Below are 72089 nucleotides of genomic sequence, written 5' to 3'. Positions count from 1 at the left end.
TGGTGAGCTTGTAAGCTCACATTTTCAAACATCTACTGTCCTTTAAGGGAGCTTTATTATTTAATATTCTATCTAGCTTTAATGAGAATTTACACATGTCCTGAAACAACTTTAAACCTTTCAATATTGTTATGCATAAATTTAACTAAATTCACAAATTGAAGATGTCTGATAGAAAACGGTGTTTTTACTGATTAAAAGCAACAATAAATAAAAGAGAGACACATGCATCTCGTATCTCGTAGATCAGTAAAAAATACAAAGAGAAACAAGTATCTCGTATCTCTTAGAACAACCTTTACTGCATTTAAAAATATATTACCATCTCTCTACTAATTTACTAGATCTCCTATTATATAATATATATCTGATAACTACTTTATAACTATTTAGGATAAGGATAGATAACTTATAGTAACCATAAAAAACTGCCAAATAATGGTAAGAAACCGCTAACTCCTAATAACGGTAAGAAACTGCTCACTGCTCCATGGGTGAAACCTCAGTAATTTGAGAAGATGCAAATCAATATCTTCTCTTATCTTTCTTCGCTTCTTCCTCCTTGAATAAGTATGGAAGATATGTGCCTTATCAGTACACCCCTCCTGTAAAGACGACTTGTCCTCAAGGCGACAATTTGGAAACTTTGTTGCTAACAAAGATTTTTGGCCACATGGCTGAAGACATAAAACAGAAGCATCACCAATATTAGAAGTGAGGTATATGTGCTTATAATCTGCCTTTATAAGGTTTAATATTGCATCTCTAGGCAACATCTGTTCTTCAAGATCTTATTGTAAAGATGTTGGTATGAGTATTTTCTAAGAACACCTTGCAGTTTGTAAGTGTTCTCATTCAATTGAAGATTAGGAACATCTCATTCCAATTGGCTTGAATTGTGTTCAAGGATGTTAGCCATTGTATACCCAACACCATGTCTGCGCCACTAAAGGAAAAAGGGAAGAAATCGTGTTTTATGACCACGATAGAAACCTCTACTGACAGGTCATGACAAACTTGGTTGCATTTGATAATTTCTCCATTGCCTATCTGGACACCAAAAGTAGGGATATATTTGACTGTCAACCCAAGTTTTGTGACAATTTCTTCTGCTACAAAATTATGTGTCGGACCGCTATCTACCACCACCAACACTTTATGCCCGCAAAGAGTGCCCTGAAGTTTCAAAGTTGAAAAGATTCTTTGCCTAAAATTGCATGAACCCCAAATCAGTAGGGGGTATGTCTTCATTCTGATTACTGTCAACACTTTGCACATGGTTTTCCTCTTGCATTAACTCCAAATGTGCAAAAGTCCCAGGTCTGCAGCGATGACCAGGAGTAAACTTGTCTCCACAACTGTAGCATAGGCCTTTTTCTCGCCGAATTTGTTGTTCAGAATTCAGTGGGCGAGTGTTTGGAAGAGATGACGATTGAAAAGGGATGTTACTGGTAGGCAGGATGATTGAAAATTAAAGGATTCTCGAGTCGTTGGAGAGGAAGTCCCAAATGATGAAGGTCTGGACTAATTTAGTCCTTGTTTTCCTTCATATTCTAAGGCCAAACTCATTGCCTTATACACTAATCGAGGCTTGTGAATCCTAATGTCCACACGAAGGTCTTCTTTGATTTTGCTAACAAGCAAACAATGTTCAGGCTAAGTTTGCACACGCGCTGCCCGTTTTGCAAATTCCTATCTAAACTCAAACAATAATCCAGTCTGTTGGATACTACACAAATGTTCATCTAGATTTTGAAACTCAGCGGGTCCGTAATTTTCCTGCATAACTTTCACCAACTCATTCCAGTAATAAATGGTTCTTTCACTATTGATCCAAGCAAAAAGATCCAATGCATCTCCTTCCAAAAACATTGAAGCCGCATCAACCTTGCAATCATCAGGTGTTTTGATAATTTTGATTTTACTTCTCTGCTTTCAAAATCCAACCTCGAGGATCTCCTCTCTCATACTTAGGAAATTCCATCTTTGTGTGTGGACGTCGATAAGTTTCTTGATGCCTCCAAGTGCTATCAACCTCACCCTCTTCCTGTAAAACTTTAGATTTTCCATGTCGATTTTGCAGGTTTTGTGCTTTTAATGCAGCCAAATCAGCAGCCAAAGTGTCAATGGCTCCCAATTTTGCTGCTATAGTAGTTAATTGCTGGCCAATCTGATCAAGAGTTGACATGATAGGTTCATTGCGGGAAGCTTTGGTTCGTGTGTTAACCATTGCATATCTTATTGCTCTGATACCAATGATAGAAACCGGTGTTTTTACTGATTAAAAGCAATAGAAAATACAAAGAGAGACACAAGTATCTCGTACCTCGTTGAACACTAAAAATACAAAGAAAAACAAGTATCTCGTATCTCTTAGAACAACCTTTACTGCATTTAAAAATATATTACCATCTCTCTACTAATTTACTAGATCTCCTATTATATAATATATATTTAATAACTACTTTATAACTATTTAGGATAAGGATAGATAACTTCTAGTAACCATAAGAAACTGCCACATAATGGTAAGAAACTGCTAACTCCTAATATAAGTAAGAAATTGCTCATTGCTCCATGGGTGAAACCTCCAGTAATTTGAAAAGATGCAAATTAGTATCTTTCTTCGCTTCTTCTTCCTTGAATAAGTATGGAAGATACGTGCCTTATCAGAGTCACAAGAGATTCCTTAAATAGTCCAAAATCTTCCTAAATATCTATTTGTTTGGGCTCTCCTTTGGCACAAAACCTTTTAACAATTCTGATTATCACCCTAGTAATTTGATCAAAGAAGTTGCTAACATATTTTTGAATTTCGCGTGAACCAAAATACAGGGAATGGTACCGATGGAGAAATACTGGATTAGTTAGTATCTAAGTAGCGATTAATGAAGATGGAATTTACAACGGGAGACCAGGTTTCTAGTAGAGATGAAAATGTTGTGTTATTTCTTTTCAATTTTCTAAATCTGGGGGGGGGGTGGGGGGCAGAGTTCCTTGATATCAGTGCTTGTGGGAAGGTACCCAGTGATTAATCGAGGCATACAACAGCAAGAACGAACACTACCATTATAAAAAAAAAATAGAATCTAACAGAAGTTCTCTTGACTTGTAAATCCTTTTCACAGTTTTGATAGTGAAGGAATTAGGCATGGACAGAATGCCAAATTTATTTGTTTCTAACAAAATTATCCTAAATAATTGGAGTGCACAAACATTAAACACTCCTACCTTGCAGCCCACTTATTAAACTCTCCTAACTTGCAACTTTCAGACAAAATGGTCAAGATTTTTCTTCTTTCTCTCCTTCAAGTATGCGCTCTAGGACTGTTCAAAACCGAACCAAAACCGATAAGCCGAACCAATAAAAAAGTTATTGGTTTAGTGGTTTTGATTCTTTTTGTTATCGGGTTATCGATTCTTAACGGTTTAAAGTTTTTTCTTAACGGGTTAACCGATAACCCAATAGTAAATTAAATAATAATATTTATACCATTTTGTATATAAAGTCTTCGATTTAGAGTTTAATTTCCTACTTTTATTTTTGGTTGTCTCAAATACTTGATTATTCTATAATGTAAAAGTGTTTGCTTTTGAGCAAGATGTAACTTGTGAACTCAAGTGCATGGTTTATTTGGTTAGTCACCTTGTTTCTAAGTGATTTTCAATGTTTTTTCTTTTGTGTCAAATCTTAACGGTTAAACCGATAACCGAACCGATATTGATCAAAAAACCGATAAACCAATAACCGATAAACCAATATCTTAATGGTTCTATAACAATTTAGCATCTCTACAAACCGATAACCAATAAGCCAACCCGATAAACTTCAAAACCGAACCGAATCAGCCGATACACAGCCCTAATGTGCTCTAAACTCCCAAGTTAGAATATCGACAACCTCATACTTACCCAATGATGGGATAACCCAATTACAAATAACAAAGGTTTGTCTGTTCAGATAACAGGCGAAGTTCAAGATCAAGACTGCTACAACAGATAGCCAATCGTCCAATATTGGCTTCCTGATATAATTCTATACTTCTAATATGCTACAAAAATCAATATTTGAAGCTTCAACAGTTACTTCATTATAGTTCCCTTCAAGCAACTGAAAACAACATATCAATCATGGTCACAACTTATAACCAACATGCAGCAAAGGGAATTGCCCCAAAACCATCAATTTGATGAGGTATTATTTGACAAGAGTATCCTAATGGCCTAAAAGTATATTTCCATGTTTCCGATTTATTGGTTAGAACCACTTCAAAATGGAAAACCATCTTTAAGACAAAAGATTTAGATAACATAATTGTGATTCATTGAAGCCTTCTCGTACACCATTTTAGTTAAGAATTTATACCTAGTAGGAAAGTCTCAATGATCACAATACAATGAAGGACATTTATACAAACTAGGATGTCCACGAAAACTGTGACTTCCATTCCAAGGGTGGCCCTCTTATGTCCAATAGTCTGAGACTTCAACTGTCTTTTTTTTAGAAGAGTTTTATCAAATGAAATAAATCATCATGCAATAGAAAGCGAAATAAATCTACATGAACTACAAAAGAAAGGAAATCCCTTTTACAAAAACATAAGAAATGGAACTCCACAGAATCAAAAAATTTACTCTTGCGGTGAGCTGATGAAATCTTCCATGTAGTCTGAGACTTCAAATTTTCGAATTCAGTGAACACTAAAATACACAAATCAAGTAGCTTTTAAGAAGAAGTAATTGAAGGAGGAAGCATGAAAATTACAAGACGACGCAGATACAGCTGACGGATATGGAAAGTGCAATATGAAAGTAAATGGAGTTACAGATGTAACTAAGCACCTAAGATGAGGTGCGAACTGCAAACAACCGTTGAATCAAAGAGAATGGTATTGGAAGTTAGCAACAACTGAAGATGGAGAAACCTTTAAAGAGTATAAGAGAGTGAAAGAGAATATAAGAATTAAGTGTAAGACGACTTCCACAAAAGCTAGGGACTAGGGAAATAGAAGGAGAAAAAGTATAAACTAACATATGACTTAGAGAGGAGGGTTAAAGACTTGATTCAAGAGAAGTGTACTTATAACATTACCAAACAAATTTTGATAGGAGATTATGAAATCAATGGAAGGAGATGTTGAATACACAGTATGAGAACGAATTAATATGTTCTCAAACATTCAAAACGGCCAAAAACCTTAACTACACTCATAGAATCAAGACAATTGAAGCAAAGGACGCCATGAAATATATGAAAGGTAGGACCACTTATGGTTGAAATGATATCCGTTTAAGGTTTGTAAATGCCCTTGAGAGGTTAGGTATATGGCTAACCACCAACAATTCGAGAAGATATTAAATAGTATTAGAAAGTAGATAAAACAAGTAGAGAAAGAGCACCTCAGTTCTGAGATGAAAGAACAACGAATATATTCAAAGTTACATATTGATGGTATTGAACTAACGAATTACACATAAAACTTCATGAATTCAATACTACAAGTGTTGTAGATATTCCTTGTCTTAGAGAAAAGCATATGATGAGTGATAAGAAAAAAAAGCACTTATGAAGCAAAGAACTCATATCTAATATATAAAAGACCATTATGAACGCGTAAGACCAAGTGGTCAGACAAGTGTGACAATAGGAACTAGAGATATAGTGAAATTTATCCATTACACCACAAATTTTTTTAAAGTCCACACTTAATTATCTTATATATGATAACCTAACCCAAGAGTATACATAATGTGATTCCCTGGTATATACTATTTTAGATAAACTGTATAAATTGATCAAATAACAGCATATCTAAAGGTATTATCTAAACCTCTATCAACTTGACAAAGGGCTGCGACATAGTGTCGACAAATCCCACTATTCCTCATCTAATACAATAGGACCATTTATGATCAAATTCATATGATCCTATTAAGGAGGCCTCCACATCTAAACTGAACCAGATCCTTTACATTCAGTGTAAAATCAATATTATCTCAAAAGTTGGGCTGCAGCTTAACCACAAAAAAAGAAAAACTAAAACCTAACAAAGAATGGAAAAAGCTTCAATCTTTATTTCTCCGCTAAACACCATCAATTACAGAACAACAATTGTTATCAGTACAAAAAAACAAAAGGGGTTACCTGAATAGGCTTAGGAAGTATGTGGGTTGACTTATCTTGAGTAGAAACAGCGACATCATTCTGGGTTGAAGCGGTGGCCATTGTAGAAGAGTATTTTGTGGGAAAATTGCGAAGAATGTAGGGTTTAAAGCTCTTCAATGGCTGCTGAAGCATTTGACTGGAATATTGAGGCGTCCAGGTACATCGAATTGCTTTACAGATTCGCATCCGTATTTATTGGTAAGTGGTAGATAGATACTAATTCATCCGATTCAAAAAAAATGGTCTTTATGTGTATTGATTGATTGACCCTGCCATGAGAGAATTAAGAGATTAGCTTTGTTTGTTAGGGGAGGAAATGACGTTTAGACCCTTTTCAAGTTTGGAAAGTGGAAACGTGTAAAATGTGTTATCATTTTAAAATAAAAGGGGTAGTTGAAGGGCAAAATAGACTTTCTCAAGTGTTCGAGTTTTATAGTATAAGGGATTGTTTGGTAGAGTATATTAAAGGAACAATAATGTTTGTATTAATATGGTGTATTTGTAACATTTTGTTTGGTATACTTTTTTATTCTATATGCATAAATTAATGTTTGTACTATTAATATAGACCTTTTTGAGTTTGAAAAGTGAAAAACGCGTAAATTGCACTCTCACCTTTTTGGAATTGATTGATACGCCTACTCACTTCCTTCTTTTAGCTTCTAAAATGCAAGGGTTAGCTGAAGGGTAAAGTAGACTTTCTTAATTGTTTGAGTTCTATAATATAAGAGATTGTTTGGTAAAGTTTATTGAGAAAAAAAAAATATTTTGTATTGACTTTGTTTATTAGTAATATCTTATTTATTACACTTTCTAATATATATATAATTAATGCTTGTATTGATAATATAGACCCTTTTAAGTTTGAAAAGCGGAAACGTGTAAAATGCACTTCTACATCTTTGGAACAAATTGGCGTGCATACTCACTTCCTTCATTCTTTTAACTTCTAAAACACAAGGGGTAGTTGAAGGGCAAATTAGATTTTCTCAACTGTTTGATTTCTATGATATTATATCATAGAACTCAAATAGTTGAGAAAGTCTAATTTGCCCTTCAACTATCATTCGTATAATTTAACAACTCACCCTTTGAAAGGTATAACTCACTCATACAATACTGAAATCGCACAAACTCGTTGGCATTGGAAAGATTATTTTAAGGTTTTTCCAATAATATATGGAACTACTCTAGCACAGGATGTGTTAGGAGTTATGGTCGTTTGAAAATGATCAAAATTCACTTTCCTAACTTACACAAATTTTTCAGATTTTCTTTTTCTTTCCAAAAAAATAAGTATTTTCAGATTTTGAACTCTTTTCTAGTTGTTTCTAGTTGAGAGATGTTACACTAATATTCTACGTCTCACACCTTGATTTCAATTAAATAAATTATTTATTAGAATGATTTTGCCAAGATGCGTCACCACATCCTTAAATTTCTTTTAAGTATTGTTTCAAAAAAGATGTGTAACCACATTCTTAATTGAAACAATATTTTTTGAACAGGCTTAAAACACATCTAATGTTATAGAAAATATTAAATAAAATAAAATAAATCTAAATTTTTAGGATACAATATAAAATTTTGGATTATTTAGTATCCTTTTATTTTTATTCCCTCTTAAAGTTGATGTTAAAATTAAGCCTACACATTGTAATTTGTTATTAATCTAACAAAACAATGACGAATTGTTAAAATAAATCTCATTCTTTTTGAGCCCAAAAATTCCTACTTTATCATTATTAACATTGAATCAAGAAAAACAACAACGTCATGACCCGTTCATTTTAAGAAATCACAACTAATGAATAAAAATAAACACCAAACAAAGTTACTTTCATTCATTAAATTAAAGATCATATAACAATTAACACATTCTTCATTTTAATTAAATTATGAATAAAACAAAAATTTAAGAAAACATGAATAAATTTAAAAAATAAAATAAAATTTAATCTTAATAGAGATAATAAATATAACAAAATTTTGATCGAAACACAATTAAAACACCCAGTAATATATATGTTGTATCTGTGTGTTGTTGATTTTTTTTCCCTTGGTTGCTGATTTTCTTTTGATTTGTTGTGTGTGCTTGGTAAGGATGAGGGTGTTTAATGTGTATATTATTTCGTAGCTGATTTTTCTTTCTTTCTTTTTTCCCTAAGACATTAGTTTATTAATTAAATTTAAATTAAAAGAAATATATATATATATATATATATATATATATATTTTATAATTTTTTTTTATGTTTTTGAAACAATTAAAAATAAAACTTATCTTAAAAAGTGATTTTATTTTGATTGTTTTTAAATATTTTAAATAAATAAAATAACATAAATATCAAAATATTTAATTTAAATTTATAAAAATATTTAAGCTTTAAAATGTAACGACCTGTTTAGTCGTTTTGAGCAGCAGATTTTATTTCTGGAAAAACTGGTTGAGATGACGGATCCCACGATGGACCGTCATGGGCACGATGGACTGTCGATGGGATCTTGTTCCAAAACACTTAGAATTCTGAAATTTGGGTACTAAAATCGACTCTCTGAACTTCGTAACGGAATGGCAGGACGGACCGTCGTGGGCACGACGGACCGTCACACATCTTCCACAGAAATTTAGTCTCTGAACTCTGTGACGACTCAGCAGGACGGACCGTCGCAGGCACGACGGCCCGTCACAGACTGCGTAATCCCAAGCTGAGTCGGATTTCTTTAAATGTTTTAAGTGGCGTTTTGGACTATTCCTGCTTATAATTATAAAGTTGGTGGTTGAATATTAATAATCCAATTTCTTGAGGGTTAAAGGAGATAGCCTTAAATTAATTAGTGGGTTATTTTGTCATGTTTTATACTTAATTATATGTTAATTAGGGTAAAAGAAAGAGAGTTTGAATAAGAAAAATAGAAAGAACAAGGAGAGGGAAAGAGAATCGATCGATCGAGAGAGAGGAACGAAGAGGACAACAGAGCTTTGGGGAATTAGCTTGTTTGATCGCAATTCTTCGGTGGAGGTAGGTTATGGTTTTTATGGTATTCGTAGTAAACTCTTAATAGCGAATGATATGTCTTGGGTAGTGTTGTAAACCCTTCTATATGCTTAATTGTATTCTTGCATGAATGTGATTATATAAATGTGATAAATAAGCATGATGAGGCTATTGAATCTCTAATCCTAAATTTACCTTGTTATTGATGATGCCTTGGTATAAGAGAAGGCTTGATGAACTAAAGTAATGGGATTGATGATGCCTTGGTATAAGAGAAGGCTTGATAAATTAATAGAATGAGATTAGTGGAGCGGGTGTCACGAACCGACATGTAGAATTAGGGGATCGGGTGTCACGAACCGACACGTAGAATTAGGGGATCGGGTGTCACGAACCAACACGTAGAATTAGGGGATCGGGTGTCACGAACCGACACGTAGAATTAGGGGATCTGGTATCACGAACCGACACGTAGTATTAGGGAATCGGGTGTCACAAACCGACACGTAGTATTAGGGGATCGGGTGTCACGAACTGACACGTAGTAGGTGTCACGAACCGACACAAGAGGAATAAAAGAGAATGAGTCTTGAAATATGTTAATTACTCAACTTAATGAACCTAATTCCCAAATGAGTATGGTATGGAGGCTTGCGTCCTCATTGATGTGCTTGGTGTTGTGACCAAGGGTTATGGTAGATGCCGCATGTTGAGTATTGTAGTTGATTTTATGATATTATCCGATATATACTGTTTTCTATTTTGAGTTGGCCAATGATATCTACTCAGTACTCGTGTTTTGTACTGACCCCTACTTGTATGTTTTCTTTTTGTTCATTGTGGAGTGCAGCAAACGTACGGTCGTCTTCAACCCAACCGCAACTCTAGCCAGTCTTCATCACACCAGATTTCAGGGTGAGCTAAAGCTTCTAGCTTGGACTGGATCTTCTTCTTCATGTCTTGATGCCTTGAAGTTCTGGCATAGACTAGCTATTATTTATGTTTAGTTTCTTAGATACTCTTAGCTTTAGTAATTTGAGGATAGATGTTCTTGTGATGATGACTTCCAGATTTTGGGCATAATGATAAGTTTGAGTTTTTGAAGTTGATTATTGATTTTGTTAATGAGTTTTAAGTCTTCCGCATTGTTTTCTATTTATTATGTTTGAAATGTTGGGGTTTAGATTGGTTGGTTCGCTCACATAGGAGGATAAATGTGGGTGCCACTCACGGCCTGTTTTGGGTCGTGACAAACTTGGTATCAGAGCATTAGGTTCGTTGGTCTCATCACACAAGAACGAGTCTAGTAGAGTCTTAAGGAACGGTAGGGGGACGCCTTTACTTTTCTTTGAGAGGCTATAAGACTTTAGGAAAATTCCATTCTTTCTTTCTTTCGTGCTATTACTTGGGTCCAATTGGTATCTAGGTGATACAAATTGATATCTGACCATCTTCACTCTATTTTGCAGATGGTTAGAACTAGAGCAACGACTGCGCCAACACCAACACTGGCAAGACAAGAAGCGTCTGAGCCAGCCACTGGGGCTGTAGCTCGAAGAGGAGTAGTGGCAAGGGGCTGTGGAAGAGGTCGTGGGAGGACGTCCTCTAGAGGAAGAGGACAAACACCTAGCCCATTTGATACTAGGGCGGTGACTCCTCCACCGACTGAGGAAGTGGTAAGAGAGGGTGAGGAAGGGCAGAATGAACAAGTACAGAATGAGGGATTGCCACCCCAACCTACCCCAGAGATGATCAATTAGGTTCTTGCTTATCTTAGCGGGTTATCTGATCAGGGCCAGACACCTCCAGTGTTTTCTGCACCAGCACCTCAGGTTCCGGAGGCACAACATGCAGCTACTGTGGCTCCCCGCATGGATGCCTCATTGGAAATAGGCATGTTTCCTCGTCTGACTACATGGCCTATAATGACAAATGATCAGCATGAACTTTTCAGTAAGTTCTTGAAATTGAAACCTCCAGTCTTCAAGGGTGCTGAATCTGAGGATTCCTATGATTTTCTGGTTGACTGTCATGAGCTACTACACAAGATGGGTATAGTAGAACGGTTTGGTGTTGAGTTTGTGACTTATAAATTTCAAGGGAACGCCAAAATGTGGTGGCGGTCACATGTTGAGTGCCAACCAACAGAGGCACCACCTATGACTTGGGCATCATTCTCTAGCTTGTTTATGGGAAGTATATCCCCCGGACTTTGAGGGATAGGAAAAGAGATGAGTTCTTGAGCCTAGAGCAAGGCAGGATGTCGGTTTCTGCCTATGAGACTAAGTTTCGTGCATTATCCAAGTATGCCATCCAACTTTGTTTCAGTACACAAGAGCGGATTCGCCGTTTTGTGAAGGGGTTGAGGTTAGAATTGCGGATTTCAGCTTTACAGGTAGCGGCTACGGCAAAATCCTTTCAAGAAGTAGTAGACTTCGTGATAGAAGTGGAAGGAGTGAAGCCAGATGACTTCACCATGGCATCGACATCAAAAAAGTTTCGAAAGGGAGGTGAGTTTAATGGTTCTTACTCTAGAGGACAGGGTTCAGGAGGTTATTCAGTCCGACCAATTCAGTCTTCACTACAGACTGTAGTTGGGGGTCCACCTCAGACCGGTCAACACTTCTCTGAGAGACCTATGCTTGACTCCAGAGAGTGTTATGGATGTGGGGAGACTGGACATATTAGGAGGAATTGTCCAAAACAGAGTTATAGACCCCCAATAGCTAGAGGTAGAGGCGGTCATGGTAGAGGCCGTCATTCTGGAGGGCGTGGTGGTCGAGGTAATGGTGGTCACCAAAACGGCCGGGGTGACGGACAAATGGGAACTACTGCAGCGCAACCTGGTAGAGGCAACGAGAAGACAGGTGATAGGGCCCATTGTTACGCTTTCCTTGGGCGGTCGGAAGCGGAGACATCAGATGCTGTTATCACAGGTAATCTTTTGGTTTGTGATTGTATGACTTCTGTATTATTTGACCCTGGCTCTACATTTTCATATGTATCTTCCGCATTTGCTAATGGTCTTAATTTACATTGTGAACTGCTTGACATGCCTATTCGTGTTTCTACTCCAGTGGGTAAGTCTGTGATAGTTGAAAAGGTGTATAGGTCTTGTCTTGTGACTTTTGTGGGGAGCAATACTCATGTAGACTTGGTTATCTTAGAAATGGTTGACTTCGATGTAATTCTGGGTATGACTTGGCTCTCTCCAAATTTTACAATCTTGGATTGTAATGCTAAAACTGTGACGTTAGCCAAGCCTGGGACAGATCCGTTAGTGTGGGAGGGTGACTACACTTCCAATTCGGTTCGTATCATCTCTTTTCTTCGTGCTAAGAGAATGGTTAGTAAAGGGTGTTTAGCTTTCTTGGCACACCTCAGGGATGACACTACCCAAGTATCTTCAATTGAGTCGGTTTCGGTAGTCCGTGAGTTTCTGGATGTGTTCCCTGCAGATCTTCCTGGTATGCCACCAGATAGGGATATTGACTTCTGCATTGATCTTGAACCGGGTACTCGCCCCATTTCTATACCCCCTTATAGAATGGCTCATGCAGAGTTAAGAGAGTTAAAGGCCCAACTGCAAGAGTTGCTGAGCAAAGGCTTCATTAGACCAAGTGCATCCCCATGGGGTGCTCCGGTTTTGTTTGTGAAGAAGAAAGATGGAAGTTTTAGGATGTGCATAGATTACAGACAACTAAATAAGGTAACGGTTAAGAACAAGTATCCTCTTCCTCGCATTGTGATTTGTTCGATCAATTACAAGGTGCTTGTACCTTCTCAAAAATTGATTTGAGATCTGGTTATCATCAATTGAAAATATGGGCAGCAGATGTGCCCAAGACTGCTTTTCGGACCAGGTATGGGCATTATGAGTTCTTAGTAATGTCTTTTGGGCTTACGAATGCCCCTGCTGCTTTCATGAGCTTGATGAATGGGATTTTTAAGTCATATCTGGATCTCTTTGTGATCGTATTTATTGATGATATATTGGTATACTCAAAGAGCAAGAAGGAACATGAGGAGCACTTGAGAATTGTATTGGAAATGTTGAGGGAGAAAAAACTTTATGCCAAATTCTCCAAGTGTGAGTTTTGGCTAGATACAGTGTCCTTCTTAGGGCATGTGGTTTCCAAGGATGGGGTGACGGTGGATCCTTCTAAGATCGAGACAGTGAAGAATTGGGTAAGACCTACTAATGTGTCAGAAATAAGGAGCTTTGTTGGTTTAGCTAGCTATTACCGTCGATTTGTCAAGGGGTTCTCTTCCATTGCTTCCCAATTGACGAACTTGACTAAGCAGAATGTTCCATTTGTATGGTCGGATGAATGTGAAGAAAGCTTTCAGAAGCTCAAGACTTTGTTGACTACCGCACCAATCCTTACCTTGCCAGTGGAAGGTAAGAATTTCATTGTCTATTGTGATGCATCCTATTTGGGTTTGGGTGCAGTACTAATGCAAGAGAAGAATGTAATTGCAAATGCGTCGAGGCAATTAAAGGTGCACGGACGTAATTATCCGACCCATGATTTGGAGTTGGCTGCGGTAGTGTTTGCATTAAAGAAATGGAGGCACTATCTATATGGAGTCAAGTGTGAAGTCTATACAGATCATCGTAGTCTACAGTATGTCTTTACTCAGAAAGATTTGAACTTGAGACAGAGGAGATGGATGGAACTACTGAAGGATTATGATGTTACCATCTTGTATCACCCAGGAAAGGCTAATGTTGTGGCAGACCCCTTAAGTAGAAAAGCAGGGAGCATGGGTAGCTTAGCCCACTTACAAGTTTCTAGACGCTCATTGGTTAGAGAGGTTCAGACTCTGGCTAACGACTTTATGAGGTTAGAAGTAAATGAGAAGGGAGGATTTTTGGCCAGTATGGAGGCGAGATCTTCTTTTCTTGACAAGATCAAGGGGAAACAGTTTGATGATGAGAAACTAAGCCGAATTCGGGATATGGTGTTGCGAGGAGAGGCTAAAGAAGCAATAATGGATGAGGAAGGTGTTTTGAGGATTAAGGGAAGGGTATGTGTGCCCCGTGTTGATGATTTGATCCACACTATTCTTACAGAGGCTCATAGTTCCGGATATTCTATACATCCTGGTGCAACCAAGATGTACCGTGACCTAAAGCAACACTTTTGGTGGAGTAGAATGAAGCACGACATTGTTGATTTTGTTGCCAAATGTCTAAATTGTCAGCAAGTAAAGTATGAACACTAGAGGCCTGAAGGGACACTTCAAAGAATGCCCATTCCTGAATGGAAGTGGGAGAGAATTGCAATGGACTTCGTGGTTGGTCTTCCAAAGACAATGGGTAAGTATGACTCCATTTGGGTAATCGTTGACTGATTAACTAAGTCCGCTCACTTCATTCCGATCAAGGTGACCTACAATGCAGAGAAGTTAGCCAGACTCTACATCTCAGAAATTGTTCGATTGCATGGAGTTCCACTTTCCATCATATCGGATAGAGGTACGCAGTTTACTTCTAAGTTTTGGAGAACATTGCATGCTGAATTAGGTACTAGGTTGGACCTTAGTACTGCATTTCACCCTCGGACCGATGGTCAGTCTGAGCGAACAATTCAAGTGTTGGAGGATATGCTTCGTGCATGTGTGATAGAATTTGGGGGTCATTGGGATAACTTCTTACCCTTACCAGAGTTCTCATACAACAATAGCTATCACTCAAGTATTGATATGGCTCCCTTCGAGGCATTGTATGGGAGAAGATGTAGGTCTCTCATTGGTTGGTTTGATGCATTTGAGGTTAGACCTTGGGGTACTGATCTTTTGAGGGATTCATTAGAGAAGGTGAAATCTATTCAAGAAAAGCTTTTAGCGGCTCAAAGCAGGCAAAAGGAATATGCAGATCGAAAGGTTAGAGACTTGGAGTTCATGGAGGGTGAGCAAGTCTTGCTGAAGGTTTCGCCCATGAAAGGGGTGATGCGGTTTGGAAAAAGAGGTAAGCTAAGCCCAAGGTATATTGGACCATTTGAAGTACTTAAGCGAGTAGGGGAGGTGGCTTATGAATTAGCCTTGCCCCCAGGACTGTCAGGAGTGCATCCGGTATTTCATGTGTCTATGTTGAAAAGATACCATGGGGATGGAAACTACATCATTCGTTGGGATTCGGTTCTTCTCGATGAGAATTTGACTTATAAGGAGGAGCCAGTTGCCATTCTAGATAGAGAAATCTCCAAGTTGAGATCAAGGGAGATTGCATCCATCAAAGTTCAATGGAAGAATCAACCAGTTGAAGAGTCCACGTGGGAGAAGGAGGCTGATATGCGAGAAAGATACCCACACCTATTTACAAATTTAGGTACTCCTTTTCGTCCTTGTTTTTCTTCTTGTGATCGTTCGGGGACGAACGATGGGCAAATTGGTATCTATTGTAATGACCTGTTTAGTTGTTTCGAGCAGCAGATTTTATTTCTGGAAAAACTGGCTGAGACGACGGATCTCACGACGGACCGTCATGGGCACAACGGACCGTCGAGGGGGTCTCATTCCAAAACACTTAGAATTTTGAAATTTGGGTACTAAAATCGACTCTCTGAACTTCGTAATGGAATGGCAGGACGGACCGTCGTGGGCACGACGGACCGTCACACATCTTCCACAGAAATTTAGTCTCTGAACTCTGTGACGACTCAGCAGGACGGACCGTCGCAGGCACGACGGCCCGTCACAGACTGCGTAATCCCAGGCTGAGTCGGATTTCTTTAAATGTTTTAAGGGGCGTTTTGGACTATTCCTGCTTATAATTATAAAGTTGGTGGTTGAATATTAATAATCCAATTTCTTGAGGGTTAAAAGAGATAGCCTTAAATTAATTAGTGGGTTATTTTGTCATTTTTTATACTTAATTATATGTTAATTAGGGTAAAAGAAAGAGGGTTTGAATAAGAAAAATAGAAAGAACAAGGAGAGGGAAAGAGAATCGATTGAGAGAAAGAGAGGAACGAAGAGGACAACAGAGCTTTGGGGAATTAGCTTGTTTGATCGCAATTCTTCGGTGGAGGTAGGTTATGGTTTTTATGGTATTCGTAGTAAACTCTTAATAGCGAATGATATGTCTTGGGTAGTGTTGTAAACCCTTCTATATGCTTAATTATATGCTTGCATGAATGTGATTATATAAATGTGATAAATAAGCATGATGAGGCTATTGAATCTCTAATCCTAAATTTACCTTGTTATTGATGATGCCTTGGTATAAGAAGGCTTGATGAACTAAAGTAATGGGATTGATGATGTCTTGGTATAAGAGAAGGCTTGATAAATTAATAGAATGAGATTAGTGGAGCGGGTGTCACGAACCGACACGTAGAATTAGGGGATCGGGTGTCACGAACCGACACGTAGAATTAGGGGATCGGGTGTCATGAACCGACATGTAGAATTAGGGGATCGGGTGTCACGAACCGATACGTAGAATTAGGAGATCGGGTGTCACGAACCGACACGTAGTATTAGGGGATCGGGTGTCACGAACCGACACGTAGTATTAGGGGATCGGGTGTCACGAACCGACACGTAGTATTAGGGGATCGGGTGTCACGAACCGACACAAGAGGAATAAAAAAGAATGAGTCTTGAAATATGTTAATTACTCAACTTAATGAACCTAATTTCCAAATGAATATGGTATGGAGGCTTGCGTCCTCATTGATGTGCTTGGTGTTGTGACCAAGGGTTATGGTAGATGCCGCATGTTGAGTATTGTAGTTGATTTTATGATATTATCCGATATATACTGTTTTCTATTTTGAGTTGACCGATGATATCTACTCAGTACTCGTGTTTTGTACTGACCCCTACTTGTATGTTTTCTTTTTGTTCATTGTGGAGTGCAGCAAACGTACGGTCGTCTTCAACCCAACCGCAACTCTAGCCAGTCTTCATCACACCAGATTTCAGGGTGAGCTAAAGCTTCTAGCTTGGACTGGATCTTCTTCTTCATGTCTTGATGCCTTGAAGTTCTGGCATAGACTAGCTATTATTTATGTTTAGTTTCTTAGATACTCTTAGCTTTAGTAATTTGAGGATAGATGTTCTTGTGATGATGACTTCCAGATTTTGGGCATAATGATAAGTTTGAGTTTTTGAAGTTGATTATTGATTTTATTAATGAGTTTTAAGTCTTCCGCATTGTTTTCTATTTATTATGTTTGAAATGTTGGGGTTTAGATTGGTTGGTTCGCTCACATAGGAGGATAAATGTGGGTGCCACTCACGACCCGTTTTGGATCGTGACATAAAATGACATAAAATTTTAAATTCGATAAAAGATTACGTGTCTACACTAATCATAATCATAAGTAATCCTTGGATCAATCTTTGAACTATACATAACATGGCTGTGGAACATTAGTTTACACTAAAGCATGGATATATTTTAGCTCCATTGACTCAAAAGTACAAATGTTATTGGATTTAAGACATTATAAAGATTAGGACTTGATTTCATCATTTGAAGCAAATGAAAAATCTTGGCACCCCTTAATCTTATATAATTATTATTAGAGAAAATGCACAAGTACCTCTCTAGTTTATGATCAAAATTTCATAGACAAACCTTAACTAAAACTAAGGTTCGATTAACTCTTGAAGTTTTTTTTTTTCTTTTTTTGGTAATTTTATACACCTTTTATCTTATGTAGCATATTTCGTGACTCCACGCAATTGAGGCGTGAGGGAGATATTTTGATGCCACATAAGTAAAAAAGGTGAACAAAATTTTTTTAAAAAAAGTTCAGGAGGCATTGGGATCTTAAAATAGTTAAAATATGTCATAACTCTAGGGGATATTTGTGCATTTTCCTTATTATTAGAGTTAATACCTCAGATGGTCACTCAACTATGCAGTCTTCTCTCAGAAAGTCACTCAATTTTCAATTTTCACTAAAAAGTCACTCAACTATGCACTTCTTTCTTAGAAAGTCACTCAACTTTGAATTTTAACTCAAAAATCACTCAACTATCCACTATTTCCTCAAAAAGTCATTCAATCTATTAAATTATTTTTTAATTAAAATTTGTTGATATTAATTATTTATATAACAAACCAAAAATTTTAAAAACAAATTAAACCATTTAATGATCCATCCACCAAACCCGACCCATTAAAAAAAATGATATGACCCATTTCATTTTGTCTTTAATCCTAAATTAATCTCTCTTTAAACCTTGAATTAGGATTAAAGACAAAATAAAATGGGTCATATCATATTTTTTAATGGGTTGGGTTAGGTGGGTGGATCACTAAATGGTTTAAATGGTATTTTTATTTTTTTAAAATTTTGATTTGTTATATAAATAATTAATATCAATAAATTTTAATTAAAAAAACAATTTAATAGATTGAGTGGCATTTTTAGAAAAGAGTGGATAGTTGAGTGACTTTTGAGTTAAAATTCAAAGTTAAGTGACTTTCTAAGAAAGAAATGCATAGTTGAGTGACTTTTGAATGAAAATTGAAAGTTGAGTGACTTTCTGAGATAAGAGTGCATAGTTGAGTAACCAACTCTATTATTATTACAAGTTAAATATTCTCAAATCCAAAATAGCTTGTAGTACTAATGTATATAGAATTTATACACACATCTCAATTTTTTACTTACAAATTATATATCAATTTGTAAATTTATTGTATACATGAAACGATTGATAGAGTAACATATTAAATTTGGTGAGCAACAACTTCTATATCAATTTTAAAAGTTGGTATAACATCTAACAGTCTTAAAATATTTCAGAATTATAGATATAATACAACATGATATGTTCAGTCAGTATATAATTGAAAGGATATTCCTTAAATTGAATATCATAATCTATAATTAGCAGTTTGTACACTAATTTCATAAACTAAAACAGTTAATAAAATGTGAAATTTGGTGAGCACCAACTTTTATTAATTTCTATAGTCAGTATAATACCCATTTCATACATATAAAAAAAAAACAAACTTGGGAATATCATCATGTTCAGCCCAGTTTCAGAAATAGTTAAATATTCAAAAAGGTGAACATATCATATTGTATATAGCAGTTCTATATAATTATTATAATTTTAAAATATTTTAGAACGTTAAATGTTATATCAATTTTTATTTTATTTTTGGTAATTACTGTGAACTACTGCCGTTACTTCAAACATGAAAATTTTGCTAAGTTTATAATATAAAATTATGTTTGATAAATAATTATAATAATAATAATAAGTAAAAAAGAAAATTTTAGAAACAGTAAATAGAATAGACACAATAATGCTCTATAGTTATACTTTTGATAATTGAGCTCTATAGCTATAGTTCTATTTCTATGGAGGTTAAAGTTGTATATTTCTGCTCGTTCGTATATTTCGCTTGTGAATATACAAATACGATAAGTATTTACAAATTTTTGTATTTATACATTTAAGAATATTTCAAAACTCCATTTGTATATTTCACTTGCCAATACACATATAGAAAAATTTATTATGATTTTTTATAAATCGCATACAAATAGCAAGAGTAGTAAGCATATACAAAATTTTGAATTTATACCACCATGAATCAAATTATATAAATTCTCAATTTACATAAATCAAACGAATTATACAAATTAGGCTAATAGCAAAAATTGAGCAAAATTATATCTTCGATTTAAAATTTCCCTAAACAATAACTATAACATTTAATATGATTCAATTACTTGCTATTCTGCACAATTTTCCCGTATAAGTATTCAATGTGCTTTCTTTTTTTTCTTTTTTAATAAAATTACTACTTGATTTGAGTTGTTCAAATCGCTGACTATATTAGAAGAAATATATTAGGTTGAAATAAAATAACTTTGATGGAAAGCACATTCGAAGAATCTTGGCATGTTGATTTGTTTGTATACAAAAAAAATAAGGGCATGCTTAGAGATGCAAGGAGAAGGATAGGGCATCTACCAACCCACTTGGACAAATAATTAAATTATTAGCACCTTTTTGCTGACAACTAACATGACTACATTAACTCATTATCTAACTATTAAAATTCAAAGTCTTCAAATGAGTCATATAAAAAAAAAGAGTAGAACATTTTGTAAATTGTAAATTGTAATTTTTTTTTTAATTTTATAGTCTTTTTCAAAGTTAGGCATAATTTTTGGAAGCTAAAATGGTTTGAATGGAGCAAAAGGTGCAATTGATAGAGGTATTCTCGGGAAAAAAAATAATTTTTAGCGGTGATAAATATGTATATTGATAAAGAGAGTTGAAGTTTTACAAATATTAGTTAATAGTCATTAAATTTAGAAAAAATTATATAAAATAGCAAACTATCAATTTAAATTAAATGTTATAACCATATTTATTTTAATTGTAATTCACATTAGACATCTTCCTTTTTGTCATATGATTTGATATACATTTAGCCATTTTCGGTATATAATTAGCCATTTTGTACATTTCGATATAAAATGTATAAATTACGTTTGTATTTGTATGAAGCGAGAGAAAAGTATACATACAAATACATATATTTTTGTCAAATATATTTATAATTATACAAATATAAGTCTTATTATACAAATTAAAATGTTTAAATGAATTTATACAAAACTGAATAATTTGTATAACATTGGATGTTTTTAGTGAATTATACAAATCAAAAACTCCATGACAAACATAAAATTTGTCATGGAGCACAATTATGCAAACTATAGTTACAACATACAAATATAATTTTTATGTTTGCTATATGTGAAAGTTGTTCAATTTGATATCGCTATAAGCTTTAGCGCATTTATAAAATAATAATTGTCTTTAAAACATATTTAATAAGTAATAATTAAGCTATTACTATAAATTAATTATCGTTAAAGATCATTTTTGATATAATTTCTTGACACCAAAATTGAGCGTTTCAAAAAAGGTAACAAACATATGCTATAATACACTATTTCACTCACTTGTTTCTCATCTAGTTTTGTTCATAAATTTGATAATATTTGTTCTCAAACTATCGCTCCCGCTTTTGTGTGAGCTTTAAGATAAGTTTAAAATTAAAAAAAATGGAATAATACTTTATTTGGATTTAAACACAAGTTTTACAGGTGAATTCTGAATTCTCTAACTTGAATCAGCAACACAATAATAATCTTATACTTTTCATGGGTGCATTGTTCTAATTTCTGTCAATTTTTTGAGATATATATATAAAATTTTGTCCGAAGTTAACGGATGCATCCACACCCCACCTAGAGGGATGGATCCGCCTCTAGTTATTACTTACCGATTTGACTACTCATTAACAAGTAATTTAACATCAAGAACATATTATTTGATCACTATATTCCATGTGCCCTTAAAACACTAAAATAAGCTCAATTGTTATTCTAAATCACAAATTTAAGGATAAACAAAAAGTTGTTTTACGTGACGTTTTTTTACAAAGCCTTGAAAATCTATAAAAGAAGAATACTCATTTTCTCCATATCAATCTCTAATTAAAATTGAATTTTGTATAAAGATAAAAGATTTTTCACAACTTTTAATTATGATAGAACAATTCGAACGCAACTCTAACAAAGAAGTGGATTTTAATTGTTTGTGAAAACATGTATATATATATATATGATGAGTACGTGATAAATAAGTCTTGTTTTTGTTGTCCCTTTTAATTTGTTTTAATCATTAATTTTCTTTAATAATCCACATACTGATCTGTGTTTGAATAAGTGTGGTCCAGTGATTTTGTTAAAATAAAAGAAACAAAATACAATACGTTTAGATCAATAAATAAAGTACTAATTTGGATGTTATTAATAATAATAAGTAGTATAATTGAATCTTTATTTCAACCGTTGTCCTACGTGAAGCTGACAAAAAATGGCTTAGCCCCTTCAAGCTGTTGTTGTCATCCCAAATTTTGATTGATCTATTTTTTTCTACTATTCTATTTATTTGTTGCATGTCATCAAATTATCATCGGAAAACGGCCTAAAATATCCTTAAACTATTGAAAATGGTACAAAATTACCCTTCATTCACCTATTGGCTCCAATTAAATTTATGTTGAGCCGTTTATTTAAGAGGACACTTTCAATAGGATTCTCTTTCAAGATTGAATTAGAAATTTATGATTAAATGTAAAGAATTAATATATCCCAAATTAATTCATGAACTTTTTTAAAATATACTTTTATAAATATTTATCATTTGTTTTAAAACCTTTAATATATTATTTTGAAAAAAAAGTTACGTATAAAGTAACATCACATAATTGAGACGTAAGAATAATTAATATGAACATAGTCAGACTTTTAAATTTATCGGTAATTTTTATTTAGACACTTGAATGTATGATAATTTACTTCTATAAATATTTTCGTCTCAAATTTTTAAAAACACTCAATTGGCAGTAGTTTTTCTGTTGTTGCATTAATAATGTGACGGGTTTATTAATTTGGTGGGTTTAATTAGTAATGGGTGGGTAGTGGATTGATTTATAAATTATACTAATAAGTTAAATTATAACAATAGTTGAGCGCCACGTATTCAAAAAAATATTTAAATAGTTTAAATATAAAACCGTTAAATAAGTGGTCAATTTTGAACCAAAAAGTGGATGACAAGGGTATTTTGGACCAAATAGGTGGGTGGGAAGGGTATTATGGAGCCAATAGGTGGATGGAGGGTAACTTTATACCATTTCCAATACTTTGAGGATATTTTAGGCCCTTTTCCGAATTATCATTTACTCACAAAGAAGTATACTACTCTCTTGTATTTCTTATATATATATATATATATATATATATATATATATATATATATATATATATATATATAAGTTCTTATACCTACAATTTGTGAGAAAATGATTAAAATAGTCCTTGATGTATGGACTTAGATTGATTTGATCTCTCATATATGCAATTTATGGAAATATGTAAAAAACTTATCAATTTAGTACTCTTTCACTTTAAAACACTAACTACACCATAAAATTCTGTCAAATTTAACAGAGATGTGCAACTCACGTGACATACAAAAATCTAAAACAAAACCTCTGTCTTCTTGGATCAATTCCAAAGGATGAAAACTTTCGCCTTTCAAACAAAAATCATTTTCTTGAAAATCAATGGACACAAACTTTTCAATGGTTAGTCTGGGTAGTTCTGACGAAGCTAAAGAAGACATACACTGACACACTCATCAAAATTGTTGCTTATCAAAGACAGGAGTAGAACAACAAAAACTATAAATTGGCAGATAGTAGAAACTGGAATCATGCACCAGATGCATTCCGATAAGATGATAGGAATCAAATTTGACATTTTAAAGTTATTGAGTAAAATTGCCGCACTCGAAGAAAATATGGAAACATATTATACTGCTGACAATCAATGAAGCGAAAAAATGATTGACTCGAAGAAACTATGAAAATAATAGCTACTTACTATTGATGATAACCTTTGAATTTGAACTACAAGTCCTAGACTATGTATGCTTCCTCATTGATCTACAAACTTTAGTCGAAAATTCTCTCGCCTGATGGAAAGACGGGAGTTCTCATCCTTTGAAATTGATCAAAGAAGATAGAAGTTATGTTTAAGATTTGTGTATGTCATATGAGTTGCACATCTTGAAAATGAATGGAAGAAGCCATTTGTTTGGGTCATCCCATGCTAAAGGGCTTGAGAAGATAGGTATTGACGCTAAGCAGCCCAACTCTGCTATTCGTAAATGTGCTAGGGTTCATTGATTTAAAATGGGAAGAAGATTGTTGCATTCGTTCCTAATGATGGTTGTTTGAACTACATTGAAGAAAACGATGAGGTGTTGATTGCTGGATTTGGTCGAAAGGGTCATGCCTTATGAGATATTCATGGTGTTAGGTTCAAAGTTGTGAAGGTTTCTGGTGTTTCTATATTGGCTCTCTTTAAGGAGAAGAAGGAGAAACAACGATCTTAATTTTGCCATTTTGCCAAGATACTGTTGCCATGGACTTTTAATTTTTTTTAGTATGTACTTTGTGAGCAACTATCTTTAGGGCCTGTTTGGCCATAAATTTTCCAAATAACATTTGGGAAAAATTTGGCAAATAATGTTTGTCCATACAATTTGTCATTATTTGGCAAATATCCCAAATTTCCAAATACTAGTTTTTTCTAGTATTTGGGATGTTTTAAAAATTAAAATTTTACCCCAATCTTTTATCTTTTACAAAAACACCCTCTCTAGTATTTGCTTGCATTGTATTACATCATTTTTTACGTGAACACCAAAATAGTGATGAAATATTTAGTGAATATTAAATAGTGATATGATTGTTGATGAAAATTATTAAAAATTGGCTTTAGGTAACAAAGTCATGTATTTTATCTACTTCACGATGTATGGAATAATTCTTGTTGCACTCACTCCAAATTACCACATTGCTTCAGTGTCATGGACATTATTTGTTATTGTTGTAACCAACATTCAATTGACTTGTAATACAAATTTTTAGTTAGTTTTGATAGTTTTTAAAACTTGTGTGTATAAATCATATTTTTCTAAAAAGGTGAAATATATTTTCCAAATTTTATGGCCAAACACATGGTGAAATTTCACCCAAATTTTCACTCAAATAATATTTGCCAAGAATATTTGGAAATCTATGGCCAAACGCTAGCTTAATGTATGCACATTTTTTTGTTAACAAAAAAAAATATGAGTTGCAAATCTAGGTTAAATTTAACAGTTTTTTTTTTGTGTAGTTAGGATTTTAGAGTGAAATACTATATTGATAAGTTTTTGACATAGATAAAGAATCTTTTCCATAAATTGCATATATAATTAAGGGACCAAATCAATCTAAATCCATACATTAAGGACTATATTGATCATTTTCTCTACAATTTGTTGCTCTAAGTCATATTAATAATATGAAGCTTTGCCTGATGATACTACCAATCATCAACACCAAACCTATTTAGGTCAAATTGTTTACCTTTGGATCAATACATGATGTATCAAATGTTTTTGTTTGCTAAACTATGATAACGTTCAGATATTCACTATGTGGAATAAATATTGCAAGAAATGGCATCCCATTATGGCAACGAAAGGGGATCTCTCTCATTTGGAGGGAAATGATCAAAGCCAGAGAAGAGGTGGAACACAAATTAAGTCTGGAGATACACATAATAGCAATTTAGGAATATGAATAGATGGAAAAGCCTCACAAAAAAATAGTTGAATCCAAAATAACACCACTAAACAATACACACATAGTAGATAAAGACTTGGGGTGGGGAGGGGCACACTTACAAGAATTATATACATTTTGATATTACAAGTCAATATCCATTGTGGTCCAAATAGAAGCAGAAAGTAGACGCCGGGACTTCCATCCTAAAACCAGTTTATTGGTCCCAATTTCCTCCATCCTATACCCATCATTGAATAGCCCCAACAACAATTTTGCTTGACAATGATTTGCAAAGCTTATATTACTCTCACAAAACCCCACCCCACTCAACCACTCCCCCCATGAGCACCTTTCCCCTTCTCCTCGGGCCCGGTATATCCGAGCCAATGACCCGGTTATTCTGGGCCCGAGGAATACCCGCTCCACCAATGCCCGAGCTCGGCTTTGCAAAGGGAATCCTGCCTCAAGCGAATCATAAAGTGCTGAGTAGTGATGTAAAGTGTCCATGAACCGACCCACGAACCCTTCTTCGTCTCCTATCGGCCTTAGTTCCTCTTCGACTAAGGTCACAAGTCTCGGATTCAGTGTCTTCGATCCAGATAGGAACGAAGCGACTGAATCCGAGGCTCGATAGCTGAAATGAGGCAAGTGAAGCATGCAATTAATAATTAGAGCTTCGCCTCTAACTAACTTGACATTGGTTGGCTTAAATATTTCGTCTGAGTCCAATCTGCAGTGATGAAATGAAAATGGCTGACCGATAGAAGCAGCGAAAGCAGTTAACCGACGGCCGGTCTCTTGGACCGTCCCGAACGACCGACGGCCGCTGCCGCTTCTTGACAATGCTGTGATCCGAAGATGCGGAGTTGGAGGTCCATCTTTTCTAGACACCAAAGCTTGCATTAACGATGCCCATTGAATTCCTTCCATTATATCGTAATCGATAATATGAACTCTCCGATCGTGTGTTACCGATTCGAATATAGCTTGATTTGCTGTAAAATGCCCAAATTTAACAAAAGGAGACATATCCTGTAATAGCTGAAAAGCTGCAAGTACATCTCCCTGACGGTGTTCGTCTTTGTAATTTGGGGAAAACATGTGTTTAGTGTGTAACGTACCGGAAGCCATCAACGCCTGCAAGGCGTCAGTGAAATACGCAGCCAATCTCTCCATATTAGTAGCGCCGTTTGGGGACGCTAATTCCTTGAGCCGAACCAATATCACTCGAGCCAACTCACGGCTTTTGTTAACGCCGGTTAATGCCTCCGCTGCTGCCATGAGAAGGTGAACAAGCTTCAGCCCGTTAATATCTTCCGATTGATTGTTATTGGAGTCACCTGATTCTTCTTCTTCCTCCATAAACTCAGCACAATCTTGATGTTCGGATTTGTAAAAGCAATTACCCGATCCCTGCACCATAGATTCAATTAGATCTTGAAAATTATCACCACCGGAAAACACATCCCAATCAAAAACCGGCGACCAGTCATTCCATGAAGATGAAGAGGTTGTTGCTGTAGTAGTAGTGATAGTTGTAGTGGCGATGCTTAAACTACCATAACAATCAAAATCCGTGATGGTTTCATCAACCATCATAGCCATAACTGCACTCCAACTGTTTGTTTATATGCCTCAATCAAGATTATGTGCTATGATTTATAAAGGAAACAAGGAGCTTAAACAAAAGACATTAAGAAGGTGATTAAGACATTAAAAAAGCATTAATAAAACAAAGGATTAGTACTCCAACAAATAGAGTGGTAATGATGGGTTTTTTGTTTTTGAATCATCAATTATTGTGAGTCATAATACTTTTGCTTTATAAATATAAAAAATTCATTTTTAAAAAAATTGAATATTTCATGCGTAAATTTTAAGTCAAATTTAATTTTTTTGACTTTTAAAACATAAAAGGTGTCCTATAAATTGGGACAGAGGAAGTAGTTTGGTGAGGTTTAAAATTTATATTATGTCATCAAAGTTGATTAATCATGCATTAGTTAATTTACTCTTTTGCCCTAGATATTTAATTAATTTAAGATTTTTGCCCCAATGTTTTTTTTTCTTGTTTGTTTATTACTATGGTACTCTACCAACTAGAAGGTCGGATGTTTTGAGGTATATTACATACTTTAAGATTGCAAGAACCTTAAAAAATTGGGGATATATTTTATTTGATGTGTGAGGTTTGAGACAAATATATTGCATTAGTTTATTGAACAAGTATGTGCCATCCATGTCATGTTGTATACTTTAGAAAAAAAAGTTGCTAAAAGAAGTCTATAGATAGCTGATTAGAGTTATCGAGATATTAGTAATTATACGGATTAATAATAAATAATTTATATATTATTTTATTCATATATTAGTTATGAAGAAATTATCTATCATGCATAAATAATAGAGAGAAATATTGAAGATATTTCTTAACTTGGCATGGATTATTAGTTTACAAGATTAAAAACAAATTATTTTTTATTAACTGAACTTAAATGCACTCCAATCTTGTATTGTATGTGTACTCAACACGGTTTTGAGTCCCCCATCGACTAGTAATGGTTATTTGATTTCCTTATATTTTTAAACTTTTTTCACCAAGTGATTCAATTAATTTTTGAAGTTGAGTTAGGTGCTAGTTAAATTAATTTCTTATTAAAACTTAGAGATGGAGTTTGTAGGGGTGGACATTCGGTATTTCGGTTCGGTTTCATTTTTTTGGTTTTTTTGATTTTCGATTTTTGCAAATTGTGTACCGAATATCGAACCGAAATTGATTCGGTTCGATTTTTTATTTCGGTTTTTTAATGGGCCTGCTACACCCATATTTAATTGTATTTGTTCAGCCATCTATATACTGAAATACCTAAATCAAAATTCTGAAAAATTTTAATTCGGTTTGATGTTTTGGTTTTTCGGTGTTTATGCCCGCCCGTAGGAGTTTGTAATTTAACCTTTGAACAATGGCATACCATTATATCATTTTGTTAAAAACTTTATAACATCATAGACTGTTGGTTGGATCGGTTATCAATTAAAGAATTGTATAAGTTTCTCTTGGATATGAAAATTAAATTAACCAAATACATTTGAGATCTGTTAAAAATAAATTAATAAATAAATTTAGATCATCAACTTAAAAAATTAATTGAGACTATAAAAATGATTTTCATACTAGAGTTGTGGATTTGAACCCCCTCGCCCCGCTCTTATTTTTTTATATAAAAAAAAATGAATCTCCAAGTTTTTAGTTTTGGCTCCGCCTCTAAAATTAAACGAATGTATTTGTTTTTATAGCAATAAATTTATTTCCATCGAAGTTTGATCACTTCCAAGTTCCAAGCTTATTGCAGAAGTAACTAGAACTACGAATCCTTGTCTCTAGCTTTTTTTTCTTTCTAATTTGTACATTAACATTAGTTTAGTTCTTCCTCCAAATACTAAAATTTTACAAGAAAAGTTAACTTCAGTGTACATTTATAGGCAGGGAAGACAAATTTGAGCAATAAAACATAGCACATAACAACAATTTAATAAAGTAATTACTTAGATCCAATTAACTTGGAAATCATCAATTTGAAAGCTCAGTTACAAGATGTTATTTTAAAAGCTAAATGACATAAAAATTTGTTTGTAATAAGCCATTGAATAATAGTTTGAGTCCACTATTAACTTCACACTTGTGATCATGATAAGGTAACTTAACTAATAACTTTGGTGTGGCGTCAAAAATAATGTGAAAAGATTGAAAAGCTATATATAAAACGCGTACAAATTAAAATAATCAAAGTAATGTGAACTCTTTTTGGAGAAATTGCGTAGGATTAGTCGAAAATAACCAATAACATGGTATGATAATTGTATCTTTAAATTGATTTAGCCTAACAATTGATATCAGATTCAGTGATGATAGGAGATGATATAACTTAGTTCGGGAGATTAGGAGATTGTTAGGTGTGCAAACAAAGTCTTGTATCAATTGTTGAAATGAATGAGAAGCTACATATAATATTATAGCAATGAAAATCGAGAATATTACTGTCATATTTAAAATGTATATCTTTGCATTGATTTATTCCAACAATGTGAAGGATGTGTTCCGTCTTGGAGAAAAATATTTTCCATAATCAAGGGATGAATCATGAATACATAACAAATAATTATATGATTAAGTAGTTGACAATACAAGTAATTTTACTGTTATCATAGTCATCAATCTATGAAGTGTCAATAGAACAGCTTTTGAAGTGCTTACCTCCTTGAAAAATGCACTAGCAAAATGTGTAAGTTATTGTTAGGTAGAATGTATTAAAAAGAATTTAATACAAGAATTAATTAATATAAAGATTTTAATGCATTAATTAACATCATTTATGACTCAATTGCCCTTAAAACCTATTTTAACATCTTTAATTTTCATCATATTTGTGGCGTATATCTTTGTAAAAATATTTTTTTAAAAAAATTATACAGTGCACACTATTTTTAATACGCCAAACTCAGTGACAGAATCAGAATTTTTAACATAGAGGTTCAAAATCTAGAAAATTAGACGCACGAAGTAGTCGATGAGAATTCGACATCTATTATATATAACTAAAAAATTATTTTAACTATATATAAATAATATATTTTTTCTTCGAAGGAGGTTCGAACGAAATCCCCTAACTGTAAGGTGGCTCTGCCACTGATCAAACCAAATAATAAATAACAAATAATTTATGTATAACTAATACAATTATATAAACAGAACTAATACACTTTATTTAACATTATTCTACACCATATTTAATTTAATGCATTTCTAGCCTTGTTAATTGTTTCAAGTGACTTCAACATCATTTCTTGTTTAGAGATTTAATAAAATAAATTTAAAAAAATACTTAGTTGAAAGGTATTGTGTGGGGGACTATGTCATGGATGTCACTTAGCCTTGCCGGCTTGTCCGGCTCAACGTTTTCACCATCAATCTTTTACTTAGTGGTGAACATAATACAAATTTTTAACATTGATAAGATATTTATTATTAATAAATTCAAAATTATGTTCATAATTATTACTTGGAGAATGTCACTCTTTAATGGCCCAATAAGATTTTTTTATGATTATTTATTGCAAATGAATGATTAAATTTGGAGAAATTGCAAAGTCAAATGAATATGATTGGTTTCATTTCACACGTCATTTAAATTAATCTTAGTATGATTGCGTTCTTATTTTGGGTGGCCGATTGGGGAGTCCTAGATCAAATTTTCTCATAAAAAAAGTATCTCTAATATCTTAATACGATTATGTGAATTTTCTTTTCATTAAATATTTTTTATATATCAGAAAAAATTACGATTATGTGAATTTTCCTTTCCATAAAATGTGTTTTGTAATCTCTCTGTTTAACAATGGAGTCTGCTATTGATTTGACACAGCCATATATGGATGAAGGATCAGTATATGATAGGGGTAATTTTATCAAATCATCCTAGTTAAATTTTAGTCATTTTAAACATTGAAAAATAAATAGTATTTAATAGCAATGATAAAATAGACACAACATGATAAACTATTCATTAACTTTAGAGAAAAGACATAAAAGCACCACTGAAGTTGTTTCGAATTTTTAAAAAAGACACCTTAACTTATAGAACTTGATTTTCAACAAGATAAATATGATTTTGTCCTTTGATTTTTTGAAGTACTTATTTGACTATTTTATCCCTCTGATTTCAAATCCTACTAATATGATTAGAATTTTTTTGATGAACTCTTTCATTCTTAATAGTTGAGATTGTTTCGATGATTGTGCGGTTGAGGAAGTCCTCCAATAAATTATTTCGAGTGATTTTCGACATTAAGGTAGTTTGACCATTCCTCTTTTAGACTGAGATGAGTAATTAGCCTTTCTAAGGAAGTGAACTATAAAATGAGTCTTAGAAGTTGATTAATATTGTTGACCTCCTTGTTTAGTTCGTATGATGCTATCTGTGATACTTAACTTGTGTGTAGACTTGAGTGATATCTATAATTATTGCAAAAATTATGTGATGTTGAGTAATTGCTCGAGTGAAGGGTTGTGTGAACTATCTTTATATTTGACAACGAGATGTTCGACTTAGGGGTTTGAGTTAATTTTTGAGCATCTTAAATTAAAAGAAATGATTTCTAAGTGGTAAAGATTTCAAATAGTTTCGTCCACTATTTATATCATCTGAGAATATGTTTCACGATTTGTTGACTTACAAACTTGATACTATTTGAAACCCTCGATTAACTGATTATGTCTTGTGTTGTATGTGTGTTGTGATGCTTTTATCTTCATGCAACATATCATTGTTGGAAAATATGAGAAAGTAGAGAAATACTACATACATTTTTTTGAAAGAAAATGTGATACCTTACTTATATCCTTGATCATGAGTTAGGTGACAAGTTGATGAGATATAAAGATAATGAGATTGGTATATGGATTGTGGTCGAGGGTCCTTATCTAGAAGCTAAATGCTTGAAAAGGTGTATAGGACAAAAAGTGCGACGATCTTGGTATCACAACATCATTCCATCATTTCATCATCTCATTGCATCGCATTAACCAGTTTTGTTGTGTTGTGTAACTTGTTTATGTGTAGCTTGTTTATTTGTTGATTTAAATATTGTATGTAAACTTATGTGTGTACTTTATTCCCACCATTTTATATTAATTGGATGCATTGACTATGTCGGAATGAGACTTTTATAGCGTGCAGGTGAAAATATTTCGTAGTTTATTTCTAAAGTCTGTTTAGTTGCTTATACTCAATTGGTCTAACCTATTGAGTATATACGTGGATTGTATTCACCCCTACTTTTGATATCCCTTTGATGCAGATCCTAGTCAGGGTGATCCTCATTGCAGTTGACTGAATCCGACAGATTTTTCTCTTTCGAAGTTGTGGTGAAATTCGACTTTCTGAATTGCCATTGGTCTCCATCGATCGTTTAAAGTTTTTTATTTTCCTTTCGTTGGGATGTATTTCAGATTCTAGAAGATTGGATCACATAGTTTTGATTTTTTTTCTTTTCCCCAAAGTAATCAAGTACAATATTTTGATCCCACTTTGAAAATAGAAAAAGTAAAACCAAGAACGTACGTAGGAAAATGGTTACTACAACATAATATTTTAGTGAAATTGAAGTTAGATATGGCACTTTCAAAGGGTTTGAATTTGATTAGATAAACTAAAATCTTCAATTAAAAATCTCAAGGACGGCATGCTTTCTCAAAATGACGCACTAAAAACCCTTTAAATTCTAACCATTCAAATAATTAGTTGTATGTGATTAATTAAATGACTAAAAAGATATCTACATCTAAGAACATATAACAATAAATTTAAGTCTTATTACTAATCCGTCAGCAAAAAGGTTTTGTTTGGAAATTGGAAGGCTTGTTAATATTATTAATATGTCAATATCTCATTATCTCATATACCTTGTGATATAGAAGTGGAAAATATGTAATTTGTTTACCTAATCTTCGATAAATGAAAAAAAAAACATTAACTTGAAATATTTTACACCAAAAGTTCGTTTGAATCATGAAAAGCATCAAAAAGATTTTTAAAAAAATAAAAAGAAAAGGGGCTAATATACCCTTCATAATCTAGCTAATATATTTCCTATTATAAAAATAGCTCACATATATATAGCTTCATCGTTATACAATGATCAAATATATCCTTTTGGTATAATGACCCAATATAGACCAGATGTATCCCTTTTAGTAAATTATTATTATTTTTTGAATTTATTATTTTGATTGTGAAATTATTTTTTTTCACTTGTTTTTTTTTAACTTTTTTAATCATAGATACAAAAATAAATTATAATATAACCACAAATAATTTTTTTAAAAGTTTTTCTTACTTTTTTGTCTCCTTTAATCTTATCTCTTTCTATTCACTTTTCTTTAAAAAAAATTATTTTCTCATATTTTAGACTAAAAATGAGCAATATTTATTAGAAATTAAGAATAAGAAATTCAAATAATGATAAACATAATGATCTATGAGGATATTTAAAAATTAAATTAGTCATTGAAACAAAGAAATATAAAAAAAAATCATGTGTGAAATAAATCAACTATACCTTAAAATTTGTTAGAAGAATGACATATACCCCTACAAAAATATTTTTAATATATAGATTTAAAATTAATATTTTTACTTCCATTAGTTGATAGGAATATATGTGATATGTTTTTATAATTGTATGAGTGTATGAAAGCCAATTTTACAATGATAAGGTATGTTGAGCCAATTATGTAACGAGGATAATATGTCAATTCTAAATCACAAGTTGAGAATATATCAACCCCTTTTTCATTTAATTTACAAAAGTTAATCTCTTTTCTATTTATTTTTACTAGAAGCCCTTTTCATTAAGTATCCCCCCCCCCCCCCCCCTCTCTCTCCCCCGCGTTTCTTGAACTCACTACATAGAAAACCTAAATGATGGGTAAAAAATGGAAGAATATTCTAATAGTGATCTTGAAGATTAAACATGTAATAATTAATACCTTGGGCTTAGAAAGAACCAAATTTAGTGTCATGCAAGTTTGTAAGTTTTGGGTGAACTTCAAACGATCATAACTTTTAGCACATGATGTTTTACGTGGATCATGAGGTATCAAATCAAAGGTCGTTGAGTCCTCTTTCCAACGCCACTGAATTTGCTAAATTCTGAGTTTGGATGAAGGAGATATGCCCATTTGAGTACAACCTCTCTAGATATAACTGTTTATCCATTTAAAGGAGGGATATTTTGGTATTTTCCTTACCCCGTTAAGCCCACACATTTTGACTCGCCCAAATAGAGATCTAAGCGGATTGATTTCAGTTTTTAATCTCTCAAAAAAAAATGTTTAAGCAAGTTAGGGAAAGCTCAAAAGGAAAAGGGGTCAAGAAGTTCTTCAAGGTTTTTGGGGAAATTGTCAACAACGTGGTTCTTTCAAGGTATGTGAGGTTTCTCATATTGATGGATATGTTCATCTTCACACCAAATATGTATTTCTTTCCGTAAATCATCCATGAAATAATTTGTATAGGTTCTTGATGAATTCTTAAGATTTTACTTCATTTTTTTTAATCAATGGTGTCATATTGGATTGTTATAATCAGGATTTTGCGAATGAATGTTGTTCTTGGGTTAAATTGAGTGAGATTTTTATGAATTCCGTTGGGCTTATCTCAACTTTCTAAATTAAACAATTTAAAAGCAAACTTTAAGCTTCCCAAAAGCTTTGTTGATAGATTATAAATCTTGAAACTATTTCGAAAACAAAATTTATAAATATGAAAAAGAAGTTCTTTTTTAAAATTCTAATATAATGTTAGAAATCCTCATGATCCAAAAATAATAAATAAATAGAGATACATAAGAAAAAATAAATATGAAAAGGGTTAATGATATTCTATTTTAGGCTGGAGATGCTCCTATTGAAGCAGAAGGAAGTTTAGTTGTTGATGAAGAAGTTTAGTTGTTGATGAAGAAAGGATGTTGACGATTGGAACATATCAAAAAAACAGGTCCAACGAAGCTGACTGACGAGTTTATAACACTGTTGTAGAGTTAAAGTTGCACTAGAATTAGACTACTTATATTAGGATTAGAATTATATTACGACTAGGATTAAATTACTATCAGAATTATAGTACAACTAGAGTTTAGATTTATTATTATTATAGTAATAATAGGTATTTTAGTAGGAACCTAAGTACTGTTAACTTATGACTCTACAATTCTCTCCTATATAAGGAGTATGTACTTAACATTATTTTTCCTCAATACAATCAATATATTCCTTGATTTCTCTAATCCTAAATGTGATATTTCTACATGGTATCAGAGCTTAAAAGCTTTCCGTTCTCAGAGTATTGATTAAAAAAAATCACATGTTGCAATGACCCCTTCTACCAAAACCATGTCAACCTCCTCACTTCACCAAATAATTGTCGCTTGCTCCACTAAACTTACTACCTCATAAAGAGGACACATATATCCCAATTGATTCATATCACAGAGAGTGAACCAAGTAAAAGTTGTTGTTCCACTGTACAAACTATTGGAAAGTTGTAGCTGCTAAGAAGGATGTAAAAGATAGTGACACTATTGATGATTGGAAAGAGAAAGATGTGTTTTTAAGAAGTTGAATCTCAAGCACCTTAACTGATGCTCAACTGCCAAGGAGATGTGGGAATGCTTGGAAGAAACTTATCTTCAAGTAACAAAAGCGATTAATTTTGCTAGAGGTGTAGGTAAGTCACCATATCCCACCCTTAATTAATTTGTTAATGCTCTTACAGGCTTTGATATAAGGGAAGAGGAAGAAAAAGTATCACAACAAAACCATTACATGGTAGTATCTGCCCAAAAAGGCTGGGGAAGAGGAAACAACAACAATAACATACCAAACCATTGACAGAACAAGTTTTTGTTGGATATTCAAAGTTTTTTTTGCTGGATATTCAAAAACAACATCATCAATATATCGAAGCATTGACAAAACAAGTTTTGCTGGGTATTCAAAGTTTTTTTTGTGCTGGATATTCAAAGCAAACAAGCTAGGAGTAACCGTTCATCTACTCACTAGCTTGAAGGGAAGTGTTGAAAAAGAAGGAAGTTGACGATTAGAACATATCAAAGGAACATGTCCAATGCATCTGACTGATGTTTCTGCAGCAAGTGTTGATGAAGAAAGGAAGCTGATGATTGGAACATGTCCAACAAATCTGACTGACGAATTTACAACACTACTGTAGAGTTAGAGTCGCACTAAGATTAGACTACTTATATTAGGATTAGAATTATATTACGACTAGGATTAGATTACTATCAGAATTATAGTACAACTAGGATTTAGATTATTTATAATTGCATTATTATTATTATTATTATAGTAATAATAGGTATTGTAGTAGGACTCGAAGTATAGTTAATTATGATTCTACAATTCTCCTCCTATATAAGGAGTATGTACTTAACATTGTTTTTCATTAATACATCAATACAATTAATACAATCCTTAATTTCTCTAATCCTAGATGTGAGATTTCCACATGAATTTCTAAGCCTAAACCTACTGATAATATTTTTATTGTAATTTGTATTCCAATTAATAATTTTACCAAACCAAAATGAAATGAAGTGTAGTAGTATCTCATAGTAATAAAGTTAATTTTACTTTACATTCCTTTGAGCAAAAGGGAATGTGGACATGTTGTCGATATAAATGGATTAGCTTTAATTTAAAAGGTTAGATTTTACAATATGTTTGCAAATAATAAAAAGAATAATTTTCTCTTCATGATGTGACTAGCTTTATAATACAACAAGATTTATGGAAATTTCTTTTTCATTTCCTTTTGTAAAAGAGAACGCGTATTTCATATATGTAAAAAGAAAATAAATCTTCAATTAGAAGATTTAAAAAATACGAAGTTGTTGTGGGCTAAATAAACCTATCTATCGAGAGAATTCAATTGTTACACATAGATTCAAGAAATTATTTTACTTATTTGTAACGATATAATACTGAATCGACGAGAAAATTCAATAAAAAACCCTTCATCGCATTTAGCTCGACCACTTACTTTAAAGCAGTGATGAAGTCATAATGTTGATTGCAGATTTAACAAAATTCAGTAGTTTAATTTGAACCTTATATTATGTTTTAAAAAATTATTTAATTCGTCCAAAATGTCCATTCAAAACGCAGAAACAAAAATTAATTCTGACTATGCTTCAAAAAATTAGTCATTGTTTATATTACGATGTAAGGAAAATAAAAGATTAATGATAAGCTTATATATGTTTGATAAATCAATTTAAGATCATTGAGGGCCATTTGGACATGAATTATTTTTCCTATTTATTTATTTAAAAGAAATAATCAAGACAATGTTTGATTATAGGTTGAAACTGAACTTTAAAAAGAAAAATGAATTTGAAATGAATTTTAAGTTTGACAAAGTGATATTGAGTAGTTTCAAATGATATTTTTTCACTTAAAAAACTCACACTTTTGATCAGGTTAATTAATGTAGGTTTAAATACCTTTATTAAACCTTTTTTTTTTTTTGAATATTATGTAATCGAACGCCTAACGCCTATTAGGTAAAATAATTAAGAGAAACTTACATAAATATATTATAAATAAAAAATATTTATCATATTTAGTAATGATATTTTTTTCACTTGAGCACTTTTAATATATTTATAATACAGTTTTAATACATATTATAAGGAACATTTATTATTCACATATAATATAAGTTTTATTGATAGATAATACATTTATCACACATTTTAACGCAAAAAATAGAATATGTCAATTTCTTACCAAACAAATATAGTACATTATCAAAAATAGTTATAATACATATATATTACATACTTGATTCACTTTTAATACATATAACAGATCTAACATAATATTGTTATAAATAGTAATAAATAAAAAATATCACTAAAATTAATAATTATTTATTAAAGACACTCATCTAAATAATTTTTTCGAAAATTAATCAAGGAATAGAGGAATAATAAAATAGGCAATCATGTAGACTCCGAAATTATAAATATGAAAACTTACGTCATTGGTAAGTTTGGAAGTACAAACACAATTTTAATGAAGATAATTTGGAATTGTATATAAGATTTTTCGAATAATAATTAAGAATAAAAAAATGGTGTTTGGGAAGTCAAGTCAAAAGTTACACACTTCATATTATTATTATATGAAAGATTCTCTAAATTGATATTATCAATTTATAGCTTAGACAAAATAGTGATTGTCAACTTATAATTAAATAGTCTCTTATGCTTTGGTATATTCTCCACAATTGATGTAATTGGTTTGTCTGGCAAACAAGCTGTAGGTATCTTTTAAGCTAAAAAAATAAATAAAAGGAATACATATATCATTAATATTGTTATTATTATATATGTTGTAACTTGTAAGTACTATTGGTGGTACATTAGTAATACATTTTGTTTCATATCCCTTCATTACTCTCAAATAATTGGCACTCAAAGATTATTAAGACAAAACTTTCAAAGAATTGGTACACAAGAATAGTTGCTAAAACTTTAATCCAACAAAATTAAGATAAATCGTTCGAAAGTAGTAAAAATGTAATGATCTAGTAGATTATTTTTGAAAAGTTGTCAAACTTTACCGTTTTGCTTCTCAAGATATCGACTTTTAGTCTGTTTGATTCAATTTTGAAAATTAGTTTTGAACTTTGGGTTTTAAGTTAAAAATTTGGTAAGACTTGAGTTTAAAAGGCTAATAATATTTAAAGAATAGTTTTTGGTGTCTTTTGAAGTTTTGGGAGCAAATGAAATTTCATCGGTTCCATCCGTCTCGAAATAGGGAATCTCACCCGTGTGAGTTGTTTGTTTAGATTTGGATTCCTTCTGAGGATTTGAGGTCCTAAGTAGTGAAATTTTGAAAATTCAGCCTTTGGGCGGACTTTGATCAACATTGGGGATTCGGATGATCGAATTAGAATTTAGAGAATTATGTTGAGTTTGGGGGATAATTTTAGACCTAGGTAACGTCCTTAAAGGTCTAGATGTGTTTTAGTCATTTTAGGTGTAGAGTTAGTTTCTTGTGATTTCCACATATGTCGGGTCAAAGAGACCTATGATCTGTGTATCAACGGTAAATTGCGTTCGGGACTTCGAGGGTAATTGATTTGCATAAGTGTTTGTATATAAGGAGTTTCGAACAAATTTTGAGGGTCTTTTCAATATTTTGGGAGTTGGCTTGTTTTTTTGGTACCAGAGTGCTTCGCTTTCGCGATCACGAGGATCGTAGAAGTGAGACCCTGTTCGTGAAAGTGAAAGACAGTTAGGCGAGGTTCGCTTAAGCGAACCATTGGTTGTAAAATCGCGATGTTCACGAAATCCAAGGTCCCCACTTTCATGGGGTTCACTTTTGAGCTTGGGAAATCCTTCGAGGCAATTTTTGAAGTGATTTTTGTGCTAAATTATCTGGGTAAGCTTTTATGATTCTAAAACTTTATTTTCCTTTTATTATTTATGGATATTAACATCAAAAATGGGATTTTGATTGGTTAATAACAAGGTTTTTCAAAAATTCAAGTTCTAAACTTGAATGGCATTGTGAACTGATTTTGAGTTTTTTTTTGAAATGATTTAAATATTAAATTTTGACTTCAAACCTTCTTTATTAAATTGGATTTTTAGTTGATCGACCCATATTTCAAAGTATTTGAAGTGGGTATTGTTGTTTACAACGATTTATTGTGAATAGATTTATATAAATTGTGTGGCTTTGGACGTTGGTTGGTAGGGGAAGACTCATTGGGTTACTAATAATTGATTGAAATAAGACAAGTGATCTCCTAATTCTTGTAATCTAGTAGGATTCGTGAATTCCCTTCATTGTTTGTGTGTCGGGAAGAATGAGAATGATGTGAGAGATTTATTTTTCCACTTGATTAAGCTCAAGAATAAAATGGATTAAATTAAAAGTTAGGTGTCGATCATAATGCTTGTGAATTTCTTTGTGATGGCCCTTATATGATTGATTGATGAAATGCTTGATAGCATGAATGTGGACTTGATTGCATACATTGTTGTCATCTCTTCTGTGTGGTGTGATATTACTTGTGTGCATTGATTGTTAAACTACATGATGAGACATGTGAAGGTCATGATGTTGAGGTCATTTTTAACAAGTGTTATTATGTCGAGGTCATTTTTGGTAGGTATTTGTGATGTCGAGGTCATTTTCGACAAGTGTTATGGTACTCAGGTCATTTTCGGCAATTATTTTTTCAAATTACAAAAATTCCTTTAATTTGCCAGAATCGAATACATCTCAAAACGTCTCAATACATCGCGTTCGGTTTCGGATACATCCCTTGACATTCTGATAAATCGCATCTCAATTTTAAAAACATCACTCAATATTTCGATACATCATGTACCTCCCGATATATCGCGTCTCTATTTCAGATACCGCAGTCAATGTCTTGATATGTCATATACGTCCCGATACATAGTGTAAAGTGATGTATCCAGAAATGGGAGAGACTAAGAATTTTTATAATTTTTTCAAATGATGGGGAAAAAAATTAAAAAAATAAGTTTGTATATAAATAATTTTTCCTTTCGAGATAAAAGGTGACTTAGCTTTAATTAATTATAAAGAATGACAACTCAAACTTGATTAACGTTCATAAAGTGGTTAGTTGCACATTTGTTCTCCTTAAGTTATGTCCATCTAAATTCCAAAGTTAGTTATATACTTGGGCTTCATTTTGAATTATACTCATTTACCAAAAGAGTATTAAATGTTATATTTAGAAGCATTACAATATGTTAAATGTTATATTGCAATGCTTCTATATCTCAATAAACAATAATCAAGCATTTAGTTTATCAAATCAGTAGCAAAGGCTTGCAATATACTATAATATTCACATGATATACATGATATAATAATATGATATAGTAGAAAATTGATTTATTCCTTCATTAAAATAACACTCAGTAATCTATGATAAACAATCCATTCTTTCATGAAAAAAGCATATAGTTTTCTATGATATCAACTTAGGTATATGATATATTGCCATGTATGTCATTTATGGGTTCATTTGGATCGATTATAGGTCAAAATCGAAATAAAAATAAAAATAACATATTTGGTATCAAATGATTCATTCGAAAGGGAAAAGAAGCCAACAATTCATTAAAAATAAAAGAATCGTATTAATGCCACTTTAGATTTTAATTATAATTCTTATATCAGAACTTCAATTGTATTTAACTTTATAGTATCAATTAGTCTCACAAAACATCATTCATCTTGAGCAAATAACACCTTTGTCTTCGTATTTGCTACCTTGTTTTATCAATAATTAGTTAATCCAATATGTATAAAAACGTTGTCCATTTTGCTAACTCTTTATTTCGGCCTTTTTTTGTTTTCTTATATAAATTTTAATGAAAACATATATATAATAAATAAAGGTTTTAATATAAAATAATATATTGTTTATAAATAATTATAAAAAATTGTATAATTTATCTATTCACGTCAGTTATTCTTTCATTTTCTTGAACCAAATCAAAATTCAACTAGATATTATCAATTTTAATATAAAATAGAATCAAACTAAACCAAATAAAAATTGATTTATAAAAATCGATTAGTCTTTACCTATCCTACCTTATATAAGATATTCATATTTTCTCTTAATTGTATCATTTTGTTTGTGTAATAATAACTTCATTATTTCTTAATTATTTTATTGTAACGACTCTTTTGGTCGTTTCGAGTGCTAAAGCCTTGTGTTTCATAAAATATTTTTCAATGGGTTCTAATTGGGTTTGGACTATTCATAATTATAACTATAAAATTAATGGGGTAGTTTTACTAATTTATTTAGTTAGTGGTTAAGAAAATAATATTATAATTAATAGTGGATCACTTTCACACTTTTATAATTATCTTATATAATAATTAAGAGTAGATTTTTAAAAAAAGGGAAACAAGAGTTAGGCGAGAAACCCTACCTACAATATTTGAAAGCGTTGTTCCTTCAGATTGAAAACGTTCAGAGGCATTAAGGAAAGGAAAGGCATTGAAGAAGTAGTTTTCTTGACTTCGATTCTTCGGTGGAGGTAGGTTATGGTTTATTTCTATTTGATAGATAAACTCTAAATAACGATTGATATGTATTGAGTGATATTGTAGAGTCTACTACGTACTTGATTGTGTGGTTGTATGTTTTGGATTGTGTGGTTTGTGGTTGGCCTAAAATTATGAGATTGTTGAATTTCAAATCTTGAACCCTCTCTAGTAAAATGACGCCTTGAATAAAGAAGGCTTGATGAAATAAAATATTGAGATAATTGGATCGGAGTGTCACGTTCCGACACGATATTATTGGATCGGAATGTCACGTTTCGACACGGTATTATGGGATCGGAGTGTCACGTTCCGACACAATAACATTAAATGCAAGAAATCTTGAAGTAACTTAATATACACTTCATATACTTAACTTAATATACATATTGATTTCTATTTTGAGTTGGCCGATGATACCTACTCAGTACGTGTTCCTTGTACTAACCCATACTTGTATTTTTCCTCTTTGTTCTTTTGTGGAGTGCAGCAAGTGTACCATCGACTTCGACTCGCCCTCAGCTCTAGTCCGTCTCCAACACATCAGAGTTCAGGGTGAGCTATTATTTCTAGCTCGTGCTGGATTCTCTCATTCACGTCTTGACGTCTTTGAATTTCGGACATGGATCGTCTTTTTACTTATTTTGGTTTCTTAAATACTCTTAGACTTGGTAGTTTGAGGATAGATGTTCTTGATGTGATGACTTCCAGATTTTGGAGATGATAAGTATTAAACTTTTAGAAACTTATTTAAATTGGTTGCTTAGTATCTTTTGGAGCTTTCGCATTATTTATATTATTATAGTTGCACTGTTGGTACATGTTGGGGTTTAGATGTGTTGGTTCGCGCACCTAAGGAGGTAAGTATGGGTGCCACTCACGAATCATTTTGGGTCGTGACAAACTTGGTATCAGAGCATTAGGTTTGTTGGTCTCATCACACAATGACAAGTCTAGTAGAGTCTTGAGGAACGGTATGGGGACGCCTTTACTTTTCTTCGAGAGGCTATAGGACTTTAGGAAAACTCCATTCTTTCTTTCTTTCATGCTATTACTTGGATCCAATTGGTATCTAGGTGATACAAATTGGTATCTGACATCCTCACTCTATTTCGCATATGGTTAGAACTAGAGTAACAACTGTGCCAACACCAACACCGGCAAGACAAGGTGCGTCTGAGCCAACCATTGGGGCTGTAACTCGAGGAGGAGCAGTGGCAAGAGACCGTGGTAGAGGTCGCAGGAGAAATCCCACTAGAGGCAGAGAACAAACACCTGGTCCAGCTAGGAATAGAGCAGTGACTCCTCTACCGACTGTTGAGGTAGTGAGAGAGGGTGAGGAAGGGGAAAATGAGCAGGTTCAGGATAAGGAAGTACCACCTCAGCCTACCCCAGAGATGATTAATCAGGTTATTACTTATCTTAGCGGGTTATCTGATCAGGGCCAGACACCTCTAGTGTTTTCTGCACCAGTACCTCAGGTTCAGGGAGTACAACATGCAACTGCTATGGCTCCCCGCATGGATGCATCATTGGAAGTAGGCACGTTTTCTCAATTGACTACAGGGTCTATAATGACAAGTGACCAGCATGAACTTTTCATTAAGTTCTTAAAGTTGAAACCTCCAGTTTTCAAGGGTGCTGAATCTGAAGATGCCTATGATTTTCTGGTTGATTGTCATGAGCTGCTACATAAGATGGACATAGTAGAACGATTCGGTGTTGAGTTTTTGACCTATCAGTTTCAGGGGATGCCAAAATGTGGTGGCGGTCGTATGTTGAGTATCAACCAGCACAGGCACCACCTATGACTTGGGCATCATTTTCTAGCTTATTTATGGAGAAGTATACCCCGGACTTTGAGGGATAGGAGGAGAGATGAGTTCCTGAGCCTAGAGCAATTAAGGATGTTTGTTGTTGCTTATGAGGCTAAATTTCGTGCACTATCCAGGTATGCCACTCAGCTTTGCTTCAGTCCACAAGAGCGGATTCGTCGCTTTGTGAAAGGATTGAGGTCAGATTTGCAGATTCCAGCCTTACAGGTACTGCTGCAGTAAAATCCTTTCAGGAAGTGGTTGATTTTGTGATAGAGGTAGAGGGGGTGAAGCCATACGACTTTACCACAGCATTGACATTTAAGAAGTTTCGTAAGGGAGGTGAGTTTAGTGGTTCTTACTCCAGAGGGCAGAGTTCAGGAGGTTATCCAGCCCGTCATATTCAGTCTTCATTGCAGGCTTCAGCTGGGGGTCCGTCGCAGACCAGTCAGCCTTTTTCTGAGTTTGGAGGTTATCTCCAGACTTCGTCATTTTCACAGAGACCTATACTTGACTCCAGGAATTGTTATGGATATGGAGAGGCTAGACATATTAGGAAATATTGTCCAAAATAGAGTTACAGACCCCCAGTAGTTAGAGGTAGAGGTGGTCATGGTAGAGGCCGCTATACTGGAGGACGTGGTGGCCAAGGTAATGGTGGTCACCAATTCAGTCGGGGTGGCGGGCAAGTTGGAACTACTGCAGCGCAGCTTGGTAGGGGCAATGGACAGACAGGTGATAGGGCCATATCTGAATCTCTTTGTTATTGTATTTATTGATGATATACTAATATACTCAAAGAGCAGAAAAGAACATGAGGAGCATTTGAGAGTAGTATTGGAGTTGTTGAGGGAGAAAAGGCTTTTATGCCAAATTCTCCAAGTGTGAGTTTTGGCTAGATTCAGTGTCCTTCTTGGGGCACGTGGTTTCTAAGGATAGAGTGATGGTGGATCCTTCTAGGATTGAAGCAGTGAAAAATTGGGTAAGACCTACTAATGTTTCAGAGGTAAGGAGCTTTGTTGGTTTAGCTAGCTACTACCGTCGATTCGTCAAGGGATTTTCTTTTATTGCTTCCAGTTGACAAATTTGACTAAGCAGAATGTTCCATTTGTATGGTCGAACGAATGTGAAGAAAGCTTCCAGAAACTTAAGACCTTGTTGACTACTGCACCAATTCTTACCTTGCCAGTGGAAGGTAAGAATTTTATTGTTTATTGTGATGCATCTTATTCTGGTTTGGGTGAAGTGCTAATGCAGGAGAGGAATGTAATTGCTTATGCTTCGAGGCAATTGAAAGTGCATGAACGTAACTATTTGACCCATGATCTGGAGTTGACTGCAGTTGTATTTGCATTAAGGCAATAGAGACATTATCTATATGGGGTCAAGTGTGAAGTTTATACAGATCATCGTAGTTTACAATATGTCTTTACTCAGAAAGATTTAAATTTGAGGCAGAGGAGGTGGATGGAACTATTGAAAGACTATGATATTACTATTTTATATCACCTAGGAAAAGTTAATGTTGTGGCAGATGCTTTAAGTAGAAAAGCAGGGAGCATGGGTAGTTTAGCCCACTTACAAGTTTCTAGACGCCCATTGGCTAGAGAGGTTCAGATTCTGGCTAATGACTTTATGAGGCTGGAAGTACTGGAGAAAGGAGGATTTTTGGCCTGTGTGGAGGCAAAATCTTCATTTCTTGACAAGATAAAGGGAAAATAGTTTGCTGATGAGAAGCTGAGCCGAATTTGAGATATGGTATTGGAGGAGAGGCTAAAGAGGCAGTAATTGATGAAGAAGGCGTCTTGAGGATTAAGGTAAGAGTATGTGTGCCCCGTGTAGATGATTTGATTCACATTATTCTTACAGAGACTCATAGTTCGAGGTATTCTATACATCCTGGTGCAACCAAGATGTATCGTGATCTAAGGCAACATTATTGGTGGAGTAGAATGAAGCGGGACATTGTTGATTTTGTTGCCCAATGCCCAAATTGTCAGCAGGTAAAGTATGAACATTAGAGGCCTGGAGGTACACTTTTGAGAATGCTCTTTCCTGAATGGAAGTGGGAAAGAATTGCAATGGATTTTGTAGTTGGTCTTCCAAAGACATTGGGTAAGTTTGATTCTATTTGGGTAATTGTTGACGGGTTAACTAAGTCTGCTCACTTTATTCAGGTCAAGATGACTTACAATGCAGAGAAGTTAGCCAAGCTCTATATATCGGAGATTGTTCGATTGCATGGAGTTCCACTTTCCATCATATCAGATAGAGGTACGCAATTTACTTCTAAATTTTGGAGGACCCTACATGTTGAATTAGGTACTACATTGGATCTTAGTACTGCATTCCACCCTCAGAACGATGGGCAGTCAGAGCGAACAATTCAAGTGTTGGAGGATATGCTTCGTGCGTGTGTGATAGATTTTGGTGGTCATTGGGATAAATTCTTACCCTTAGCAGAGTTTTCGTACAACAATAGCTATCATTCGAGTATTGATATGGCCCCATTTGAGGCATTGTATGGGAGGAGATGTAGGTCCCCCATTGGTTGGTTTGATTCATTTGAGGTTAGACCTTGGGGTACTGATCTTTTGAGGGAATCACTAAAGAAAGTGAAATTTATTCAAGAAAAGATTTTAGCAGCTCAGAGTAGGCAGAAGTAATATGCAAATCGAAAGGTTAGAGACTTGGATTTTATGGAGGGTGAGCAAGTCTTGCTGAAGGTTTCACCTATGAAAGGTGTGATGCGGTTTGGTAAGCGGGGTAAGCTTATTCCGAGGTATATTGGACCATTTGAAGTACTTAAGTGCGTGGGGGAGGTGGCCTATGAATTAGCCTTGCCTCCAGGACTGTCAGGAGTGCACCCAGTATTTCATGTGTTTATGCTGAAAAAATACCATGGTGATGGAAACTACATTATTCGTTGGGATTCAGTTCTTCTTGATGAGAATCTTTCTTATGAGGAGGAGCCTGTTGCTATTCTAGATAGGGAGGTCCGCAAGTTGAGATCAAAGGAGATTGCATCTATCAAGGTTCAGTGGAAGAATCGGCCAGTTAAAGAGTCCACTTGGGAGAGTGAGGTTGATATGCAAGAAAGATATCCACATCTTTTTACGGATTCAGGTACTCTTTCTCGCCCCCGCCTTTCTTTTTTATCGTTCGAGGACGAATAATGGGTAAATTGGTATCTATTGTAACGACTCTTTTGGTCGTTTCGAGTGCTAAAGCCTTGTGTTACATAAAATATTTTTCAATGAGTTCTAATTGGGTTTGGACTATTCATAATTATAACTATGAAATTAATGGGTAGTTTTACTAATTTATTTAGTTAGTGGTTAAGAAAATAATATTATAATTAATAGTGGATCACTTTCACACTTTTATAATTATCTTATATAATAATTAAGAGTAGATTTAAAAAAAAAAAAAGAAACAAGAGTTAGGCGAGAAACCCTACCTGCAATATTTAAAAGCGTTGTTCCTTCAGATTGAAAACGTTCAGAGGCATTAAGGAAAGGAAAGGCATTGAAGAAGTAGTTTTTCTGACTTCGATTCTTCCGTGGAGGTAGGTTATGGTTTATTTCTATTTGATAGATAAACTCTAAATAGCGATTGTTATGTATTGAGTGATACTGTAGAGTCTACTACGTACTTGATTGTGTGGTTGTATGTTTTGAATTGTGCGGTTTGTGGTTGACCTAAAATTATGAGATTGTTGAATTTCAAATCTTAAACCCTCTCTAGTAAAATGACGCCTTGAATAAAGAAGGCTTGGTGAAATAAAATATTGAGATAATTGGATCGGAGTGTCACGTTCCGACACGGTATTATTGGATCGGAGTGTCACGTTCCGACATGGTATTATGGGATCGGAGTGTCACGTTCCGACACAATAACATTAAATGCAAGAAATCTTGAAGTAACTTAATATACTTAATCTCAAAGAACCCATTTTCCAAATGAGTATGGTGTGGAGGCATGAGTTCTCATAGGTGTGCTTGATATTGTGATTGATGGTGTACCTAGTATGGTGTTGTTGTCAATGGTTCATGTGTTTGTTGTTTGCCACCCGTTAAGTATTGTAGTTGATTTTATACTATTGTTTTATACATATTGATTTCTATTTTGAGTTGGCCGATGATACCTACTCAGTACGTGTTCCTTGTACTAACCCCTACTTGTATTTTTCCTCTTTGTTCTTTTGTTCTTTTGTGGAGTGCAGCAAGTGTACCATCGACTTCGACTCGCCCTCAGCTCTAGTCCGTCTCCAACACATCAGAGTTCAGGGTGAGCTATTATTTCTAGCTCGTGCTGGATTCTCTCATTCACGTCTTGACGTCTTTAAATTTCGGACATGGATCGTCTTTTTACTTATTTTTGTTTCTTAAATACTCTTAGACTTGGTAGTTTGAGGATAGATGTTCTTGATGTGATGACTTCCAGATTTTGGGGATGATAAGTATTAAACTTTTAGAAACCTATTTAAATTGGTTGCTTAGTATCTTTTGGAGCTTCCGCATTATTTATATTATTATAGTTGCACTGTTGGTACATGTTGGGGTTTAGATGTGTTGGTTCGCGCACCTAAGGAGGTAAGTATGGGTGCCACTCACGAATCATTTTGGGTCGTGACATTAGTCTTTACCTATCCTACCTTATATAAGATAGTCATATTTTCTCTTAATTTTATCATTTTGTTTGTGTAATAATAACTTCAGTATTTCTTAATTATTTCATTGAACCGACATGCAATAGCTTTCTTGTGGATTATTCATATACTGAGTGTTTAATTTGTGTCTCAAAAAAATTATTAAACTGAACCAAATCAACAATAACAAAACTGATGATTATCTTTTTCATTTGATCTGATTTGATTTTAGAAATTTTGAAAAAATGATTAGATTAATTATATTTTAATTTTAACTAATAATAGATTCAAATCAAACAACAAATGCCCCTAATCATATTATACAGAAACTTGCCTCCAATTAAAAATACATATATATAGTCAAAAGAAATAAAATCCTCACACAGCCAAACTTTAATTCTTAAAAAAGTTTTGAGAAATAAAGTAAATAAAACAATTTTGACAGTCACATGACATTTGGAACCAACTAAAAGCAGCAGCAGCAGCACTCTTCCAAAATACAGCAACAGCAAAGAGCAGCCAAACTGAAACAACCAATCAAATTTTGTTGATAACCAATACAAACAATCATGTATAAATAATATAAAATATTTTTTAATTAAAATGGATTTAGATAAATCGCTATCAGAAGGTTGGTTCCGTTTCTGGCTCGACCTCAAGACATTTAGTTAAGGAAAAATAATTTTATTCGCTACACCATATTCATTGGTAATATATTTATATCACACATATTGGATGTTGATATTTCACATTAAATTTGTGATAGTACATCCATAATTTGGTTTTTACAATTATTGTATGAGATCTCTTAGAATCACTTTGTATTTTATTGTCTTTACTGATTTTTGAATGTAAAATCTCCGAGGTATGTTGTCATTCTTGTAGTAACAAATATATAATTATGAAGATAAAAGAACTTAAACAGTTGACCTAGAGGACTCATACAATACTTTAATCACTAGACTAATCTTTCAGCTTGTATAAAAAGATATGTATACATAATTAAAATTAATCTCTATATGAAATGTAATTCTTCGATGAAGCGGTGATACCGCTTGGGTAAGGGTGGATCTGCCCCTATATACATGTCTTAATTTAAAATTACAAAATTCGAAATAATCATTTTATTTCTTAAACTCCATGTTTAATCAACTTCAAAAAATAACTCATAAAAAAAAATAATATAAATCATATTAAAGAATTCATTCACCTCTAAAACCATCAACGTGCAACTCTTCAAACACAAGCCTAAAGATGGACATACGCTGTACACTTTTATAGCCCAACATCAAAAACAAGATCCACAATATATCTTACTTTAATATCTAATTGGACTTAACTCAAATTAAAAATTAACTTTAATTATTAAAAAAACCAAAATTATTCGAACCATATTAAAGTGACTCCGATCATCATTTTAATTAGTGATGTGAAATTCTTGACGCTAAGGATTATAATAGCACTTCAATTTTGATCCAACTGAATTTAAGTAGATAATATTTAACTGTATAATAAAAATCTTGGCAGCAGCCAAAGTCAACTGAATCGAAAGATTAGTTGGAGATCAAATTAAATTCTCATATACCTAGAATAAGGTATTACATATATATCAATAATATATTGCATATCATACACCCTCTATTATATGGCCCTATTTACTAAGTCAGTTTTTTAACAAATAATTTTTAAATTTAGAAATTTTCAAATTTTCTATTTTACTCTAAACAATATTCTTATAAAAATTTAAATAGGTAAAAACTTACCGACACTCGATTTTTACATCAAATTCAAGAAATAGTACATGACATCTTGGGATATACTAATTATATCCTAAATCATAATATTCATTCTCATCTTAATTTATAGATTAATCCGAGTATTATCGATATATACTAAATTTTACCATATTCTAAGGGTAATTTTGATAGATCTAAAAACAATTCTTCTCTTAATTAATTAAATTTCATATTCGCTCAAACATGTGTATGTAAAATAAAATGAATATCAATAATATACGAGCGGGGGGAGTTGACATACCAGCCTCTAAGAAATGATAGACAACCACTATGGTGGTGATGGTGGTGGTGATGATCATCGTGGTGGTGGTGGTAAATATGTTGAGGAGGTGGTGGTGGTGGTGGACAACATTGATCGTTATTGAAATAACCTTGATAATTAGGTGGTCCTGGTGGCGGAGGGTAGTACCCTCCGCCTGGTGGTGGTGGTGGTGCACCATACCCTATAACAATCAATCATCAACATTAATTTGGATGGGAAGACAAAATCATAGTAGTAATTGATCATCTAAATCTTAGCTTAAAATTATTTAATATACAAAGAAATGAAAGGAATTAATTTACCTGGTGGAGGATATGAAGTCATTGGTAGAGAAATTAAGGTGTAGATCTAGCAAAAAAAAGTAAAAATGTATAGATGATATGATAAGGTAGGGGGGAAAGCCTAAAGAGTCAACTGTTCTTAGAAGGGCAAGAAAGTCTTATTAAAAATATTCATTAACATCCCATCTACTTTTCTGATAGTTTGGTACAAAAATTAATAACGTAAAAATTAGTAACACATAAATTAATAATATAAGAATTAGTATGCAAGGTAATAATGCAAGATTCATTTATATTTAAATATAAATATTTGATTCTATATTAAAAAATGCTAATTATACTCTTGTATTATTGTGTAATGGATCAAGATAGATAATTATTAGAAGACATTATTTTTTTTATGACCTTCTATTAGTTAGGTGAAGAACAATTTCGTTATTATTTTTTCACTTGAATTATTGGAAGATAAATAATTGGCATATTAATAAATTGCAATTAAAAATGTCAAATTTCAATTTGAAAAGGATAAATGATCTACTTGTAAAATCGAAAAGACGTTAAACAATAGTAAAATTGAGTAAATCATTTATTTTTAATTAGTAAATGTTAAAAAACTCACATTTTAAATATTGTATTTATTTGTAATGGATTTATTTATAAGAAACAACTCTTCTAAATAATTTATAATAAGTTATTTAAATAAATTTACTAGTACAAATATAAAATATAAAATCAAGAAAATAAATAAAAGGATTAGAATGATTAGAGAGATATTTTTGTCTTTGCATAAACTTATTTCATGGTATTAAATCTTATGTATTACTAAAGCCTCCAAATGGAAGGTATTGATAATACCTCTAATACCATAGATTAATTATACATAGGTTCAAATTTTTACCAAACATAATACTAAATAATACAATATATAATACATGAATTATTTCTCCTAATGTTTTCACCAAACGACTCCTAACATTGGTAATACTCGTACTCCCACTATCCTTGACACATTTCGTATTTCGAGATTTAAACTAATCTATTTTTAACATCATTTTTTTATATTTTTAAATATTTTAAATAGTCAATTATTGTGACTTATAGTACTTTCTACTTAGTTTACAAATAGACAAATTTTATTTAGAAAAAAATAAAAATTTCATACGCAAACACCTGATCAGACTTAAATTATTTAACTCTCAAAAAAATGAAACATGTCATATAAATTGAGAAAGAGTATCTACATTGTTTGTATTAATTAAGGTGAAATTACTTTTTATATAGTGTTTGATTGGATAAATCGTAAATAACATAATCTTTAATTATTATATTTCTTATAAAAATATCATCCACGAAATCATTGGAAATGAAATGAATTTATGTTTAGGGACAACTCTGTCTTCAAATATGCTAATGAGGTATTAAAACCCCTTGCAATATTTATACCATGATTTTCCATTTATTAATTGGGAAAAAGCATAGATTCTCTTTTGAGTTTGTTTTGAAAAGTTAATTATACGTTTAAATTATTACAGTAATATATTATATATTTATACTATTTAAAAGTAAATTTATTACCACCTTGATATTTGTAATATCATTCTCATATTATGTGGTGTATTACGCTAGCTTGCTACATCAACGTAATATTATAAATTGTATTTTTTTAATTTTTTTTTTATTAATTAACTTTTATTTTGTTAACTATATTTTTCTCTAATTAATCCCTAATTATATTTTAATTTTCTAATTATTATATCTTTTTCATCACTAAATTTCACCCACTCAATTCTCATTTTATCAAAAAAATCATATTTGACCACTTTCGCTATCGATTTTGTTCTATCACCTTCAATTCTGCTTCTTCTTTGTCATCCAACATCAAATATCACCACTATCATTATTAATATCAATTTTTTCTTCTTCAATTACCTCGTTTAATTTTTATCATCCATCACCACCAAACTCATAAAGTTTCTATCACAGTAAAACTCAAAAATTGATTAACAATCAATTTATTTTTTTATAAAGTAAAAAAAAAATGAAAACAATCAATCGAAATTTTTCTAGATAAATTACAATTATTCACGAATAAACCTACTTGTGATTAAAAAAATAATTGTGCTTTAAGATTGTGATAAAATAAATTTAAAAGTGTGATGAAAACAAAGAATATGGAAAGAGGACAATGAATGGGGTGTGAAGAAGAAAAGGGGTGAGCCATGGGATTCGTTGAAAAAGAGAATTAAACTTTATTTTTTTTAACTTCAAGCTGATATGTCTATTTTTATTTTATTTTTATTTTTTTTAATCATGTCATTTTTAGGGCTAAGATAAATTACTTTTTAAGTAATATATGTGAGTAATATGTTACTATAAAAGGTGAAACGTATAACAAGTTTTTCGAAATAAACTTTTAAAAAAATCTATGCCTCACTGCTTAATTAATTATATATAATATTAATGCACGAAAAATTTTCAAATCTTATTAAAAAAGAATATTAAATACACATGGATCACATGAGCTACATAGAAGTTGACCTGTCAAAATACAACCAATTAAAGCTATCGCTAAAGGCGGAGAAAACTAAATAATAAGCCTACAAATACATTAGTTAACTCACAAATTTATATTTTATTAAAATCAACTCATATTTATATCTACTAATTAATTATTTTATATATAAATAAAATTAATAATCACATAATTACTTTTAAAAAATTTATTATTTTCATCAATATAAAATTAATTATTATTTAAATTTGATGAATATAAATGATTAAGTAAGAATTGATTTGGTAAATATATATAAGAATGCAGGGAGTAAAATTTTTTTTCATTTTTTTCATAATACTGAAAAAAAATCTCTTTTGGCTACATATGAAAATGTTTAAAGCAATTTAATATGAAAAAAATGACAAAATTGGTAATACATGTTTGATAATCACTATTTTCAATAGGTTTGATTTTAAGACGAAATTAATGCACTGAACATGTGCAATTGTACAAAAGTGAAACAAAGCATGAATCATATGATATTGACATGCAAGTAAAAATCGTCATAACTTGTACAAATTTACTTAATTATTTGCGAAATTATGAGATGAGTAATGAAATATTTATGGTATATGAGCATGAAAATACAGTTGGGAATGATGACCAACAAATGACTCAAAGTAACAATGTTGGTCCGTCTTCTTGATCATATGATCTAGAAATGCAAATTCAACGTAGATGATTTTTTGTACTATGTGGGAGGATAATATTAAAGACTAGTATACACTGCAATTTATGTTTTTTTTTTATTAAATTAAAGTTAGATGAAACAATTACATAATTTGCAAAATTTATCATGCGATTTTATAATTTTTGTTTATTTGATAAAATTAAATAAACAATTGATGTTATTTTAATAATTTTACAACTTATTAGATTCTTATGTTTATGAGAAAATATATAACACAAAAATTTTATATTGCACGCTCAAACAAAATTTTAACTTCATCTCATGATTGCATGTTATAATATCATATCATGATTCTATATCACATGACCGAACATGCCCTTAGATGTAACTGATTTTTACACTATTACGCTATATTTATTTGTTCTAGCAATCATTAATATATTTTATTTTTTGGATTTCGAATTCCACGTTTAAAAGACTAATTTATTACTTATTTATAAAAAATAATTTACTAGTGGTAATACTTAAAAACTCAATAGAAAAATCACTAGAGTTTCTGTTTGGTGAATCTATTTTTTAGATTAATTTTAATTGCTGAAATTGTTTTTATGAAAATTCGATAAAGTTACTTTATCACGTTGCAACGATCCTCTAAAGAAAAATTATACGGATAAGTAAATGTAAACAAGTTAATTAGTTAATATAACTATAACTTAATTTAGTTATAACTTGCTATCAACTTACCATCGTAATTATGTGACCCAAACAATAAGAAACAAACAAATATTACCAGTATTAATTATTTTTTTTTGTACATTTCCGTTGACCATGGAACGAGAAAGAAAGAAAATTGAACGACGTTAATAGGGTTTAAAATAAAAAAAAAGATCTAGCTTACTCAGGACCAAATTGTCCCTTCTGGTTTTGAAAAAAATAATTGATAGGCCGTTTATGTTTTTACGAAGAAAAAAAAAATCATTCTGATTACTCTCTATATTCACTTTTAATTGTCATGTTATACTTTTAAAAAATTAAATTAGATTACATCAACTCAAAAAATATATAAAATATAAAGTGAATAAACTATTATAAAACGGAGAAAATAGAATATACATAGCTTACACTATTAGCCTACTCATAAAGATTACTCATCGAGAGAGAGAAACTAATAATTAAAGATTATTGTTTGACTAACACAGCAACAACCGACCTTAGCTCAGTTGGTAGAGCGGAAGACTGTAGTTGGTGAAAAGCCTGGCAGATAATCTTTAGGTCGCTGGCTCGAATCCGGCAGGTCGGAATTTTTTTTATTGTAACACGAATAAATATAATCTCGTATCGTAAGTAGGTCTTAATTGTTGTTTTTTTTATGCTTTTTTTTTTATCTACACAACGTTAATATGTATGATTTCGTATCATATGTTGATCTTAAATTTTTTTTCTTACCTACATAATACCAATATGTATAATCTCGTATTGTATGCAGATCTTAAGTTTTGCTAGGAGCTAGAGATGCATGTTTATATTTTTCGACAAAGTAATATATGTGGATAAATAGAAACGTTGCACTTCATTCTCAACTAGCCTAGGATGAGATTTGCAAGACTACCAAATCTCTCGATTCCAAAAATTTAAGACATTTACATTTAGATTATTTCAATTTAATTCTTCTTTTTTTTTAATTGTGAGTTCTCATAATTTATTGAAGTTTTTAGAACTTTTTACATACAATATAGTATACATTTAGATTATTTCAATTTAAGTCATTATTTTTTTTAATTATGAGTTCAAAATTCATAATTTGTTAAAGTTTTTAAAACTTTTTACATACAATATAATATACATAGCATCTCTCCTAGCGTCGATATAATTCACACCAATTTTCAAATTGCATTTCAATACATTTTCAAGGTGGTTGCAGAAACATGACATTGCCTAAAAAATACTTTTATATATTTCATTGCTTAAAACGAAAGAAAAAGAGTTATATTTATCTTTTCCCTTCAAAAAAAAATGCATATAAGCCTCTGTTTTATTATCATATAATATATCACTATTGACATAAACTATCTACGAACACTACTAAAAATGCTTTTAGAAAGAAATAAATTACTGATAATAACTTAAATAATGTTTTTTATTGATGTATGACATTCTATAACGACAAAAATGATAACAATCCTATCAAATATTGTATTTGTTAAAATAATACGATATATTGTAAAACGTTTTCACGTCATATAAAAATATATTGACAAAAGAAGTTCACGCCCAGTGGGACTCGAACCCACAATCGCTTGATTAGAAGTCAAGCGCCTTATCCATTAGGCCATGGGCGCTGTTGTATGTTGATCTAACAAAGACTTATCTATTACGTAATCTTAAAAATTATTTGAAGGATGCAATACATTAAATTAATAAAACACAAAAGAATCAAAACTAGCAAGAATTAACTGACACTACTACAATACCATTGACAAGAATAAATATTTTGACACATTCAAAAAGAAAGAACTATCATGCTTAACATTATGATGTAGGAATGCTAACTCATAACTCATTTACTTATCTTTGAACACTCATTTATCTTTTTTTTTTCTTTTCAATATTTAATATTTATATTAGAGCACAATTAAATTTAAATTTGCTCGGAAAAGTCTCACATTGTGAGGTGTGTGTATGAGGGGAGTTGGGGGGGGGGGGGGGGGAGGGGGTGTAAAACAGCCCTTAAAAAAGGCGACTTTGTATTTAAAGAGACTCAAATTCAAAACCTCTTAGCTACGGATGTGGGAGTTCCCTCCTCTAAAAATGAGCGTATGTGGGCATGAGGAGAATTTTCTCAAACATGTTGGGAGATTATAAAGAATGATATATGGTTGATGGTGATGACTTTTAATGGTGGTAAAATAACAAAATACATTTCTCACATGAATGTAGTTTTAGTTCCAAAGAAGGAGAATATCAGTAAATTTTTAGATTTAAGACCTATCAGCTTGAGCTCTTTTGCTAATAAGATTCTGTCAAAGGTATTGGATGAAAGAATAATTCCGTTCTCCTTGATATTATCTCAAAGAATTAGACAGGCTTTATGAAAGGAAAAAGTATTGTTGAAAATGTTTTACTAGGGCAAGAGATAATTAGAGACACAAACTACCATAATATTATGGCGAAGTTGGACATGACTAAAGCGTATGATATGGTGTTATGGATATTTTTTAGTAAAAATTTAAGGAATTCCATACTGTAATTCAATAATTACACCTTGTCCCGACAAATTTAGTATTTACTAAAAATCCCTTAAAATTTTTGTGTCGTGATACTTTAGACTCTAGTGATACATGGTAAATGATACATGGTAAATTTAAACTGTTAAGAAAAAAATGGGAAAAAATGGTACATTTAAACTTGTTAACTAAAATAGCTTAATTTACGGTAACAGATCATTAATCAGCATTAAATTAGCACGTAATTGAATATTAATTTCAAATTTTGAAAATCAAAGATTATATCATCTATTTTGAATAAAATTTTCAAAACCGCATGATACATAGAAAATATTATACTACACAACAAATTCATGTATCAATTCATCGTCTAAAATTCTATACACACTGATTCAAAATGTATCAGCAAGCACACTTGATGGATTCAAAATGTATCAATGCATCATCTAAAACACTATACACACATGATGGATTCAAGATGTATCAGCAAGCACACTGATTCAAAATGTATCAGCAAACACTTTATGTATCAATACATCGTCTAAAACACTATACACACTGATTCAAAATGTATCAGCAAGCACACTTGATGGCGCAGTTATTGAAATTAATCACTAATACATGATAAAAATTTATGGTAAAAATTGGGAATAATTTAAGATTGAGTAGTAGGTTTCTTTTTTTAACATTAAAGACAAAAAGGAACAGAGTGATTTTCCAAAGAGTTCAAAACTATAAACAAATATATATAATTTAAAACTCTTACATAGAGAAAAATTAAGAAGAAAAATTGGGATCGTCTGTGATAATTGGGTCGGCATCGACCCGATTTTTAGCAAAATCATCAACTTGGATTTGATCAAGCACAAGTACTAATCCCATGGCAAAGTCACAATCAAACCCAGGCTTTATTGAGAGAGAGAAAACGTCTTTTCCAAGCATCACATGAGCACAAGCATCCAATTTTCAGAAATTTCAAATTTTTTGAATTTTGAAATTCAAAATTTCATATTAAATGTTGTGAAACATTTTTAATTAAAATTAATAATTCAAAATTCAAAAAGTGGAAGATTGAGTGTGTTAGTGGAAAAAAAATAGGCATGATATGGGGAAGTGTGTGTTATAAGAGAGAGAAGACTATGTATCTCTAAACTTCTACTAAAATTTAAAAAAAAAAAGAATTATGTAATATTTAAAAAAAGAAGGAAAAATTAGAGAATACTAAACTTATAGTTGTGTATTTAAGTTATTTTTCCTATTTTTTATTCAAGTTATGAGAAGATTTTGGTTTGATGAGAGAATTATCGATATGGTATGGAGATTGATATCTAATAACTTATACTCCATATTAATTAATGATCAATCTTTTGATTTTTTAATCCTCTAGGGGAGGTCATCCCCTTTCTCCACTTTGTTCATCAACACAACATAGGTATTAGTTAGAGGTCTCAATATGTTAAATGAGGATTCAAAATTCAAAAGATTTGAAATGCGTTAATGGAGTAGAGAGATTAATCATTTGTCTTATGCATATGATACAATCCTTTTTTTGTCAGGGGCATAAGAAGTCAATGAAAAGAATGATGAAGATTTTGAGGAGATATGAGGTCAATGAAAAGATTGATGAAGATTTTGAGGATATATGAACACGTGTCAGGGCAGCTCGTAAACCTGAACAGAGGCTATGTATATTTGCATGAGAAGGGTTTCTCAATTTGTTTGTCAGAGGATTAAAAGAACTACTGGAGTCTCATAAAGTGTCTTTCCTTTTACATATCTTGGATGCCTAACTTTTCTAACGGGAGGGGAAAAAATCATATTTTAAAGAGCTTATAAAGAAAGTTGCCTAAAGAGTGATGGGATGAAAGAATCATCTTTTGACTTATAAGGGAAGGTATGTTTTTATAGCTCATGTTTTACGATCAATGCCTATTTATCTTATGTCGACAATGAATCCTCCTAAGGGCAGAATAAATTAGATTCATGAAATTATGACAAAGTTGCCACATATGAGGAATAAAAGGGAAACACTGAATTTCTTGGAAAACAGTGTGTTTACCAAAATCAAAGGGAGGAGTGAATTTTAGATCGATATATGATGTATTAGATACTCTATTCGCTAAATTATGGTGAATATTCAGAAGGGTTCTTTTTCAGTTAAATCAACTTAGAATTAGTGAGAAAGAAAATGGAGAAGGGAAAAACATATGATATGATTTGAGCAAAAAACTTGAGATTAATTTCTTTTTATAAAGGGCGTGAAAAGAGGGATTGTCACAGATGACAATCTAACAAGAATACAAATTAACATTGTCTCCAAATGTTAGTGTTGTGAGATACAACAAATGAAAACAATTTTTACATTTTTTTCTAACATTTTCCATTGCCCAAAAACTTTGAAAGCATTTTGCTTCATATTCAGGTTTGGACACAGAAGGAAGAATTTTGATGCAGATGATCAAGAGTTGGTGGTATGTGAAAGCTCCTACAAAACTCAAATATATTTTTAGAGATACTTCAACTCTCATAATATGGAATTTGTGGAAGAGAAGGAACCATATCAAACATAAAGGTCAGTTCATCTTTGAAGGGTTCGTACAACAAGTGGAAAAGAGCATTTAATTAAAGTAATGATTAACAATTCAGAGTTCAAAACAACTACAAAATCTTGACATGAAATAGTGAAAATAATAGGATCTTATTAGCCAAGGATTTACTACCAAATTGTACAACAAAATTTATCGGAGTAAGATCAATTAAATTACACTCCCTCCGTTTAAAAAAGAATGATCTCCTTTCCTTTTTAGTTTTATTTTTGGTTAAAAAAGAATGATCTTTTTCTTTTTTTGGTTATAATTTTCCACGTGGCATGTTTAAGGCTACAATATTAAAGAGCAATTTTGTACATTTAATATAACTTTAATTTAGGACCACGTGATCAAAAGTCTTCATCATTTTCTTAAACTCCGTGCCAAGTTAAACTAAATAATTCTTTGTGAAACGGAAGAAGTAATATAGATGGTGGGAGAAAAGGAAATTCAGGAGAGAGTGCGCATGGTTTCTGGATAAGAAACAGAACTGGAGGCCTCATTTATGCACAATCGAAAAGAATTGGTATTGCTACGAATATAAAAATGAAGGCAAGAGCAATACAGGAGACTTTAAAGTTTAGTGCAAAAAAGAGTATGCAGAACATGGTTATTGAATCTGATTCACTCACTCTAAAAAACATTATTCAACAGACATGGAGAGTACTATGAAAAATTGCAGAAATCATGAATGAGAGATGTACAACAACAAAATGTTGCACATGGAGGACAATCAAATTACGAATTATTTAGATAATCTAATAATCATTAGCATAGACAAAAGGAAATTCAAGAGAGTTAGCGGAATCACCAACAACATAAAATGCATCATTAATATTAACAAAACACAGATGTCATCCATCAGGATAGAAATAAAACAAATAAAATCAAATGACAGGTTAGAATCAAGTTCTTAATCTGAAAGAGAAGGGGCGTAACAAAAATAATTAACAAAGCTCTTGCTAATATACATTAGCACGTAAAAACTTTCATCGAACAAGCAGGGGTACTTTCCTAAACGTAGATAGAGAGATAGACTGGGTTGGATCGGATATTTTATAGCCTTTTATGTGGCTTATTATAACTTATTTTACTTGTCAATTAATAAAATGGCCATGGGGCCAACAATAATTTGACCAAAAAAATAAAATAAATTAATAGTTATACGTTATATAACACAATGTAATTCACATACTCAAAATTCTACAAATATAAATAATATCATATATAATACGTAGATTATTTCTCATAATACATCGTATTGGACAACCCTTAAAATATATGTGTGCAGTGTGTCACCACAAATCTATATATATATATATAAATCTGGATATGAAAGTGCTGATGTGGCACCTCTCATAGGCCAGCATTAGAATTTATATATTTTATCTTTTTTTAAAGCTTTTTTTTCTCTTAATTTTATCTTGATATATTAGTTGAATTAAATAAATATCCTCTATTCATTATTTCTCTTTAAATTCCTCCATTAATACCTTTATTATTTTAGGTATACATAAGTTACAATTTATCCCTTTAAATATTTAAATCTTTCCCTATTCCTTCTTAAAAGTATTACTAAATTATAATTAAGACACTAATGACCAATATAAGTTACAATTGTAGGTATTGATTACTCCATTACTCTTTTAATTTATTTATTCAATAGTTAAGAATTTATGGATTACTATAAATACTAAAATCATGTCATCTTCACAAATGCAAGAATTTTTTATTTTATTTTCCCTTTCTTTATCATATTTATACTAAAGTACATCACTTTGGTTATTTCTAATTTTATAATATATAGTTTATTTGTTACTAACTTTTACAATGTGGAAGATAAGATGAGCATTTGACAATTTTGGAAATTCAAATTCAATGAGAACAATATCTAATTTGAGTTACCAAGATACATCACTTTGATTATGTCTAATTTTATATATATATATTCTTTGTGACTAACTTCTATTGTTAACACTCAACAGCATGGACGAGTAGACGAGTATATGACAATTTTGAAAATTCAAATTCAATTTTGATGAGTACAATATTTCACTCATGTTACTCTTTTTATTTCAGTTTGTTTGATGTCTTTTATTTACAATATTTTTTTTTGTTCTTTTTTTTTATTGCTTTTTTCCTCATTATTGATGATTTTAGTGTACTTATTATTTTGCGTATTTTTTTTAAATAATCTTTATTATTTATAATGGAAGACAAGATGAACATATGACAATAGTTAAGTTTAACTTTCATAAACTCACAAGGAAAAGGAACCCTACATTAATGTTTATGTCCATTAATCTTCAAATGGTGTAGTGAACATTGAGAGTGTGTACAAATTGAATAATTAGAGGCTAGGATAATTTTCTTTGGTATTCCTACAAAGATTATTTTGTTTATTTGTTTAATTTTAATTTATTTTAATTTCCTTTGGTACTCCAACAAGGATTCTTTGATTAATTTATCTAATTATAATTTATACCTACACTAAATAATATTATTGAAATTTCAGGTGTATTAATTTTAACTTTGAAGACTTGAATCGTTTCGTTTATTATCTTTTAAGGTTTTTTTAATGGTTGAAACATTGTATATATTTTATTTTGAATAATGAAATCAATTTTGAGGATTAGGAAATTTCACAATTTTTATTTATGTTTACCTTTTAGAATAATTTAGAAAATGTAACTAAAATATAGGTAAGTTTAAAGTTGTATTTTAGTTAATACATATATATAATTTGGGTTTAATTTATTTGAATACTTTATATTATTTACGTAATTGAGACTATTTATCTTTCAATCTATTCATTTTTATATAAATAATAGGCAGTATATTATAATCGTAGTAAAATTAGTCAAGATAGAAAATGATTTACAAACATTTCATAATCTAAGATTTAGTGAAAGATAGAAAAAAAAAATAGTAAAAGTATAATACTTTTGAAGGAAAAGAATAAATATTAGAAAAAAACTATATTTACATTAAACTTATTATATTATTAAATTAAATTTAAATTTCATAAAGAGTTCAACTTATTACATTAAATTTACTTTTCTTATTAAAATAAAGAGGATAAATTTAGGATTTTTTTTTATAATTTCAAAAATTTTTAAGCAATTTCAAATTACAAAAGATATAAAATTTAAGCACTAATAATAAACTTAATTAAGACTTAAAATTTGATATATTTAGATTAAAGACTATAAAGAATCTTTAGAAATATATTTAATAATCAACTATTCAAAAAATTAATTATTTAACAGATTTAACGAATAATTTTTTATTGCACAAAGCGCGGCTAAGTTCACTAGTTCAATTATAATTTAGGTCCTATTTTAGCGTTGATTATATTTGAGGAGTATACTATTGTTTTTGAAGAAAAAATCAAGCCAAAAAAAGTGTCAATTTTCTAAAGTCTTCTCTTTTTGTCGCAATCACTTCTCTCTTATCAAAATCAAAATAAATAAAAAGCAGAGGCTAACATGAATGCCGTTTTGTCAATCACCACAAGAGCCACCATCAATGCTCCATATCTCATCCTTCCCCATTTCCCAAAAAGGTCAAAAACGTAACAATAAAATAATAATTTCATCCTCCCAAAATCTCTTCAAACAGGGTTTTTGGGTTTGGATTTTTTTTTTCTCCTTTTCAAAATAATTGCATCTCTATATACTCATACTTGTTCGATTCAAGGTATGAACTTAGATTTATTAATGAAAATGGTTAAATTCACTTTATTGTTTTCTATTCCGCAGGTTGTTCCGTTAGTGGAGATCATAAATTAATTACTTTATAATATTATGTGGGGATGCAATTGGCTGTAGAACTTTGACAAGATTTTTCTTCACTTTTTGCCTTTGCTTAAAAAGTTACCAACCATGCAATTTGTCATTGGGTCCACTTAATTTGTACATAACCATTGTTTTCTTTGCTCCTAAACAAACGGGTCCATGCCTAAATCATTGATTTTGTAATGATTTATGGTTGATGTTCAAATAATGAAGTAATTACTATGTATTTCAATCAAGTTTTGTCATAGTAGTTGTTAGAGGTAGGTGGAATCAAACTCACGTTTAATAACATCTGGGAGAATTATTGCACATGTATTATGTATTACAAGACATCTTTTTTGACAATAGCTAAGTTGAAAATGTCCTTTAGGAAGAAGTCAAGGTTGAACTTCCAAGTTAATAGTGCATTATCTTGCTTCTTGGATTGTAGTTCTTGCTTTTGATATTTATCGTGTTTGATATTGTGTTCCGATTATCGCACTATAGGATTTGCACTGCTTCCCTTGTTAGTTACTATGTTCTTTCCTCACTGTTTTCTTACTCTTGAGAGTCTTTCGGAAATAGCCTCTCTACCTCGAGGTAGTGGTAAGGTATGTGTACACTTTCACTGGGTATGTTGTTGTTGTTGGAGGAGGAGTAAACTGTTCTTTATTAAATTGTTACTGCACAAGTTTCCTGTTTTTCAATGGGAGTTGATCTATGAAGTTGTTGCTCTCCTCTTGTTTATTTATTGATTTGTTGAGAACAATATGCAGAAAGTGATTTGAATCAAGTTTATGTTGGTCCCTTTTTATTTATGATGAATTTATTAAGCAAAACGAAATATCTAGACGACTTTTCATGATAGAAGATCTGAATAGAAATGTGAATGGAGTTTTTCCAAAATTAGAAGAAGCTTTCAGCAGTTTTACTCAAGTTTCCAATTGTCTTGATGATTAAGTGTTTTTCTCCTGATATTTTGAGTGGTTGTATTGTCATGGCTACGGATATATTACTTTATTTCATAGTTTGACATCACACGAATATTTTAAGTAGGTAGCATCACTTGTTTCATGCTATTTGTAAGCTTCCACACATGGAGTAGTTGGCTATGAATCATTTGTTAATGCAATAATATGCATCATTAGTTTACCTTGTCAGTTGACTAAACATAAAAGTTTTTAGCTTCTTCAATAGGAATGAAGTTCTGGTGAAGGATCATGGATTGTGAGAATAAGGATTCTGAGCTTAGAAAATTCGGATCATCTCGCACAAGCAGTGCCAGTTCTTCTCTCAGGAGGCGTTCGTTGAGTTTATCACTTTCTCTTCCTAAACATCTGAATGACGATGATGATGAAAATGAATCTGTATCAGAAGCAGGAGATATCGGGGATCGTGAGCTTCAAAGCAATAGGTACAGTGGGAGTGGCAGGCTAAGATTAATCGGTGAAAATGCACCAGAACATAGAGTGGTTGTTCCCATTTCAGAGGACACGATGTTGGGGTCCAATGCTATGAGTAGTGTTACTCCAGTATCCCCGATAAAATTGATCTCTCAACCCGATCATAAAGAGAATGTGAGTATGGTTAAATTGCCTGTAAGCTTATTCTATGTATTCCAATCTTTCTTCTCCAGTAACATTTGTTCTGACAAGCCGTGATCTTCATGCAGGATGAAAAAACAGAGGTGCCATGGGTTTTGGAGTATACTTCATGCCTCTTGTTTCTAGCTGTATTTGGTATATTGGGGGTAATGTACAATGTGTTTTATTTCGAGTCCAGTAAATATTTAATGGTCATCGATGCCTTTACTTTGCATAGTACATTTTTGCCTTCCCAAATAGAAGGGGAAGTATGGTATTTTGTCAATGTCCAGAGCTATATATGCTGTCGTATAGGACCATCAATTTTTTTTGGTGATTGGCTTGTTAGAAAGTCCATTTGTACCTTTTCTTGTGTTCGCTTGCTGTATGATTATATCTTTGTGTTTTTTTCTAGAATACCAGAATTCAACTTTGTACTTATTTGGCGAAAATAGCACCAGAAGATAGTGCAACTTTACAGGGATCTGATTACGTAATAGTCTGCAGGTTTTGCTGAGGTATGGTCTCCAAAAATTATTCGGACCAGGAATAGTTGGTGCCACAAGTGATCATAGTTATATGTATCTGGACCTGCCTTCTAACATGGTATAGCATTCTTTTTTTCTCTTCTGTACTTGTTTATCTGCTTCATGCAACAAGCAAAATATATGAATATGCCAATGGGCGGGATTTAGTTAAAAACATGGAAATTTATCCAGGTTACAAGAGATCAAATATATACTGCCTGTTTGTGTATAGTAGCAATATCAATTTAATTTTCCTGTTTATCATATTGTTCTGACTTCTCTTAAGCAAAGAAATATTGTTATTTGAAGGAGTCAAGAAAAAAATTCATTCGATGAGTGCAAGTTGAAGGAATTCTCACAATATGTTGAATATTTGATGTAGTTGCTCTTACTTTAGAAGATATTATTAAACATATTCTGCTCTAGAATAGAATGAACTGTAACATATCATACGAACCTGATGTTTATTTACACCTTGCCGAATATATTGGAATATTGGTAAGGTTTATAGGGTTATCATGCTTGTTGAATGGACAACATGGTTATTCCGCTCTAGAATATATTCATATGTAATTGCAATCATTTGTTTGTTTATACTTCTCTACATTCTTGATCAGCAAGGTCTTAACTTGATATATCCTCAACCAAGAACATGCGCCTTTGGCATTTTCATATGTCTCTTTGTAACTCATTTCTGCCAATTGTATTTTGTTATTTGACCTCATACAATTTATTTTTACCTGCTAAAGGTCGGTTCGTTCTTGATGGGTTGGTTTGGTATGGTCTTTAAAGAGGACATTTCCAGAATTTCAAGTCAATTAGCAATTGGATTGTCAACTGGTTTTCTAGGAAGCCTTACTACTTTCAGTGGTTGGAACCAAAAGATGCTCGAGCTTAGTGTTGAAGGGCAGTGGGTTTTTGTAGTTCTTGGCTATCTTCTAGGTATATGCTATTTTTTGTGCTGGTGTTGATATAACGTCATAAATTATTTTTTTTCCTTTTTATATCTTGCTTGTTTTTTCAGAGGAGCCATCATGTCCTTTTTTTTTTTAACTTGCTATTGTTATGCTACAATTCTCGTAGGTTTATTTCTTGTTGCCTACTCAATCATATTTGGAATTGAGACTGCGAAAGGTGTCAATTGGCTCTACAGAAGAGCCAATATGAATTCATCCAACTCAGGCACAGACTACCATTGGAGAGTAGATAGCTGTAAGCGCCATTTAATTGTTATACTCTTTCTCCTACTCATTCTAGCATCGCTATGGGGTATGAGCATAGGACTGGAGGTACATGAATTCAGCAGCAGCAGCCCAAAAGCACAGTTGTGGCTGGCCTGCATAGTTGGTCCATTTGGTGTGTGGATCAGATGGTTCTTAGCACGACTAAATGGACGTGGCTTAGGAAAATCAGGCCAGCTCAAATGGGTGCCCTTCGGTACTTTGATTGCCAATGTATCTGCAGCTTGTGTCATGGCAGCACTTGCGACCTTGAAGAAAGCAGTAAGTTTACTTATATTTCTTTTAACATAAAGGCTTCATGTCATAATCTTACTGTATATTAAGGTTAATTGTATGTGTATTTTCTATTGTTTAGGTCAACACAGAGACATGTGATACTGTTGCTTCTGGTATCCAGTTTGGTCTATTGGGTTGTTTAAGTACAGTTTCCACTTTCATTGCTGAATTCCATGCAATGAGAGGAAGCAAGTATCCATGGAGAGCATATGTGTACGCTTTGTGTACAACGCTTATATCATTCGTCCTGGGGACACTTATATACTTTGTGCCTGTCTGGGTTGAAAATTTCAACTAGAGTATCAAATATACACGATCAATCGTTGATATATATATATATATATGTATATAGTTGTTGTTGCCAAGCTCCAAAGAAACAACAAGAGATGCAAGAGAATATTGCAAATTGGAAATGAAAATTTTGAGGTAATGAATTAATTTATTAAGTGCACATATTAAGGAGGTAACTTGTCAAGTTGTATTAACAAATTGTTGTAACTTCATTGTAGCTCAATTGACCTTGACATTTATAGTGATTCTTTTAAAATGGGCTATTTTTGTACTTTCTAATTCATATTTTCTTTTTGATAAATATCATTTTTATCAGTTGGGAAAATTATGTGGTTAAGTAAATTTATACTATTTAATTACTCATCATAAGTTTGCTATAATTATCACTCACGACTAACATTATTCATTAATTACGTGGGCTGATTTCGAGTTTCTATAATTAGTCATTGTATATGTATAATTAGCTAGGATATACAAATATATATGTATAATATACAATTATTTAATCTATATACATATACAATTCACCTCTTCCACTCTCTGCCCTCTCTCACTCGCCTCTCTTCTCCCTTACTCAATCTCGGTCGCCTCTCTCTTTCCTCTCCCAAACTCGCTTGCCATATATACAAATGCATATGTATAATTACAATTATATACATATAGAATTTACCTCTTTCTCACTCTCTGCTCTCTCTCCTCTCTCCTCCCTCCTCCCTCTCTCGCCTCTCTATTCCCTCTCCTAATCTCTCTTGTCATATATGCAAATACATATGTATAATATACAATTATCTAACCAATATACCTATACAATTCACCTTTCTCTCATTCTTTTTCTCTTCTTCTTCATATAACATGTAGCTACGGATTGTAATTATCAAACTATAGCTATGGAGAGTAATTAAGCTATTTTTAAATAGCTATACGTAAAAGTTCCCCGTTGTGTGTGATTTGATCATGATATGATATGACTAGGTATATATAACTTTTCATTAACTTACAATTTTGATCTCTCAAATTAGTGGAACTTGAAAATTTAATGAAATAGTAATTTTTTTTTACTATTGAGATTTAGAAAATAAATTATTAAAAATGCAACACCATCAATATTGACCACCCGATTAACTTAGAGGTGTTATTAGCAAAAGAATCTGATAACATGACCATTCAAAATCAAATCTAAAAAATTCTAATAATCATCAATGGACATTATATTGAGATGAATTTGTTTTTTCTTTTCTCTAGGTCATCTCCCTCTCAAATAAATTATAATCCTCTATCTCATTCTCCATCTCAATTATTCCAATAGGCATATATTAATTCTCAACTTAATTAATATATAGTAATTATATGAAAATTCTAAGTGTTTCAGTTCACTTCTTCGGTTGTCATTCAACTTTCTTTTTTTTAGTCGAAACTTTAGCTCTTATAATAAGTAACATTTTGTGGAAGTTATTCATTTAATATAATAAAAAGTAATGACAAAAAGTTCAATACCATCTTCCTAGGCGAGCATGTGTAATTTTTTCGATAGACTAAATATTAGGAAAAATATAATTCTCGTTATGTTTTGCATAGAATATAATGTAATTAATTAGTAGTGATATTTATTTATATGGATGAGCTATTCTAAGTTTTAACAAAACATTAATCACTTATGTCAATGTACGACGTAGATTCTTGTTGTCATTTTTTTTGGTTAATATGTATATTTGAGTAGCATAACTTAAAATTTTAGAATATTACACAAAATAATCTAATTGAAAATTTCTTAAATAAAAATATCAATTAATGAGAATTTGTTTCCGTTTCACGACAATTTTACACTCCTTTTTATATTTTTTCAGGTGCATATTTGAATTAGTGAATACTTGTCTTATTCAATTTTTAAGTTTTAATTGAATTAACTAATAATAGAAAAGACCTCGCTTAATATGGTAAGAAATATTTCAACACCCACAAATTTTGGAATCAATTAAAACCATTATTTTTGTTTATGTTTTTTATAATTATAACACTCCGGAGTTGGAAAGTTGAGACAAAAGAAAAATGCAGAAAACTCTCTGAAATAGTGGTCTACGAGACAGACATACAAACCATAGGAAGTCCTACGGGTCATAGGTAGTCCTACGGACCATAGGAATGAAATTGAAGGAACCAGAGTTATCTTTGGAAAACTTGACTTTGTAGGATGAATAGAAAGTTTGACGAATCGTAGGACTGATCCGTAGGGTTGATCCAGAGATTCGATTTAAGACCTCAAGTCTATGGGGGGATTTTGACGGATTGAAGTTACTTTTACGAGTCGTAGGATGGTCTCGTAAAAAAAGAATCAGACTTAGTAAAATTTTAGACTTGAACATATACAGTTAGGGTCTACTAACCCTAGGATTTTAGACTAGACCGTACAAAGTTATGGAGAAAGTCGAAACCTTTGAAAGATGTTTTCGTATACATGATTTATGAAAAATGAATGAATTATGATCTAGCTTGCTTTAAGATTAGCATCAATGTAATTGTGAAATATTTTCTCGCATATGCATGAATTGTGAAAAGCTTATTCACATAAGAAATCATGAATAGTGAAAGATTTTCTCACACATAATTTAAGGAGCTACCCGATGATGTTTTTATTTGGATTAGTAACTTAATTATTCTTTCACATGGATGCTGATAAGCTTATGTTTATGATTATTCAGTTGGGATTTCACTTAGCATCAAGAGAATACGAAATAATAATGCGATAAGGATGGAGTCTAACTTACAATTTACAATAGCTAAGACAATAACTTTTGAAAGACAATAACATATATGAGAAAATGTTACATGCTCGCGAAGGTGATAATAACGACAAAACCAAATGAGATCTCGGTGGAGTTTTGGAAGAGCACTAACAGAGCAGGTTTTGAATGTAGACTACTGAAGGAACCTAACCCCAGAACACGAACCAGGTTCGTGTAAGTTGCTTTTAAGTAAAGACAGAGTAAAGACACAAACACTTATTGAATTAAAAACCTTCCTCACTCAAGGAAGGAAAAACCTCGTTTTATTAATTCAACTATAAGATTTTGTGATTACAACTCAATAATCAAAAGTCTTATCTCTACTACTCCCTCGATTGATTCCAATCGACCTCTCCAAAAGGTCAAACCCACCTTTTGTTACAACTCTTACTAACACTCAACCCTACAAAGAGCCAAACCCACCTTTTGTACAATAAACTGTAAACTACAATTAAGAACAAAAACAAGACAAATAGTTCTACACGATAAAACCTTCTTACTCAAGAATGTTTTAAACGTAGTAATCCTATCAACATTGAAGACTTCAATTTGATGAATAATTCTCCCTTGTTCTCTGCGTGAAGTCATGCCTTTCTTCCTCTGCCTCGTGCTATTCTTATAGAGTTTATTTTGCCTTGTACAATCCTTATCTGATAAGGTAAGGAAGTTATTGTTAAACAAGGATTCTTTTTTTAAAGTACAATCCTTATTATATACAACTTCCTTCCTTAATAATATATTTAAGGTTTTCCTTATTTGTATCAACTTGTACCTTTAATATATTATTTTTGGCTTTGTACAAATAACTCCGTTTTACTCGATCTTAGACTCTAGCCTGGCTTCTTTTGCTGCGTATATTTGCTACTGTTCTTTGCGCGTCTTGTCTATCATCAAAACATGAATTATCGATTCTATCATATTCTATCATATTCCCCCTTTTTGATGAAGACAAACAAATCTTTCTGTGGGATGCATGCAAATACTCTTCAAATACTCTTCCCCTTTTGAAAAATCAAAAAGAGTCCAACAGCGGCTGATCAAAACCAAATATCATCCATAGCAACAATTGAAGCTCAACCAGTTGAGCATAACACATAGTTTAAACAACTAAGAGAACCAGGTTCACACAAGATGCTTTTTCAATTTGAAAGTTGTCCAGGCTTGGTTGAACAGAAGCCAGCATATCCAGAACTCTGTCAACTCTTGCATTGTTAGCAAGTTGCTGCTACACTAACTGATCCTTCAACCTGTAAATTTCAGCATTTGAAGTGTGGAGTTCAGCACGTAACTTCTGATTTTCTGACTCAAGAGTTGCATATTTTTCTTCAGCTACTTTGAGTTTCCTGAGTAACTGAGCAACAGGACCAGATGTACGTGAAGAAGCATTTGCAACCTGCTCCGACTCCATAGGAATTCCACACTCAGCAAGAATGGTTTGACTGAACATATTTGCATGAGTTAAAATCCTGCCTTCTCCCAATGGTACTTCAAATGCATCAAACACTTCCAAAAACTTCAATTCTTTGTCATCCATCAAAACTACAAACTTCATGTTTTCTCATTCCCCAAGAATTTCCCCCTTTTTGATGATGACAAACTATGCATATGTCTATCCACATTATATACTTTCCCCCTTTTGGCATCATTGAAAATCAATAATCAAAGAACTCGAATAACATTCAATGAGTGCAATATCATTTTTAACTCATAGCCACTTGGGAAACACTTTCAAATACACTTCTGCTAACAAAATGGTTAG

The 72089-nt window shown here is 32.2% G+C and overlaps 3 protein-coding genes, 2 long non-coding RNA genes and 2 other non-coding genes across 12 annotated transcripts in view; 3 read left to right on the top strand and 4 right to left on the bottom strand.

Moving 5' to 3' along the window:
- LOC101251438 (uncharacterized) overlaps positions 1-6701 on the bottom strand; it is an 8918-nt gene extending 2217 nt beyond the window's left edge. The window contains exon 1 of the mRNA XM_004250287.5: positions 6146-6701. Coding sequence (XP_004250335.1) covers positions 6146-6352 — 207 coding nt within the window. The 5' untranslated portion in view covers positions 6353-6701. The remainder of the gene's footprint in view (positions 1-6145) is intronic.
- Positions 6702-25349: 18648 nt separating this feature from the next.
- Positions 25350-27286, bottom strand: LOC101251144 (protein NODULATION SIGNALING PATHWAY 2). 2 transcript variants are annotated; one of them, XM_069291353.1, is made up of 2 exons: positions 26478-27113; positions 25350-26351 (listed from the first exon to the last, which is right to left on the bottom strand). In XM_069291353.1, exons 1-2 carry the CDS (start codon positions 26959-26961, stop codon positions 25498-25500), a joined length of 1338 nt encoding a protein of 445 aa, XP_069147454.1. In that variant the 5' UTR covers positions 26962-27113; the 3' UTR covers positions 25350-25497. The 2 variants fall into 2 exon arrangements, with proteins under 2 accessions (XP_069147454.1, XP_004250334.1); XM_004250286.5 differs by having other exon boundaries at positions 25350-27286.
- A 6915-nt stretch (positions 27287-34201) lies between these two features.
- Positions 34202-35202, top strand: LOC112940344 (uncharacterized). Its single transcript, XR_003244345.2, has 2 exons — positions 34202-34340; positions 34808-35202. It is a non-coding gene; the product is annotated as an uncharacterized lncRNA (long non-coding RNA).
- A 13610-nt stretch (positions 35203-48812) lies between these two features.
- LOC101250855 (uncharacterized) lies at positions 48813-51083 on the bottom strand. Its single transcript, XR_011212299.1, has 3 exons — positions 50881-51083; positions 50558-50759; positions 48813-49044 (listed from the first exon to the last, which is right to left on the bottom strand). It is a non-coding gene; the product is annotated as an uncharacterized lncRNA (long non-coding RNA).
- Positions 51084-55249: 4166 nt separating this feature from the next.
- Positions 55250-55344, top strand: TRNAY-GUA (transfer RNA tyrosine (anticodon GUA)). The gene is made up of 2 exons: positions 55250-55286; positions 55309-55344. It is a non-coding gene; the product is annotated as a tRNA-Tyr (tRNA).
- Positions 55345-56310: 966 nt separating this feature from the next.
- Positions 56311-56383, bottom strand: TRNAR-UCU (transfer RNA arginine (anticodon UCU)). Its single transcript has one exon. It is a non-coding gene; the product is annotated as a tRNA-Arg (tRNA).
- Positions 56384-63248: 6865 nt separating this feature from the next.
- Positions 63249-67875, top strand: LOC101250564 (fluoride export protein 1). 5 transcript variants are annotated; one of them, XM_004250284.5, is made up of 7 exons: positions 63249-63555; positions 64818-65209; positions 65305-65382; positions 65723-65821; positions 66492-66684; positions 66826-67244; positions 67339-67875. In XM_004250284.5, exons 2-7 carry the CDS (start codon positions 64853-64855, stop codon positions 67555-67557), a joined length of 1365 nt encoding a protein of 454 aa, XP_004250332.1. In that variant the 5' UTR covers positions 63249-63555; positions 64818-64852; the 3' UTR covers positions 67558-67875. The 5 variants fall into 5 exon arrangements, with proteins under 5 accessions (XP_004250332.1, XP_010312783.1, XP_069147319.1 ...); XM_010314481.4 differs by having other exon boundaries at positions 63256-63555; positions 64830-65209; XM_069291218.1 differs by lacking the exon at positions 63249-63555 and adding an exon at positions 63756-63913.
- The last annotated feature ends 4214 nt before the right edge of the window (positions 67876-72089 follow it).

The sequence above is a fragment of the Solanum lycopersicum genome, chromosome 11 (genome assembly GCF_036512215.1).
Source record: "Solanum lycopersicum chromosome 11, SLM_r2.1".
NCBI lineage: Eukaryota > Viridiplantae > Streptophyta > Magnoliopsida > Solanales > Solanaceae > Solanum > Solanum lycopersicum.
Note: the sequence above shows the minus strand (reverse complement) of the source record. Positions and strands in the feature narration are given on the sequence as shown.

Coding starts and splice junctions, on each gene's coding strand:
- LOC101251144 (XM_004250286.5), bottom strand. CDS start 26,961: ATGGCTATGATGGTTGATGAAACCATCACGGATTTTGATTGTTATGGT.
- LOC101250564 (XM_004250284.5), top strand. CDS start 64,853: ATGGATTGTGAGAATAAGGATTCTGAGCTTAGAAAATTCGGATCATCT. Junction 65,383..65,722: donor CTGTATTTGGTATATTGGGG/GTAATGTACAAT, acceptor AATAGTCTGCAG/GTTTTGCTGAGGTATGGTCT. Junction 65,822..66,491: donor TGGACCTGCCTTCTAACATG/GTATAGCATTCT, acceptor TACCTGCTAAAG/GTCGGTTCGTTCTTGATGGG.